The sequence below is a fragment of the Spinacia oleracea genome, chromosome 3, assembly GCF_020520425.1.
Source record: "Spinacia oleracea cultivar Varoflay chromosome 3, BTI_SOV_V1, whole genome shotgun sequence".
In the NCBI taxonomy this organism is placed as follows: Eukaryota; Viridiplantae; Streptophyta; class Magnoliopsida; order Caryophyllales; family Amaranthaceae; genus Spinacia; species Spinacia oleracea.
The window spans coordinates 30,293,669-30,365,757 of record NC_079489.1 but is presented as its reverse complement, the minus strand read 5'-3'; the positions used below and the strand labels follow the sequence as shown (position 1 = coordinate 30,365,757).

Genomic DNA, 72,089 nt, shown 5'->3' with positions numbered 1-72,089 from the left:
GACTTTTTATCCATGTAAATAGTTCTTGAAAGCTTTTCCTTTGGACAAAGTTGCTAATTGTCCGTTTAGAGCTTTAAAAGAAAATGTGGTTAATTGGAAGATTATGCAGAAAAAGGTTCAAATACATTATGCTAGCAGGCTAGCAGTCCTGTTTTTTTTTCTAGCAAATTTTATGGCTTTTAATGGAATATATTTTTTTTTCTTTGAGATACAAGGGGATGATTGGATGAATCGGATGCCTCAATTTGCTGTCTGTTAATTCTTATTTTCTGGGATGTAACTGTATGTTAGATCGAGGATATTATATACTAGAAACAGCATCTTTGCATTTCGTAGGGGCTAAGCTAAATGAACCATTTTTCAATTCAGGAGACAGATAAAGCTCTGCACATTTGACACCGCCTTACCCACCCTAGACAAGAGCCCTGCTAGAGGCAGAAAAGAAGCACTATGCTATTCTAAGGTCGTAGGTGTGTAGTGGTCTGGTTTTAGTTCCCTATTAAAAATGAATTTTGTAGTGTCCTCTGGAATGTCAAGTCAGCCTTTACCCAAAAAAAAGTCAGTCTTTTTTTGTTATTGCATCAAAACCTTATTTTTTCCCTGGATTTTTTTTTTCCGATAATTGTAATGAACGGAAGCTATATCATAATAATAAAAAAAAAAAAAGTAGTGAAATATCATAAATTACAAATGCAGCTTTGAACAATATGAGATCTACTTAACCGGTCACTCCTGCAAGCACTGAGTTGAATGGCATATAGTTTTTCCATTTTGTCTGCCTGGGCTTTAATTGACACCACAACCACATATGTCTTTCTAGATAGTCAATCTACCTTCTCAATTCACTCTCCCTCTTTTCTCTGAACTTGTTGTTTCTTATATGTATAAGACCGAAATGACTGGTACCTGTAATATTCTGTCCAGCTACATGTCCTGATAGCTTTAATCATTGTTATTTCTCCCTGTATCGTGCTGCAACATAAGAATATTTCATAATTGCTTGCTTCATATCCGGTTTCTGTTTTGTAATATGGATACTCCTTAGCCCACCTTACAACTAAAGTGGAAGCTAGAGGATAGTGGTACACAGTAGACGCTCTATAGGTCTCACAAAACCTCTGGGCCTTCTGACTTAGCTGTTATTTTCTTTTGGCTTGACAGCTAATTTGCCTATATAAATGTCCGAATTTGGTTACAGTGTATTAACATTTGCATGGTTGTTGAGCGTAAAATCTAATGTGAAGAATTTGAGGAATCTTCAAGTCTTTGGATCAATGAACATTGTAGAGATGTCTTTTCCAGTAACATTTTTAAAAAAAAAATTTATCCTGGATTTGTGAGCTGCGGTTCCCTCTTATTTCTGCACATTAGAGTTCCGAATCTTATATCGTCACGTCTGTTTTGAGGACCTTAGTTCCCCTTGTCCCAGCATCAGTGTCAGTTTCGTTTATGGTGGTCTCAATTTATAGTTTTCTTCATTGCATATCCACTCAATCATTTTTCCATATTCCCATTGATAAAAATATCCTTATCAATTGCACTGTTATTTTATTAAGTGAACTATGGCACTGTCAGCAGGGGTGGAAGGGAGTAAGTTTGTTTGTTTGCTGTACATGTTTGGTCCCTGGCAGAGAAGTAGAGTTGCAAACATTGTTGGTTGGTGTTATTTATATAATACTAAGTGTTTTTTTTTTTGGATGTTGAAGGACGGGGGGAGGGAATGTGGTAGGGATGGATCATAAGGCGAATTCAGTACTTGCTTTCATTTTTGTTTATGCTTCTAGTATATCTTCTTTATATTCATGTGAAAAGAATTTGCTAGTGTATCCACAAGTCTTCTGACTATTCACTAGCCTTTTATATGCTAACAGTCAAACCTTTCTTAACAGATATCCCACCTGGCAAAGAGCCTCTTGACTGGAATACACGGATGAAGATTGCAGCTGGTGCTGCCAAGGGATTGGAGTATTTGCATGACAAAGCAAATCCCCCTGTCATATACCGGGATTTAAAATCATCAAATATCCTTCTGGATGAGGGATTTCATCCTAAGTTATCCGACTTCGGACTTGCAAAATTGGGTCCTGTTGGAGACAAGACTCATGTCTCCACACGGGTCATGGGCACGTATGGTTACTGTGCTCCTGAATATGCAATGACTGGCCAACTGACTTTAAAGTCAGATGTGTACAGTTTTGGGGTGGTTTTCCTTGAACTCATCACAGGGAGAAAGGCCATTGATAACACTCGGGCACCTGGAGAGCATAATCTTGTTGCTTGGGTATGTTTTACTTCAATTGATTTCCTTGTTTTATACTTCTTCCGCTCTTTTCTAGTTGACCCACTTCATTTGACACACATATTAAGAAACTGTGGCAAAGGAATGCAAATGACAATAGTACCCCTGCTCACTTACCCACCCACTAACTGACAGAAGCAACCACAACCTTTACACTACCGTTGCTAGTACCACTGGTGCTAACATCACCACCGATAGCACCACCACCGTTTACAACACCAGCGATTGCACCACCACTCCGTACCCAGCCTATCCACCACTACAAATTATCACCAACTCTCCATAGCCACCTTATAATTGGCAATCAAAATCCGAATCAATACCAAACAATGAAAGGTAGCTAATATTTACAAAAATACCAGATCTAAAATTATTAGTTTAAAATCCGAAACAAAAAAAAATTGAAATAGAGAAACGAGGACAGAGAAAAATATGAAACCTTCATCACAATAGGAGTTCAATTGAGCTCATGAAACTATAGTTATAAAAAATTCACAAATGGAAGGAAGATAGAAGAAGAGCAGGAGAGAGAAAAGGAGAATTAGAAAATAGATAAAGTAAACCACCCTTCACCGACCATGGTCGCACATCGTACACGAGTACTTTTTGGACAAAATTATAGGCATGGAGGTTGAATTTGTCTATGGTCGTTTTAGATCTTTAACCTTTGGCCAAATCCAACCACAATGGCCTCTTTTTTTGTATATTTCGTTGGGGTGGGTGGTGGAGGCAAGAAGAGGGAAGGAGGGTGGAGGTGTCGGCGAGGAGGAGGGAAAGGGTGGGATGTTTCGGTGTTAATTAGTGTTTGAAAATGTTTAGAGGGTGGTGGAGGTGGTTGCCATGTTACAAGGTCAAAGAGGGAGGGCCTTTCATGGGAAACATGGAAACGTATTCGATGGAAGAAAAAAAAATGGCAAGACAAGTGAATGAAGTACAGGGAGTAATAAATCTGGAGGGTTAAGATAGGAATTTAACATTGAAAACTTACAAAAAATAAGAAACGTGTCAACGAAAAAGAGCTTTCCCAAGAAATAACACTCGTCAACTACAAAGGGACGGAGGAAGAATTATATGTCTTCTCAATCTATGCGGACATAATTGCATCTAGTATTGAGAAAGCAAATCTTTAATAAAACCTATTCAGCTTCTTACTCTGCTTAGCTTGCAGCCCGTAAATCTGGATATGGAAATAATATACTAATATACTATGTAGCTGAAACTGGTTGTCATTTGTGTATTAAAAGATGTTTTTCATTATAGTCTTCAGAATTCCTTTCCACTAAAACTGGTTGTCATTTGTGTATTAAAAGATGATTTTCACTTAGGTAGTGTTTGGATACAACCATTTCATTTGAAATGACTCATTTCAATTCTGGGAATTCAAATTCTGACTTTCAATTCCAAATTCTTTGTTTGGTAAAACCAAGAATTTAAAGTGCATCATTTCAAGTTCACTGTGTTTGGATATAATAGAACATCAATTTCAGAAATTTTAATTTCCTAATTCAGCTCTTCATCTCTCCCTGACTCATAATACCAAAAAAAGAACAAAAAATAAATAAAAATAAACTACTTCCTGCTTATTCTTGTTTATACGATTGATCTCCATTGTTTTCCACTTACAAATATTATGATTTTGCACTTAAGAGTTATCTCTTCTGGTTTTGGAGGAGCTTGTCATTCCTCAATCCCCTCTTCTTCGATTTTCACATAATTTATTGAAATTGGGAAATGTATAGGATTTGTAGTTGTGATATTCGAGAACGAGATCGACACCGCAATTGAGGAAATGAACGCCACAGCTAGCCACATAGTATGGAGGCGACAGTAGTGGTAGTGGTGGTCGTGAGGGTGGAGGCGGTGGTTATGGTCTTACGGAGGTGGTCTTCGTGAAGGCGGGTGGTGGATGTGGTTAGGGAGGAGAGAAGGTGATTGCAAGAGAAGAGAAAGTGGTGGAGAACCGGCGGTTGAGGACTTGACGCGGTGGTGATTGGAGGAGATAGAGTGGGTTTGGGAGAAGAGAGAGAAAAAAAAGTTTGAGGTTTGAGAAACTGTTAGGTCATGAGGAGAGAGAGATGAGAGACAACCCAATGTGGAATTGAAATGATGTTGTTTGGGTTGGAATTTCAAATTCATCAAAATAGACTTATTTTTTTATTGGCTTGGATTTGGTCCAAATCCAAATCCAATTCCAAATTCTAACTACTTCGAAACAAGTGAATTTGGCCAAACCCATAATTTCAAATGAAATTCTAATTACCAAACAGGCCATTATAGTATTTAGAATTCCTTTCCACTTGTATGGAAATCAATTGACGAGGGTACCATTGAGAATTTCTCTTAATGGGTTGTGTTGGAGACAAGACTCATGTCTCCACATTAATACTACTAGTGTTTTATGCACGCGATGTATTCGTGATGTTTTATACAAATATTGTAATTTAATATAAAATAAGGGTTACATGTATTCTTAAAGTACCATACTATTCATAGTTCATATAATTATTAGACTTTATAAAATTAACACTTGTCTTTGTTATGTAGGGATAAAACACAATAAGTACTTTTATGAAAATTATTACGGAGTATTTATTTTTTCATTTTGGTGAAGCATTTTTGTTAGTAACAATGTAACACAATATGGCATAATATGATGCAATTTAGAGGGATAAACTATTTGTAAAAAGAAACTGTTTGTTAATTACATATATGTAGTTCAAATGAGAAAGTGTGAAATAAAAAGATTTTTTTTGGAAAGTAAAACCCTATGTTATTTGGCTACAAAAATTGTGGTTCGTGGTTCAAATGATGTATAACTTTATTTATAATAAAAAAAAGTATTGGTTGTCAAAGTTCATAAATAATATGTACTTCCTCCGATTCTTTATTGTTGCAACATACCCCTCAACACGGTATTTAAGAAAGTGTACTTGAGTGGGGCCACAACCACTTTAGTCACATTACTTAGTTCATCTTAGGTATAAAATTGTAACTTTGGGTAAAAAATGTTTACATTTTAGGTGTGTTGCAACTATTGTGACATTTCCACTTTAGGGAAGTGTTGCAACTATATAGAAACGGAGGAAGTAGATGTTAACCATATATGCAGTACGGATTATAATGTTAAATTTTTTGATAATTTAATATTACATGTTAATTTAATTCAAGAGTTGGAAATTTTGATGATAGGTAATTGCTTAGATAAATGGAGATTTTTTTTGTTCGTTTTAAATGATCTTTTCTAAAAATGGAAAATTTGTCAATTACTACCTAGGCTGTTAGTGAGTTTGTCAATTACCCGAATTTTTTGGATTTAATTTTGAAAATATATATTATTTATTTATTAACTAATTTAAATAAATAAATTATGATTAAGTGTTAATTATGATGTCATTAGTGGGCTAAGGTAGTAATTGACAACTTTTAAAAAGTTAGGTAGTAATTGACAAATTCTCTAAAAACCTAGGGAGTAATTGGCAAATTTTCCTCTAAAAATAGATGAATTTTTATTTCAGTTAAACAAAATTAACACTCATTAAGTCTGTAAACGACTCCTCACAAATTTAACACTTTACTAAAGGAATGTAGGAGACCAAGTCCTCTAAGAGTTCTTTACAGAATAGAGAAAACATGTGCCCGAATATTAATTATACCTAATCAATACTCAGTCAATATGTTATGTCTCCCTGGCTCTTTTTATTTTACTGAATTTTTATTTTGAAGGTGAAGTTGGGGGAGGGGGGGATAATTTAGGGCTTTGGATTTAACAGTAGGTAGTTTTTTTCATAAAATAGAGATTTACAGCTTATCACCTTATTCTTACGGTCATGATCAAACGGTATTAAAAATTTATTACCACACATGTTTGCAGGCACGTCCGCTTTTCAAAGATCGTAGAAAGTTTCCCAAAATGGCGGACCCTCTGCTGCAGGGACGTTATCCAATGCGAGGTCTTTACCAAGCTCTTGCAGTTGCAGCAATGTGTCTGCAAGAACAAGCTGCCACGAGACCCCTTATCGGTGATGTTGTGACCGCTCTTACATATTTGGCATCACAAACCTATGATCCAAATGCACCTAGCAACCAGAGCAGTAGAGGGGGTTCCTCCACTCCAAGGAGTCGAGATGATCGGAGAAGCTACGGTGATAGTCTTGATAGTCCAGATAGGCGTGCAGCCCGTTTGAGTTCACCTTCCACCTTAAGGAATTCACCGGACTTCAGAAAGAGAGATCATGTTCGAGAACTAAGCACAGGTGCGGAGTTAGGCAGGAGTGAAATAGGGGGTGGTTCAGGAAGGAGATGGGGCTTGGATGACCTAGAAAGACAGGAATCACAGAGAGGAAGCCCTGCTAGTGCAGGGAGAACACCAAGAAACCGTGATATTGATAGAGAACGTGCGGTCGCAGAGGCTAAAGTATGGGGTGAAAATTGGAGAGAGAAAAAACGCGCAAATGCAATGGGAAGTTTTGACAGCTCAAATGAGTAGCAGAAGCAGAATTTCTCTTTCAGAAATTCCACAAGGCAGAGAAAAACCATCCATATTGGTGAAGAAATGATATAGCTGGAAATCTCATCTTTTACGGTCTTGGTTTTCTGCTATGCCAGCAATAAGAGTGTTCTTACTTGTATCCCACCTTCAACTGTTGGCTGTTGAGTTAGAATGGCAGAAAATGTGTATGTTTTTTGTGGTTAAGAAAGAAGATGGTGATACAGTTGAATGATGGAGTAACAGAGGGGTTTAGTGTCTGTCAATGATTGTAAACATTTAAATGTTTTTAATGTATTTAGGGTTTAGAAAGTACAGTGTAGAGGAGCAAGGTGCTTAAATCTGTATCCCCATTATATATTGTTGGTGCATATTGCCTATTGGGGGAAAGAATTAGCAGGTCTGGGTTTTTCGGATGTCTCATTGCTGTCATTACATCCTTGTAATCAGTACAGTTTTTTTTTTTTTTTGTCTATCTTCCCTGCAAATTTATGAGTCAGTCAGTCATGTTTCCGGCATTGTGTAGTTTAATCGCGTCACTCCTCTTCCAGGATAACCACACTTGTATCAGCTGTATGTTTGTACTCTTATGCATATATTCCTTGTTATTGGTTTAATGGTTTGCATTGCATTTTTTCTGGATCCAATTACGCACGCTCTCGTGTTATCGCTCAACTTGCTCTATCATCTTATTTAGTTGTTTGAACTGCCAATTCGCTTTCATCCATCTCGTTTTGGAGGCTTGGAAGTTGAAACTCGAGTATTCATAATGTTGTTTTTACTTATTTTCCGAGACTGTCTTGTTTATCAACCAGGTAGAAAATGTGATTCCTTACTCTATTTATAATCCTTTATCATTTTATGTACCTTCTTTAGAAAAAAATTGTATATTCCGATGGGAAAAAAGAAAAGAAAAGAAAAGAAAAAGCTTGCGTTTACATTGTTAGGGATTTGTTCAGAAGTTCATAGAATAAGTTTAACGGTAGTCTTATAGTAATAAAAGTTTGTACTACTTACTAGGTATGTATGCCCCCCTCAAAAATACTTTTTTTTGGAAAAAAACTTTCTTTCCTATAGACATGAACATTTGAATTGATTTTGGCACACTTATGATAACATTTTGTGTCTATTCATACAGAGATATGTGCTTAAATTAGTTTCCATAAACATTCTACTAACATTCTAACTAAGGCACTGTTAGTTTTCCTTATTTAAGTATCTTATTACTTATTTCAGACTATTCTTATATGCACGCGATGCGTGCGTGTAAAAAAAATTAAAATTGGGTTATTACCTTACATAATCGTTCTATATTCCTTTAATATAGAGAGTAATTTCCTTAGACAACTGTTATGTATTCCTTCTTTAATTTATCTTAAAAAAGAAATATAAAAAGAACATTCCCATTGTAAATTTTGTAATTGACATCCTCCAATTCTAGGAATTAACCCAAAATACCAAATCAAAATAAACTGATTGTATGAAATTTCAGCCAGAATATAATCACTCTATGCATTGCCTTGTTTAAATGTTAAAATACAAATATTGAACAATAAACAATTTGATTTCTGTAGCAAAAAGGATGAAAAACTATAACTTAAAAAAAAGAAACTACTTGTCTTCTAGCAATTATACTCTGTTCCGTATATAAATCTGCAAAAACAAACACAGGAAAAAAATCAACTTCCAATTCAATTCTATTTCTGATAATAGGCAGGAACATACATTTATGAACAAATGAATATATTAATCTAGTATTATGTTGAATGATTAAAAATGCAACAGGGAAAATGGTTGATCATTCTAGATCGAGTACAACCAAGCGCACGCATAATCAAGCTAGAAAACGGTTAGCTCCAAAAACGTGTATTAGGATAAGATTCTCCGTAAACCAACTCCAATTAATCAACTCTAATAAAAATATTTGCAGGTTTGTTTTGTTCATATAAATGGCATCATCAAATAGATAGTAGAATAAATTTACCATCTAATTGCCCATCTTAAAGCATCCAAATTCTTATCTTCAAAACTTGAACTGGTTTTTCCAAAATTGCTTATACAACTAACTCCCAAACAAACTACATTTTCCAAAATATTAAAATCATTATGAAATTACCATCAATTTATGCAAAAAAGGGCAGAAACTTCCTGCTTATACCAACATTAAGCAACCTCCACAAAAAGTCAGGGAGGTGGTTCAGAGAGCTATGTTACCTCTCTTTACATTGCGATTCCCATGTATTAAGCCCGTACCTCAGATTGAGCTCATATCTTCAATCTGAGGTACGGGCTAGAGGAGCTCAATCTGAGGTACGGGCTTAATACACGAGAATAGAGTTCTCAAAGCTCTTCAAGAGACTGCATAAGAAACAATAGACTACAGGAGAATCCAAAATCATAGAATAGACTATATTACACACAACATGCTACGCCGTTTTAAAAATCTCCCAATCCCAATTTGAATTTGAGGCCTCAAATGTATAACATGAGCCAACATAAAATAGACAACATGATTAACAAACTTCCTACTTATACCCAACATTAAGCAACCTCCACAAAAAGTAACCAACAAAGATATGTGCCCAACTACTGCCCAAGGGTTCAGCCTGACAACTGATTTTGGTCTAAACAGAAAACTCAAAGTGCACCATACATTAGCTAGACTGCCGATCATCTCTATTAACCAAGAGAAATAGAAACCTTTGGCTTGGTTCCCAACAAAGATATGTTCTCCACTACTTCCCAAGTAACCAACAAAAATAATTTACAAACATTTCTGAAAATAATCAACTATTGTGCCCAGCTTAAAATAAAACAAACATTTCAAATTAAAATAATTTACAAACAAATTGATTGAAAAATGAAGGAAACTAAAACCAAAATCAGATCAAACAGAATTTCCATCGGATCAAACATAATTTCCATAAGACTTGATTATTAGGGATTCAAAAAACTGTGCTAATGAACACACAAATCATTTACCGGTAACCAAATTGTTTAATTTAGGTCCGTTTGACAGGTTTTGTGATTCGGTTTGACCGAGCAGAATCGTATAAACATTGCATATAATTATTAGCAGAAAGTATACATTAGTAAATTACCAATAAAAAGTCAATTATTCAAATAAATATCCATGTTCATCACCATATCAGAAAAAGTAGTCTTCTTCTCAAAATAGCAAAAATCAAAGCATCTAAAATTGCATTGAATCAGATCATACAATTTCAATATAATCTTATACCCTTGAACACACAAACTATTTATGCATCTGTATAAGATGCCAAGTACAACACCAAGCTGACCTCAAAAATATAGGTTCCATGCATTCCACCCACCTACAGACAATATTTTCATAATACATAGAAGATATGAGCACGCTAAACCACAAACAAAGAATCACAATGAACTATATTAGCAACATGCTACTTCTTCTCGACCTTCAACCCTTAAATGACAGACCTAGAAAATAAAGGCCGGTCGACGCTAAGAAACCACAATTATTATCCATAGCCATTTCAGTGAACCAAATGAGTGCAAAATGTCAGTGGCATTAGTCATGATACACAATGGTCATTTTTCACTGTTTATTACGACCTTCCCCAACATCCTCAACAAATCACCCTCAATTTCTTCAGTCATCCTTCAAAGGATTTATCTGTATAGAACCCTCGTATTACATTGAAGTAAATCTGAAATCTCTGATTAAAATTAACAACAGAGTAATTCTAATCTCTATAAACTTCTGGTCTAGGCTCTTTCACACCCTCTCTTGCTTCCTATTTTAGTAAAAAATCAAAAAAAATCAAAATACTTTCACTAAATCAAGCTCAAATCAAATCAGTTTCTGATGCAGGCTCAATTTAAAACAGTAATAACAAAATTAAACAATATAATTAATAGCACTTAAATACCTGTCCAACTGCACTTAGTGAAGGAAATAATGCCCTTGGTCCAAGTATGCATTCAATGTTAAATCTAATAAATGCGGTTCAGTATTAATTAACAAGTTAATAATTCAGTGAGATCAAGTGAGCTGAATGCCTGACTAGAGGCCGCTTCAGTTCAAGTGGAATTAATTATATTAATCCACAACTTACTCTTGACTGAACCCGTAGGGTCACACAAATAGTACGTAAACGGATCAAGTATTTAATGGCATTAAATACTCCATCTATGGATATTCGGAATCGACGGATCTTGGTTTCAGTGGGAGCTGAGATCGTCACAGGCAAGAAATGAATACTCCGGAAACGATGATATTGCCGGAAACGGAAATATGGATCGTATCGGAAATATAAATATTATCCAAGTCGTAGATATTGCCGGAAACGGAAACATGGTACGTATCGGAAAATATTATCGGAAATGGAAATATTGCCGGAATCGGAAATATTGCCGGAAACGGAAATATTGTCAGAATCGGAAATATTATCGGAATCGGAAAATAATTCCGGAAACGGAAATATTAAATATTTGTTCGAAACGGAAATTGATTCCGGAATCGGAAATATTAAATATTGTTCGTATCGGAAATGAATTCCGGAACCGGGAATTTAATCGGAAGCGTATCGTACGAATAAACATCGGACGAGCTTGCTAGACGCAAGGCCTAGCACGAAGCTAGGCCCAACGCCTAGCAAAGCCCGCGCGCGACCAAAGCAAGCAAAGCCCAAACGCGAGAGCAAGACCAGCAGGCGCGCGCCCCTCGTGGGCTGCAAGCACTTGCTGGGCCTAGGCTCAGCGCGCGCGCGCGCATGGCGCCCCTCGTGGGCTGCTGCGCCTGCGTGTGTGTTTGTGCTTGCGTACGAAACCTTGATCGGTTAGGATTCGTATAAGATTGATTTCCTAAGTCTACTAGATAAATTAAGTGATTGAATTTTAGATTAATTCAGATTCACTAAATCGTTTCCTAGTAGGATTCTAATATCCGATACCCATGCCCTATAAATAGGTGATCAATGCTCACAATTTATATCGAGTATTCAAGTATTCAAAGTGATTTTGAGAGCAAAAATTCAGTCATACAATTGCCTATATGTGCCGAAAATTCTAAGTACCTTAAGGGCGATCCTAGTTGGTCAAGCATAAGGCGGATCTGGACGTGATGTGGACTATCTACGGAGGGACGACACTTGGAGTCCTAAAGACTTGTTCTTGTTCAGTTCGGGCGCAGCTAGGGAAGGCACGCAACAAAGTGTATGCATCTAAACTATGCTAAATGATTATGTGTAAATAATATGCTTTCCTGGCTTTATGGTTTTTCCGCATGATTTATGAATTGTCATATGTATCATAACCTTACAATGGTATCACGAGCCTCTTATTATTTTCATAATCTAAATTGCATTAACATGGTTAAATATTACAAATTTGCAAGAATTAAAAGGGGTGATTAATTTTCGTAATTGTTAATTAATTGCAAATTGCGTTTATTTAATTATACGTACGCAGTTTTTCGGCAGTTTCTTCGTTACTCATCCAAATCGAGTGATTTTTGTGTCAATTCCGCATGTAAAAGGCATTCTAAAATTTTGACAAATTTTTTTTTTTCGGCCGAACCCAGAATTCTCAAATTCGAAGCCTAACTATGACTTTTCGGAGGTTTTAGTTTTTCGAATGCAAAATTTCGTAAATTTAAGATGTTAAATTAAATATTTGCGATTCTTGTTGATAAATCTTGAATTTTTGATTGACCTACTGTATATGTTTAACAAGTTTGAATGCCTAGCCTTGTTAATTATGCAATCTAATTTGTAATTATGATTAATTTGTTGAAAATTGGAATAATTTAGAATTAATTTGATTTTCATAATTAGTTATAATTTAATTAGATACCTATGATTAAAAACCACCATAAAAATTGTAAATTTATGTTAAATTTTAAATTTTTATGACCTAGACTTGAATCCATGTTAATCGGAAATCAATTAAATAATAAATTTTCGATTTTTCGCCCTAAAATTATGAAATTAATATTATTTATTAATTTGTAATTAATTTTGAATATAAATTTTAAATTTTTATGCGATTCGCTCATATAACTTGCACGCACAAAGCAATGGACGCTACGTGTTACCCTTAATGGGTGTTGTATAGTGCGGGCGTGCGACGACGAGCAAGGGAGCTCGTCGCCCATGCGGTACGAATGCAGCGAGCAAGGGCATGGTGCACGAGCACAAGGCAGCAGCTCTGCCTTGTGTCGTAGGCTGTGAGCAATGGGCGTATGGGCAGGGGCGAGAGCAAGGCACGAGCAGTCGCGTGTGGGCAGCAAGCGTGCTGCGCCACAGCGCGCACTGCCTCGCGCAAGCGTGCGGAGCCTCGCGCGCAGCAAGCGCAAGCTCGCGTGCCACAAGTGCTACGCCCAGCATCGATCGCTCGCGCGCAGCGAGCGCTATTGTGCGTGCGACAAGCGCTGCGCCCAGCGATGGCGTACAGCATGCTTGTTGCGACGTGCGACGAGCGCTGCGCCCAGCGATGGCGTGCAGCGTGCTTGTTGTGCGTGCGACAAGAGCTGCGCCCAGCGATGGCAAGCAGCGTGCTTGTTGCGACGTGCGACGAGCGCTGCGCCCAGCGATGGGCTGCGGCAGCATGCTTGTTGCGTCGAGCGCTGGCGCGCGCAGCGAGCACCAGCTCGCGTGATGCCTTGCGATGGTGAGCAGCAGCGATGCGACGCAGCGCATGGGCTGCGCGCACATGGCCAGCGATGGCTGTGTGCGTGTGGCCCATGGGCGTGCGTTGCGTGGGGTTGTTGCGTTGCGATTAGATCGTTTTGAAATTTTAATTTGAGATTTTCAGTTTACGTAATTTTAATTAATTTTAAAATTAATAATTTAAATTATTTTCATGGATTTTAATTTTGAATATTGTAATTATAATAAATTTTATTTATTCTAATTATTTTACTAAAATTAAAATCATGAATTAATTTAAATACGACTGAAATTAAATTAAACTTTTTGGATTCAATTATAAATTTATATGAGCTTTAAATTTTAATTAAATTTGTATGTTTCCGGTTAGACTAGAAATACATTTTTATGTTTAAAATTAGTAAAGCATATGAATTTATTGGTTGAAGTGGGAGCCCTTTTTAGTCATAAATTCTTGATTAGGTCTACAAATCCTTAAGGTTAAAACAACTTGAATAGAATTAATACGGACTGAATAATTGGTAGATTATTGGTGCCCTTGATTAATTGCTGCAAATGTTTACGTGATGCATAATGTGTTTTACTAACCAGCTATGTGGGCCATTCATGTTAATGAATGGGTGAATGGTATATATTGTATATGTACTGTTTTGCAGGTTATGAAGTGACTAGTATGGCCCAAATAGGATAGAAAATATGGTCTGCGTACCATTAATTTGAATGTAATTGGTCTAAAGTACCAAAGTTGTTTTTCAATTCAAATATGGTCTGCGTACCATCAAATAGTTGTAATTAGTTTTAATTATAGCTTATCCTATTTGAAGAAAATGGTGCCTCCCACGGAGATTTTCAAGACGGACTTTGAAGTTAAAGCTTCAAGATGAAGTCGGGCCATACTAGATCACATTTATCTTATGCATGTTTTAAGTTATTTATTGCTTTTAAATATGTCTTAAAATGCATGAGATCAAAAGCTTGACTATGTTGCATGATTAAGGATTTTAGTTCACTTAAAATCTAACCAACATAGTAAGAGCCTTAAGTTCCAAACTTTAAAAAAAAATTGAGTTAAAAGGTGCCATGCCAAAATATACACTTGCTTGGATATCCTTTACATCAATCTAGTAATAGTTTTCGCTCAGCGAGGTGTTACTTATTGGTCCTAAAGGGGCAAGGTACACAAATAATTGTGAGTACATGTTAGTTTTGGTGAAACTCAACGATATAAGTAAGGAGTCCTTTTATGTCGTGGCAAAATCGATAGGTTTACCTAATAAGTTCTTAGACGTACCTATCAACCAAGAATAGTTTCTAGACTATTAGCAAAAGGCTTTTGCTTACCTAAGATGTTTTAGGATTAAGTCGACAAACTGTGCTTAGTTCTTCAATGATTTTAGGGTCTTGGAATCATTTTATTCACACCTGCCGGAACACATAATTCGAATAAAATGCTAATGACTTGTTTAAATTGCATGATTGCTTTCATTTTCAAGTTATTATTCATGATAAATGTTTAGACTTTGCATGCTTCAATGTATGTTTTAATTATTGTTTATAATTAAATATCTTGCACCGCAGTAAATCCTTTTAGAAAGGTAACAATAAATTTCCTCGATTGGTAGTGAATCCAAGAACGATTCACGGAAATGAGAGAAAGTGAGCAATTTAAAATGTACGTTTCTTATATCGACTTTTATGGTTGTTTTCGAGTATCAAAGTCGAATGGCAAACCAATTGGTGCTTGTGAATTCAAAATACATTGTAGTTTTGAGATCATAAAGCATTGAGTTTAATACGCTCAGCTTTACCAATGGTTAACAACCTAATATCTTTGTCCATTTAATTCTCGAATGAGTCTAGTCCCTAGACATTCGAATAGATCGATGCTTAGAGAACTTTAGAAGCTTCTGGTAAGATCATCTAGTTGAAACTTAATATTCAACATAAATTAAATGATAAGAACCTTGTTGGGGTGACATTGGACATGTCTAACAAAGTATAAAAGTCAACACTAAAGAATTCAATTCTTAAGACTATAAGAAAGGGTACAAGAAATAGGAAAACAAGGAACAAATGAAAGGAATTTACGATTCCGTTTCTACCTATAAGTTTATGTTTAAAGAGAAGTGACCTAGCAATCAAACTTCCTTGGTATCATATACCGCTTGAGGTTCTTACTTCGGTAATAACTCAAACAATGGAAGCTAGGATACACTAATGACCTACAAGTGGGAAATGAAGCATGGCAATGCTACATTAGTTGTAGGGTCATCTAGTTTGTTTTAAGTCCTTTCAAAGGCTGGAACTAAATGGCTATTTTGTTCCATAATCAACATACCTAAATTTCTGCTTCAAACACAGAAAGACTCACATTCAGAAGAACAAAAACAATTCTTGTTTGTTTGTTTATTTGAATGAAATGGTCATTTACGGGTTGAGTCAATTTGCTTGATTAAAACAAACAACTCTTTAACAATAAAAACTTTACTAGGCTCAAATCAAACCCTTGATTTGAGTTCCACTAATCTTTGGAATTGTTGCTTAGACCATGTCAACAAGTTAACATTCACAAGCTCTATTTTAATGGACTTTTGAAAGTTGGTTGATTTATATATCAACTTAAGACAAGCTAGTCTTACTTGTTGAAAGTAACAAAGAATATGAACTATTGTTAGAACGCCTAGACGATAGAGTTCAAAGCTAAAGAAAGGTTTTATGACTTTATTATTTCACATGGATTTGAGTGAATATAGGTTTATTTACTCAAATGTGATATAAGTTGAATCTGTTTGGCTAGTTCAAAGATTCAGAAGTTTAAAATCCACTTGGCAAGAAATCATAAAGATCTAGGTTAGATCATGTTGATGATTACTTGAGACCAAATATGATCATCAATGATTGTGTGTTGTAATTTCACAATCTAGGTCCATAAGATATGGCATATCTTAGTTGGAATAATCGAAGTCAATTAGTACTTGATTCGATCAATGATGGATCATAAAGACTTTTCCTATAATTTCTAAAACAAAATGCTCAACTACCACCAAACTAAACCAAATTCGTCAAAGCTATTGAAAAGTAATTTCAGAATAACTTTTCATAAAATATATCTAGAGAGTTGCAAAACTCAGTGGGAGCTTAGTGTTTGTCATTCGACAAACTAAGGCCCAAGTATAGATATATGTTTCATTATGATTTATTCAAATGAGACACAAGGGTATTGTTTCTACCACGAATTTTTGAGAACATAATGTTTGTTTGCTCGAAATAATGTCCTTTTGGAGATTCGTTTCCAAAATGACAAGTGGGAGAAAATAGACCTCGAAAGTCTTCGAGGTGAACAACAAACATAAACGGACATTCCGGAGGCTTTTCGAAGTGCTTCAGAAAATCCGAACTTATTCTGTAAGGACTTTACAAGTGGCTTTAAAGAATAGACATCTCTTAGAAGACTTTACAAGTGCTTCAAGGAGAACAGAATATTCAAAGGACTTTCAAGTGGCTATTGATATTCTATTGTTTGATGTTCTATACCCAAGTAGGCATAGAATTCAAGTCACTGAAACTATGAGATTCTTCTATTAGATAGTGAAGAAACATAGAGATCAGGTCAATGAAACTATGAGATTCTTCTATTAAATAGTGAAGAAACCTACAACTTGCAGTCAAACTATTATCATATAGATTAATGAGTTTGTGACTTGTAAGAAAGCTATGACGAAATATAGATTCCCTAAAATGGTTAGAGGCCATATATAGACTATATGTTTAATTGGTTAAAGGCCATAAAACATACTCAATGTTTTGATGACAAAATTGAAATTTTGTTGATTTGCAAGAATAGTTTCACACCTATTGGTTGCAAGTTTGTTTTAAGGATAAAAACCATCAAACATGGAATTGTGTTCACACACAAAGCTAGATTAGTTGCTAAAGGTTACAAGCAAATTCACGATGTGGATTGTGTTGAAACCTCATGCAAAATCGTAATGCTTAAGTCTATAATTCAAGCAATGATTGCATATTGGTACATATGGCAATTGGATGACAAAACATCTTCCTCAGTCAAATGTTGGAAGAAACTATGTACATGGTATGTCATAGGATTTGTGGATCCAAATAAATACTTGAAAAGAAAAGCTAGTTTATAAAATCTAAGTACAGATTTAAGCAAGCAATTGGGAATTAGAAATGTATTTTAGTGAAGCTAATAAGTATTTTAGTTTCATAAAATGTACATGATTCTTATAGATATATAAGAAGTTTAGTGGGAGTACATAAAAACTTAATTGGTCCTATGTGTATCACACACATATCTCTCTATTGTAAAATAACATTCAAATGCTAATGACTTAGATTTGAGATTATTCATCAATGATGGACCATGGCGAAACTTAGTACATACTGGGTATTAAGATCTATTTACAAAGATCTTATGATATTGTTTTGGATTAAGTAATGGCATTTACTAAATCAAACACGAAAGTCTCCATTGGAGATATTCGACCCATGTGAATAAATCTAAGTAATGAATGTTTGAACTATGTATAAGCATTTACTAAGTTAAACATCAAAGAATCTAATGAGATTCTTCACCTATATTATATGTCAAAGAATTTAGTTGGATTCAGTATCTACTGTAACTGAATGAGCTAAAATTACATGAATAGAATTCAATTGGGAATTATTCTGCAAAAGAATTTATCATGTATATAATATGAGGATCGCCAAAAACGTATCGTATGACTTTAGGCATGACGAACATATACCAATCTCTATTGATCTAAGTGAAGATCAACTAGATTGAGATCAAGAACACTTATGGTACTTGAAAAGGTACATAGGAATAGTTCTTGATTCAAGGAAATAAAGATATGCTAAATATTGATGCTACACGCATAAACACTGGCAAAGGATCAAGCAAGACCCTTTGGAGTTAACCATTGACAAGGACGAGCTAAAGAGCATCGTGTTTTGAAATGGCAACATGGATTGAAGACCATGAGTTGTTGCGTGGGAAATTAAAATAATAATTTCTATGTTCTAAGATATAGTTGGAGAGTCTTCCACATATCTGTGAACTGCTTGGATAAGTAGATCCAAACAAAGCATCACTAGCAACCTATACAGTTGAAGTAAAAGTAATTATTGCCTAAGAAGCAATAAAATAGAGTTGTTTATATGAGTTCTTCATTGAACTTGGGAAGATCACATGTCTGTTGACTTAATGGTTCTTCATTGCAAAATGCGTAGAACCACTAATGTAGCAAGAAAGGCTAGATCACAAAATAAACATACTCAAAAGTTCTTATCATCATATCTCGAAGAACATTCGATGAAAAGGATGTTAAGATTGGAAAAGCGTGATAACTAAACCTATGCAACAAGTGAGAAGCAACACTCACGTTGTAGCACTGGAAATCAAGCATAGCTTTGAATTCCATGAACTGTTTTAAAGATGGGTTTGAGGCCCATGGTTGTAAAACAATGGGGTTGAACATTTATCATATATGAAATGTATTTTCATATTCCATTTAATCTTGGTTTAGTATTAAATGATGAGTCCCTTCAATTTGACGATATATTCAAGATAGACTGTCAGGACCAGTCCTGTGACTAAGAAATGTCTATCAAGTGAACTTGAATGTCAAAAGTTGAAAATGGTCCCTGGTCGGAGTTTTCTATAAAATTGGACGCATAGAAAACGTTAGACGACTAGAATGCAAGATGACTAGTAGTTCTGTTTCTTGAACTATGTGGACATGGCAATGTCATAATCATTTGCATAGATACTTACTTTGGGAAGACTAGTATCGGACAGACCTATGAAACTTTACTGTAAGAGATGAAAATCTGTCATAAGTAAACTTCATTAAAATTATTAGACACTAAATCCTCAATACCTGAGTGATTTGAGATTACTTGTTTGAGAACTGGTTGCTTTGACGTTGACCAACCGTCGCACCGTAAAAGGAGGCTATAAAGGCAACGCTCAGGTAATCACCTATCAAACGAAGTCTAATCTCAAGATCGCAAGATTGGGATTGTCCTCCCATAAATCGGGATGAGATGCTTAAAAGTTGTACAAGGCCACTCGGAGAGCTAGAAACTGTGAAATGCATGGCCGTGCTCGGATGAATCATAGGCTATGATTATCTGTTTATTTGATCAGTTGAACTCTGAAACCGAGGAACACCTCTGGACATAATAAGGATGACAACTCTTACCTTATGTTCAAGAGCAAGCATCGAGCGACAAAGGAATTAGGAAATGCACACTTGTCCCTAAGGACAAGTGGGAGACTGAAGGAAATAATGCCCTTGGTTCAAGTATGCATTCAATGTTAAGTCTAATAAATGCGGTTCAGTATTAATTAACAAGTTAATAATTCAGTGAGATCAAGTGAGCTGAATGCCTGACTAGAGGCCGCTTCAGTTCAAGTGGAATTAATTATATTAATCCACAGCTTACTCTTGACTGAACCCGTCGGGTCACACAAATAGTACGTAAACGGATCAAGTATTTAATGGCATTAAATACTCCATCTATGGATATTCGGAATCGACGGATCTTGGTTTCAGTGGGAGCTGAGATCGTCACAGGCAAGAAATGAATACTCCGGAAACGATGATATTGCCGGAAACAATTCCGGAAACGGAAATATTAAATATTTGTTCGAAACGGAAATTGATTCCGGAATCCGAAATATTAAATATTGTTCGTATCGGAAATGAATTCCGGAACCGGGAATTTAATCGGAAGCGTACCGTACGAATAAACATCGGACGAGCTTGCTAGACGCAAGGCCTAGCACGAATCTAGGCCCAACGCCTAGCAAAGCGCGCGACCAAAGCAAGCAAAGCCCAAACGCGAGAGCAAGGCCAGCAGGCGCGCGCCCCTCGTGGGCTGCAAGCACTTGCTGGGCCTGGGCTCAGCGCGCGCGCGCGCATGGCGCCCCTCGTGGGCTGCTGCGCCTGCGTGTGTGTTTTTGCTTGCGTACGAAACCTTGATCGGTTAGGATTCTTATAAGATTGATTTTCTAAGTCTACTAGATAAATTAAGTGATTGAATTTTAGATTAATTCAGATTCACTAAATCGTTTCCTAGTAGGATTCTAATATCCGATACCCATGCCCTATAAATAGGTGATCATAGCTCACAATTTATATCAAGTATTCAAGTATTCAAAGTGATTTTGAGAGCAAAAATTCAGTCATACAATTGCCTATATGTGCCGAAAATTCTAAGTACCTTAAGGGCGATCCTAGTTGGTCAAGCTTAAGGCGGATCCGGGCGTGCTGTGGACTATCTACGGAGGGACGACACTTGGAGTCCTAAAGACTTGTTCTTGTTCGGTTCGGGCGCAGCTAGGGAAGGCACGCAACAAAGTGTATGCATCTAAACTATGCTAAATGATTATGTGTAAATAATATGTTTTCCTGGCTTTATGGTTTTTCCGCATGATTTATGAATTGTCATATGTATCATAACCTTACACTTAGTAGTATTACATCTGACTTATATTGTTGGCATCTATAACAAAAACAAAAAGAACAAATCATCTATTTCTCGACAAAAATGGAAATAATTCAATTAATTGGAATAATTGGAGAGAGAAAGAGGAGATACATACAATACTCGGTAAATCTTCGACGAATTGTTTTTCCCTAAAAACAAACATTGAATCAGAAACATAAAATTATCAACAACATTGAACAACGTAGATCATTGAACACCGAAATTACCTTGAGAAGTAAGAGTTTTGAGTCTAATGGAGACTAAAATCAGAGGAGAAAATATAGGAAGTGAGAGAAGAAAGAGGATGAAGATCCTCTACCATCTTCGAAACCGCTTCACCAATCAATTTGGTCGAATAAATCAAAATCAAATCAATTAAACGAACGAAATCAGTACAATTGAATGAATAATACGAAATAACGCGATCAGACGAATTTACAATCTTTGAAACACCTCAATTACTTTACTGATTTTGCAATCTTTGAATCAGAAGAGAGGAGAGACCGAGAGAGAAAGGGAGAGGAGGAAGGTGATGGAGTTGAGAGAGATAGGGAGAGAGTTTGTGCTTTCATGGTTAAACAGTTTGTCGGCAGAGGAGGAGGGAGTTTGTGGGTAAACGACGAAGGGTTTGAAGTAAAAGATAGAGGGTGTTTTAGTCATTTTTAAGGGGACACGAAAAGTGTTATTACCTAAACACCCTCAGCTGTTCCTTTATATAATAGAGATTAGGGCATACCAGATTATATCAAATTAGAAAAAATAAGTTATACGGACCAGAACCAATCTGTCCATATCAGTACCAATCTGTCCATATCATGTACGTCTAGATCAAAACTGATCAGTCCAGATCATTTACATAATCGATATATCCTGATCAAAACTGATTTGTCCTGATCATAACCTATATGTCGTATATTGAGACAAATCTAACGAGATATCACGTGATTAAGTTGTTCCATATGTATAATTAAATTACCAACATTGATAAAATAGAGTATGTAAACCGTGCCACTTTGGGAGGAGTGCCATATTATTTTACTAGATTAGTACCCTTCTGATGTTTGGTTGAAAAAAGTTTATTTGTCAAAAAACTTGATTATAATAGTTAACACTAGGCTAGTCCCGTGCAACTCACGAATGAGACTAAATAATTTTTTTCTCTATTCTGACTATTTATTTAGAATAAATTTTTAATAAAACAAAATCATATCAAACTTTATTATGTGTTGTTGGAAAATTAGAGAAAATTATTAGTTATTCAAATTATAAAGTGATTAGTGCAATCTTAGGTGTTTAGGGTTTCGACAAAAATACTTATGTTGGGCAAAAAAAAAACTTATCATACTTTTATCAGGTAACCGTTTCTTTTAAAATTAAATGATATCCATAACTGTAACCATACCCATACCCGCTACATAAAATGGAAGAAAATAATAATAAAAAAATGCTTGTATGAGTATTGACATATAATTACCATGAGAGAATAGCAGAAAACCCTTATCGTGCGCCTCTTACCATGAGAGAGAGAACTAGCTATACTTAGCCATATCATTAAGTGTGTTGGCACTAAATAAAGGAAGAGCTTTGCTAGTTCTATTGCATAATTGGACTGCATATTTTGTTTCTTGTGCAAATATCAAGTTGGCAGCCCATTGGAATAATCGTCACCAAATTTATCCATGTGTTTTTATCCTCGCAATTTCATGGTGTTAAGTTGCTAAAATGGTTGTGTTTTATCCTCACACTTATTTGTGTTATTTTATACTTCGTATGTGATAGTTTAGCTAGTATGCCAATTGTTAACTTGTGATTAATCTTAATATTTTTACTTGCAGGTGCAAGGTGAGCTAAGTGGAAAAGAAATATAGCCATTTATCAAATGATATGTATAGTGACTCCATGGCAGCATTCCTTTAGCTTATGTATGCTAGCTTTTGATGGTTTCAACAATGTTAAACTTTTTGGTTTGAGAATATTATATCTTGTTACGAACACTTGTAGATTTATGCACTATTTTGTATTATATACTACGGGAAACAATATTATTGTATTAGTGATTTTGTATCAATGAAATTCTATTTGCATTTATTATATGATCCATTTAAATGTGTATATGGCGTTGCATTAGGTGATTGAAACTTCACTATATGGCGTTGTATATGGCGTTGCATTAGGTGATTGAAGCTAGCAATCGTTTCTAATGTACCGTTGCAATAGAGTAAAGGCGTTGCAATACCTATAGTTACCTTTGCAGGAGAGACCGTTGCATTAGATGAAAGACTAATGCAACGGTACTAGTAAATTGTAAGTAGCCGTTGTAATAGGGCCAAAAGCCGTTGCATTAGACCTGATGCAACGCCAGCGGATGCAACGGTAGCCAGCCGTTGCATTAGGTCTAATGCAACGGTATTTCAGCCCTAATGCAACAGATTTGAGCGTTGCATTAGGGATCCCTGTCGCAATCTACTAGGCTTGAAATGGTTTGACGATCGTCCATTCAAAAGAACCTTGTATGAGACCATTGAAATGCATTTTTTCCTAACAATCGAATCCAAAAGGGTGGAAACCCATAACCCCTTGGAACTTTAAGCAGAAAATTCCAGTAAACTCTGTTATAAGCTTTACTCATATCAATTTTGATTCTAGCTAGGGAAGCATAAAAAGAACTCTTAAAAGCTTATATTGTTTATGCAACTCATGAATTATAAGAATGTCGCCAGACATATATCGCTCGAGAATGTACGCATTTTGAGATTCGTCAATAAAAAAAGAGAATGCGTAGAGGCTTCAGTCGATGATCCATACACTTTGAGGCGCACTTGTAAGTAGTATTACGAAGACCGAGAGCTCGTAAGTGACTAACCTCTTCTGAAGAATCCATTTTTTGGAATCATAACGAGCAAAGATTGATTCCATTCTCTTAATATAAAAAATCCATTGAAAAGAAATTCAGGATACTCTGAATAACTGGCTTTCCAACAATCTCACAGTATTTTTAAAAAAACTCTACTGAAATTCCATCTCGTCCTGGGGAATTGTAATTCCCCATGGAAAACATTGCAGTTTTAATTTCTATTGGAGAAAATGGCATAGATAATATTTGTACCCCAGTTGTAGACAATTTGGCAACTCCATTTCCCTCACAATGTTGTTAATCTCATTAGCATTTGTTGGTGGGATATTAAATTTGATTTTTAGTTATAATAATTGAGGAGAAAAACTGAAAAGTTATATATGCAGCCATGCAGGTATCATATTACAAAAATTATCAATTTTTATAAATTTAATTAGATATATAAAACTAAATTCATTCGAAAAGTAAACCAAACAGTAGAAGTAGGATATGAAACACATTCAAATGTCGAGCCAAACAAATCCATATTGATATGGGGCCCGGTTTTCAATCCATACCACAATGGAATGAGAAACCTTCCAATCCGTTTCAATTTGTTCAACCACAAAGTTAAGTAGACAATATTATTAGGGTGTTTTATGGAGCTTTGAAGCAGTGAGAATTACCAGGAAAAGAAATGCTATTGCAGCCAATAAAGAGAGGGCAAGAGAAGCCGTAACTTGGTGGCAAAATTTGGCATAAACATTGCAAACTTTGTTCCACCGTAAATGTGAGTTACCATTAGAACCTATGAGTCCAACAGCACCCGCTGCTCCGATGCTCGAAAACAACAACGCAACCATCATCAAATCTACAATTATTATCATCAAACGTATAATTCCTTTCCCGCTTAATGCAAGAGCTAGTGTTACGGCCGCGAATGCACATGCTATGGAGTTCGCCACCACAAAGTACCTATATATACCAACATGTTTTTTCAACATTAGTTTACACTTTCAGTATGTATAATGTATTATGCATGCTACTTTGCTAGTGTCTGGTAGCAAGAGTAGGTCTCCTATGAAACCGTCTTATGTATAAGAACCCTTACGCCACCATTTAAATAATATAAATACAAAATATATGATGTTAAAATGTAATTATTAGAATAAAAAATATAATTATTTGATAAGAATAACTATTTGATCTCAATGAATAACTATTTGGTAATAATTAGTCTTATACGTAAGACCATTTTATATAAGTTTTTTTTACTTTTCAAAATTAAAGAATGAAAATTTCCTTATATGGAAAGATTATTACAAACTTTATCCAATTTGTATTTAAACTTAATCTATAATTTCATTCAATGAGTAAAAATTATATTATTTCATCAGTAAAAGGTATTACTCATCTTTTTGCATTAATTTTTTATTATTATTACATACCATTAAATATTTAAATGTATAATACCCCAATTATTTACTTTGCCTTAGTTCTCCAGCACTGCAAGAATTTGTATCATTAATAGCAACCCAATAATGATGGATCAAAAATTCCGTCGCAAGATTTAAGAACCAAATAAAGATGGAGACAACCGTCGCAAATGCCTTTACGATGGCGTCGATGGGCTATAATTTTCCATCAATGACAACTACTTTTGTAACGAGATCGTGACAGAAAATCCCACCACTATTGTCTTTCAGCGACGAAATTTCTCATCGTTAATGGTACAATTTGTTATAATGCAAAATCTCGGAAACTGCCCTGCCTCCTTTCACCTCTCTCTCTTAATTCTATTCTGCCCTCCCATCATTCCTTTCATTATTATAAGTTTATAACTATCCGAACATGATGTAAAGGTGGTTGTTTCCACCGCTCAGCATCCCTAAATCATTATAATATACTTCGTATATATTTTTTTTTTTCTTTTAATGCTCGTGACGTTAGGATTTTTACATTAATCATACATTTTATTTTGATTACCGTTGAAAATTTACAAGAGAAAATATAATCATGTTAGAGCTTGTTAGATTTGTGTTTGTGTGTATTATAAAAATATATATTTTTTTTAAGTTTTTTTTTTAAAAAGAATTAAAAATATTAATGATTAATGTGGTGAATAGACATGCATAAAAGTGATCAAGGTTACAAGCGAAAAAAACAGAGAAAGTACCACAATATTGTTGGGGTCATCCAAAATTAATACGAGCAGATCAAATTCGCACTTATGAAGTTGATCTATAAATATTACTCGGTACCATTAAATAGCGTGAATGAGAATGAATTTGTATGTAAATTTGTAAGGAAAATCAATATTCATTCCTATGGTATTGGTAGTTCACTCAAAATTAAATCATTTTCTTTATAGATTTTCATTATCATCCATTACCATTTTAGTAGTGGTATTAGGTGGGAATGCAAATTTATGAAGAAAAACACCAAGTTTGAGACAGAATTCATTACGATGGATATCACGATGTTTTTTTCTTGTCAAACAACACTTTGATTTATTCTCATTCTCACCGTTAGGGATGCTAATGAGCCGAGTCGAGCTCGAGTTTAGCTAAGCTCGACTCGAACTCGAAAACTTATAGTCAAGCTCGACTCGACTCGAAAACTCGCGAGCTTAAAATTTTCAAACTCGACTCGAACTCGAAAACTAAACCCAAGCTCGAACTCGACTCGAAATCGGCTCGAAATCAGCTCGAAAACTCAAACTCGAGCTCAAAAACTAAACTCAAGCTCGAAATCAGCTCGAAAACTCAAGCTCGAGCTCAAAAACCGATTCGAAATCCAAAATTGAGCTCAAACTCGACTTGAATCACGTTCAAATCTTATAAAAAATAAGTTTATACCCCAAATCATTATATCCATTAGCCCAAATGAAAGCCCAATGGAAGTGATTTCTACACTTTCACACTCAAAGAGTAATACTTATAACCCTTTCCTTCTTTCCTCCCTCACTTATTTATCAATGTGGGACAAAGATAATATAAACTTTCTTTCTTTCCTCCCTCACTTATTTACCTATGTGGGACAAAATGAATATAATTATTTCCTTCTTTCCTCCCTCATCTATATACCAATGTTGGAGTAACTATAGAAATTTTTTTGGCTGCCAAATAGTGTAATTTAGATGGACGATTTCGATTTTTTTTTTGTCCTTAATAATTTAGTCATCCATTTTAGGAAGAAAAAAAAACAAGTATATTTTTTAAGGAACAAAAAAACATAAAATGATGAATAAAAATGATAAAATAAAAAATTTCTATTTTAATAAAATATTATATTATATATATATATATATATATATATATATATATATATATATATATATATATATAATTCGAGCTTTTCGAGTCGAGTATCAAGTTGCTCGACTCGACTCGTTAAATTTTCGAGTCGATCTCGAGCTCGAGTCGAGCTGATTCGAGTCGAGTTTTGACCGAACTTTGACCGAGTCGGGTTCGAGTAGCTCGCGAGTTCGCTGAGCTCATAAGCACCCCTACTCACCGTTTATTGCCGGCTATCTAACGGCTGTAAAAGAACATGTCTTGTGCACACCTAAAAGACTCGCACTTGCCAATGTCAAAAAAATTACTACCTCCGATTTAGAAAGATCTTTACAGTTACTATTTGCACAAATATTAAGACAAAAGTATAAGAGTTGGCTGAATATAATAAAATATGAATAAAGTAAGAGAATTGTGTAAAAATGTGGGTGGGTGTAAGAAAAAATGAATAAAGTAAGAGAAACTAAGTGGAAAATTGTAAATATTGTGGGGTAAAAATGACAAGGTAGTAAATTTTCATGTCTAAAAATAGAATAAAACAAAGTGTAAACAACATTATAAAACGGATTAAAACGAAAAGTGTAAAGATCATTTTGAAACAGATGTAGTAAAAGACTCCTGCTTTGCCTTTTGATTTCGTAACAAGAGTTACACCGAGATTACTTTTTGAGATTATTTCGTATTATATACTAGTATACGAAGCACTCCCTCCGTCTCTTTTTGTTCTTTACGTTTTCCTTTTTTTGGTGTTTCAAAATGTTCTTTACATTTCTTTTTATATTATCACATAAATGATTTAATATTCTATCAAAATTTGTGTTCAATTATTATTTTAACCAACCAAATTCATTGGGTCATTTAAATTCTCAAACTTTTCCATTGGGACATTAATTTTTTCTCATTTTTCCAATATCAGAATTTTGATAAGAGTGAAAACATTATAAATAAACGTAATTTTTCTCGTTTATATAAAAAACTTAGAAGAATCTCAATGCACATTAATTAGTCGTTAAAACGCGTGCAAAACACCAAACGTAAAAAAACAAAAAGAGACGGAGAGAGTAGTAATGAATTTCTCTGAAAGAATAAAATATCAAATTTATTGTACGAGCAAATATTAGAAAAGAAAGGAATTGAGAGTTCTTACACAAAGGCGGAAACGTATGAAGTTTTGGCGCTAACCGGAACATCAAAAGCAGGAAGATCAGGTGAAATCTTAATAGGTACAATTTTGGTTTGCTTGTTCAACCCTAACAAAATAGCTGCAATTAGAGTTAGTAACAATGCCAAAACCCTTAATACTATCTCACTCAACTTTATTCCTTCTTTCTCTTCCTTTCTTTGCGTTCCATCTAAACCTCCATTTCTATTTCCCATTTCCACCACTTTTTCAGTTATACAAAAACTAATTAAGTTTATATTATATAGTCAAAGCTTTTCAGAAAATAGAAGTAAAATATAAATGTGAAAGGATTGGATGATAATGGATGAGGGTTGTTTGTTTGCCATTATTAGGCATAAATGCTTGCATTGAATTGTATAGACAAGTGATGGCGTACTACATAAACGTGTATCAATTTTAGATGGACACACCACTCACATATTGCATGGTTAAGCCTTTCGATTTTCAACTAGTTTTTGGGCCCGTTCTGGTTATATGATGGTAGTGTAATGGAGTTTAGAAATTATGTTTGTTTTAAGCAGGTGTTAGAAGGTGTTAAAACCAAATGACAATAATAAAACTTTACGACCTATGAAGTCTGATCTTTTTAATCATTATATTTTTCTACTTATGTTCATCTCCCCTGAAAAAAATAGATCCACTTTAAATCACATATTGCCACTAATAACATATCATTTGTACAAAAATCAAACAAAACTGTTACAGTGTACGACTATACTCATGATATCCAATTAAGGGAAGGCTTTACAAATTCTAACTATTGAACTATATTGACAAAACTTTTCTTATTGGAGAACTAAAACTAATTGTAAGTTCTCTAACAACAAAAATAACCAAATAAAACTCACCTAAAAGTCTCAAAATGTTGATGACGATTTGCCTACCTTTAATCATTTGCATGGAGACCATACATTATAAGATTCTCCTTCTCTGAAAAATGAATTGCAACTTATTAAGCAAGAAAAATAAACAACATACTTCCAATATGCTTAAGAAATCAAGAACAACGTGCTTAGGGAGAGAGAGAGAGAGGGTGGGGGGGGGGGGGGGGGGAGGGAGGTGTTACTACAACTTGAATTGTATGCATGAAAATAAACAATCGAAATGTTGAATTAAAACACCCTATAACCTCCTACCGTTCCAAAATGGATCAGTCAAAAATTCTATTAGTTGGAGGTTAAATTTTGAATGAACGCTACAGGAGAATGAGGGAAGATTTGGGGGATAGAATTAAATTAACATTGAAAATAATTAAGGTTGGAGAGGAACTGGGAAGATGAAGTAGGGGACGGTTGTTTAGGCATAATCAAGTTGAGTATCGATCCTAATTTTTGGTACTCCCTTTGTCTCATTACTATAGTCCTGTTATTATTTTGAGCGTACCAAAATTTAGAAAAATCAAGAACAATGTGCTTAGAGAGGGGGGGGGGGTACTACAACTTGAATTGTATGCATAAAAATTAACAATAGAAATGCTGAATGGAAACACACTATAATCTCATACCGTTTTAAAATGGACCAGTTAAAAGGTCTATTAGTGGGATGTTAAATTTTGAATGAATGCTACATGAGAAGGGTAGAAGATTTAAGAATTGAATTAAATTGACATTAAAAATAATAAAGGTTGGAGAGTTAGTGAGAAGTTGAAGAATGGGGAAGATAAAGTAGGGGACGGTAGTTTAGGGATAATCAAGTTTAGTATTAATCCTAATTTTTGGTACTCCGATCCCTCCGTCTCATTTTTATAGTTCTATTTCTATTTTGAGAGTTCCATAATTATAGCCATGTTTCTATTTTTTTCCATTAAGTTTTTCACTTTTCCATGTACTATATTAATTTAAAATGCATTGAAAATCCAACAAAACTTTCCCATTATATTTCAGTTCTTCATGTACTATATTCCCTTTTCTATGTACTATATTCCACTTTATCATAAAATCAATTATCAATGTACTAAATTGCCAAAAAAAAAAATTATCAATGTACTATATTCCAATTTCCCGTGTACTATATTGTATTTTTTTTAAACCCGTGTTTTTAGTCAACGAGACTATAAATATGGACGGATGGAGTACATTTCTAATAAATTAAAGAGACGGGGATTAGTAGTCTACTACGTGAAAACTAATGGAAATAAAGTGGAATAATGAATGACCATTATTTTTTTTATAACAAAAAGTAAATAGAAATATTAATAGGGTCTTCAAGATGGTGTTGCTTATGTGTCATTCAAATGATGATGGTTATGATTTTTAAATACTAGGTATTGATTACTCAAATTAATAGGAAGATGAGTTCAGATTTCAAATATTTAATTAAAATCATATACTCGGTACATTAATTGCGCAAAATGTACGTCAAAAGTGGGTATTACATCTACTAGATAGAGATGGACATATAATAAATTGTGGAATTCAATTCAATCATGCATGCTTTCGTTATGAAGGTGTCTTCTTCTTCTGTACGAGGTGTGGGAAGATAGGGCATGATATTTTAGAGTGTTCAACGCCATGGAATAAGATTACTAAGGAGATAAACAATGTCATTGTTGAAGCCAGCGATTTGAGAGTTATGTATGGACGTGAAGATGCTCCTATGTATTCCAACCGCATTAGGGGTTTACCAAACTATGAGAAGTTTCGAACTACAAGGGTGGCGTTAGGCATTCTTCCCCGTCTGAATTTCTATGGGGAGTTCAGTGGAGATAATGGAGATGATGACAATGATTCAGGAGGGAGTAATGGAGGTCATGACCCTGGGCCTAGTCGGAGAAGAAGACGTCGATATATGTCTGATTCGGAATCAATCTCTTCCGACTCTTCTTGTGCAGGTGGAGGTGGTGGATCAAAGCAAATTGTTCCACATCATGATTACGTTGGGAAGGGAAAAGAAGTTATGAAAGCAGCATTTATTAGCTCGAATAAGCTTACGGGTGATTATGGTATGATGGGAAGAGGAAAACACCAGGATACGGAGGAGACAAGGGCTGCCGGCGGAGCTCCACCTAAAGAGGTGACTGCAGAAGGGGGAGGGGGAGAGTTGCTGCGCATATCGAGACACTTCCAAGATGGAATATACGTGTCAGATCATCAAAAAAATTTAAAAAGCGAGGGAATGGAAGGTCTCACAAATTCAAGTCTCGCCATTTGGATGGGCACGTGGCTAATTCACAAGTGGCAGCTGAAGAGTTTACACGTTCTCCAAGTAAGTTTACCATTGGCAAGTTTTCTCATAAATCTCTTATTGGGCCGAAATCAAATGTTGTAGCTGTTGAACCCCCACCCTTACCCACTCATTTAATAAATAGACCACCCTCTCAAAATCCCCCCTCTCATATTCAGTCCCCACTTTACTCTTCACCAAACAGTTTACAAAATCCAACATCGTCTTCTAGTACGCCGAATTCTGGTATGGGGGAATTTTTCCCATACAATTGGACGGGTGATTTGGATCAGCCCATTTCACCAGGTGAGGCCCATGATGATACTTTACCTGTTGAGCCCAACATTGCTGATAATGATGATTGGGCAAATCCAACCCAAGTACCAGTTGAAAGTTCGGGTCGTTCGGGTAGTGGGCCTGTTGAAAGTATGGAACATGATGGCCATCAATATGACTATCCCAACCCTATACCAGAAAACCCATATGAGCTGGCCCAACGAGATGATGTTTTTGGCTACTATGGCTATGTTTCAGAAGACACTTTTCCAGAGACAGATTCTGCTTCTTGGTCACAACTATGGCGAGATTTGGGTAATATTGATTCTCCAACTTCCCACCTTGCATACCCAGGTTCTCATGAATCACTTCAATCAGGATCTTCGAGTTCCTACCATTCGCAGTGCAGGGATATTCCAAGAGCAGAATTTGAAAATCTGCGCATTTTTCAAGCTATTATGGAGGATCAGATTCAAGAAATAGAGGATGCTAACAAGCAGACAACGGAGACATCACTGACAGGAAGCATAGTTTAGAAGAAGAGGCGAGCTGGAAAAGAAAAGATAGACAGAGGCATGGATGATTCCAGCAGCTCAATTGTCAAGAAGAAGAATCGGGGAAACAGAAAACCAAGACCGAACAGGAGAGCTAATTTTTATTTCCCCAATGGTGTGGTTAACCCAGCTGACTAGAGGGCCAAGGAAGAGGATCAGAAAAAGCAGCCAGTGTGTGAGCCTTACAACATACGCAAAAGAATGGGGAGACCTCCAACAAAGAGAAGAAGAGAAGACCTTGCTTGCCCGCCTATGGAACCATGTACTAGCAGGAAAAAGTGCAAAGTTCATGATCCTGAAAATGTGCCGATTCCGCAATTCAACAAAATTGTAGATGACTACTACAAAGCGTGTTTTGGTGGCAATTTCGTGATAATCAGGGATGATGAAGATGGGAGCGGAAAGCACGAAGACAGCAAGGAAGAACAGCAAGGAGCAATGGTGAATGGAAAAGATGGATCAGCAACTACTTCTGTGTCATTCAATGGCTTGGAGGTTGAGCCTGATCAACCTCAAGGGGCGCCATGAAGGTATTAGCTTGGAACTGTAGGGGGTTAAACGATTCGGATGGCCCTACAGTTCCTTTTCTTGCCTGGACCATCCGTCAACTTTCACCTGATATTGTGTTTTTAATGGAAACCAAGGCATGTAGTGAAGTAATTAGTAATGTAGCCTTTTATATTAATTATGCTAAGTTTGATTATGTTGAATCTACCTCGAATGTTGGAGGTCTTGCAATATTTTGGAAGCCAACTGTTAGGCTGGATGTTAAAGAAAAATCTATGAACTTCATAGTTTGTAAAATTTTTGATGTAATGACGGGTAGTATGAATGAATGGGACTTAATTTTGGTGTATGGTTCGCCTTATGTGGAGGGGAGGTTTGATGTGTGGAATGATATTGGTAGCATGATAGCTAGTGCCTCTAATAGAGTCTTATTGTTAGGAGATTTTAACCAAGTAGAGTTTTTGAGTCAAAAAAAGGGTGGCAATGAGTACATACCAGGAAGAGATTATTTCATGTTTTGGAGAAACTACTGGAATTTAATTGAGTTGCCTTTTAGGGGAGTCCCATTCACTTGGTGTAATAATAGGGATGGAGCAGACTGTGTGTATGAGAGATTAGACAGAGGCTATGCTTCTGCTGAATGGTTGCAATCGTATGCTGAAACAAATATCTTCAACCTCCCTATTTTTGTATCGGATCACGCTCCAATTATATTAGACACGTCTCCCAACACAATAAGAAGGAAAAGAACAAAAAAGATTGAAGATTAGTGTTTAGACTTCCCCAAACCCAGAGAGATTATTAAAGAAAAATGGGCCAGTTTGAGTCAGGGGTCACCTATGTTTTCTTGCTCACGAAAGCTAGATATAGTTAAAAATGAATCGTTTGTCTGGTGCAAAGAATATAAGATAGCAAATAATGTAATTTGGGATGATGTAGTCAAAAACTGTTTGGATAAACAAAGAGGCGTAATGGAGGAAGGGAATGGAGATGAGTTGGAGTTTAGAAAGGACCAGTTTGACCAAGCATTGGTTAAGCTGGCCTACTGGAAACAGAGAGCAAAAGGAAAGTGGGCAATGTTGGGAGACAATAACACCTCATTCTTTTACAGATATGCAAAATCCAGGAAATTGAGGAATGAAATCAAACTGTTGCAGAAGGATAATGGAGAATGGACATCTGATAGTACATATATAAAGCTACTGATTGTGATGATGAGTGGACAGAGATACCAGATAGCTTTCGTGATTTTGCAGTAAGGCTAACTCAGGAACAAAGGGAAGTTTTAATGAAGCCGTTTGTTGCATCTGAGGTACAAAAGGCAGTCTTTCAGATGGGTGGGTTAAAAGCTCCAAGCCCGGATGGTGTTCCTGCGGTTTTTTTCCAAAAAGCGTGGGACATTGTGGGTCAAGATATTGTGAAAGCTGTTCTATATTTCTTTCGTAATGGTTACTTGTTAAAAGAGTGGAACTACACTCTTATTTCTCTAATCCCGAAGAATGAGTGCCCAGATAAACCGTCCCAATTCAGACCGATTAGTCTATGCAACGTTATATATAAAATTATCTCCAAGTGTCTCACTAATCGACTCAAATTGATTCTTCAATGTCTAGTGGGACCGTATCAGAATGCATTTGTGCCTTCTAGGATCATGGGAGATAACTGTTTACTTGCCCATGAGGTTCTTACGTATGTTAAGAGAAGAAAGAAGGGATTGCAAAGATTTGCGGTGTTGAAGATAGACATGAATAAAGCGTATGATCGCGTGAGGTGGCAGTTCGTTAGTTGGTTATTAGATAAAATGGAGTTCCCAGCTATTTGGAGGCACTGGATTATGCAATGCGTCACAACGGTGTCTTACTCGATTCTTGTTAATGGAGAACCAACAGAGGTGTTTAAACCGAGATGTGGTTTGAGACAGGGGGACCCACTATCTCCGTACATTTTCATCCTCATCATGGAAGTTTTATCAAAGATGATATTGCAGTTGGAAGCCCAGAAGAAGATTATGGGTATAAGGATTACTAAAAACTCTCCTTCTCTCTCTCATCTACTATTTGCTGATGATTCATTATTTTGCTTCAAAGCTGACTCTGTAGCATGCAGGAGTATAAGAAGCACAATTGATACTTTTTGTCAGATTTCGGGTGAAGCAATCAACTTTGATAAATGTAATGTAATTTTTAGCCCAAACACACCTGACATTGTTAAGAATGAATTGAAGAGTATTCTTGGTACTCCATGCACGGATAAGCTGGGGAGATATTTAGGTTGCGATGTAGAAGTGGATGGAAGATCCTCTCATGCTTTTGAACCACTGGTTGAGAAGGTGCAGAAAAAGATCTCATCATGGAAACATCTATCGCTTTCCCCTGCAGGTAGGCTCTTGTTGATTAAATGGTATTCTAGCCTCGCTTTGCTCCAACGTACTGGCTGTGTTCCTTTTGCCAAAACTGATTACACAGAGAATGAACTCGTTGTTGTTATGGTATTGGTGGAGATAAAATAAGGAGCATAGGGGAATATGTTGGGCAAAAAGAGCTAAGTTGGAATTACCCAAGGGGATGGGAGGTATTGGCCTTCGAAATATCAGCTTCTACAATCAAGCTCTATTGGTTAAGCAAGCAATGCGTATCTACCAACATCCAGATCTTCTTGTGTCGAGGGTGTACAGAAGAGCGTATGGATCAACACCTTTAGAAGCAGGTTTAACAGGCAGAATTTGCAAGAAAGAATCATGGGCGTTTAAAGGAATGTGCAAGAGTGTTGCAGCAACTCGGCAAGGATTTAGCAAGATTATCTACAGTGGGGACACAAACATGCAAAGAGAGAGATGGTTGGGGTCAGGTGTGCCTCAATTAAAGCAAGGTATTCCGACCGAGAGACTGAATGCAACAGTTAATAGCTTATTCCAACAAGGGGAGAGAGTGTGGAATAAGGGGATGATATGGAGTATGTTTACAAAAAATACAGCAAGGGATATTTTGAATACTCACATTCCCAAGGACACACGAGCAGATCAATATCACTGGACAGGCAGGGGTAATGACAAACTTTCAGCAAAGTCAATTTATGCTTTCATGGTAAGGGAGAATAATATGGAAGAATGTCAAAATATTAATTCTAAATTCTGGAAGCTTTTGTGGCATAGCTGCTTGCCACCAAAATGGAAGATGTTTGTGTGGAAATTACTAAATAAGGCGTTACCACTTCGAGTTAAACTACTCAAGAGAGGTATCCCAGTGAATCCGAATTGTCCGTGTTGCCTCAAGCAAAGGGAAACAGAAGATCACCTTTTTAGGGATTGTGACATTGCTATGAGAGTATGGCAAGCTTGTTCATTAGGGATTAATGCAAAAGCTTCATCTCACATTCATTGCTCAGATTGGGTGAAGAATTTTTTGGGTTATCTATGGAGGGAGGATGGCAAAAATAGTGTGCGAGCGTTAGAATTTACAGCGGTTTTATGGGCTATTTGGGTCCATAGAAATGGATTAGTTTTTAGAGGAGGTAATGGAGATCCAACCTCCATTATGTGGACACTGAAGAACCAAAGCAGAATGGCATGGACAGCCATTGAAGGGAAGAGGGCAATGGAAGAAAGGAAAAGGGGAAAGCAGCAGAACTGGTCTAACTTGGATGCAATGGATGGGGTGCTGGTCAAGGGTACTAGGAAAAATAATCCAGTTGTAGTTTTGGTGGACGGGGCTTATAGGAGGAAGGAGGAATCCTTTGCACCTGAAGCAGCAATTGGCTGGGTTATACAAGCAAATGAGGCAACAATTGTGGAAGGAGCCTCTGTAGTAAGGTGTGGCAGCGCTCTAATGGCTGAAGCAATGGCTTTACTGGTTGGCATTCAGCAGGCTAAGCAAAAAGGATGGATGGATATAATAGTGTTTACGGATAGCACACTACTGGTGGCTGCTATGAAACAGTACCCAAATGCTCCGTATGACATAGCTACAATATGTGATGACATAGTTAAGGTCTACGTCACTAAGTGTAACAGGAACTGCGTGGAAAGGGCTCACTGCTTAGCAGTTAGAGCTAGACGAGGAATAGGATAGATTTTTTTTAGTTTTCCTGTTGTTTCTTGCTTGTGTTGTATGTTTGAAACTACTGCCAAAAAAAAAATTCAATCATGCATGCATATAACTTTAATTTTTTTTATTTAATTTAAGTTTTTTTTTTGAGGAGTATTTAATTTAAGTTAGTACTACCTCTGTTTTAAAATGATCTTTACTTATTGCATAAATGTTATGAAAAAAATAAGAAGAGTGTATAAAAAATATGGGTGAATATAATAAAATATGGATAAAGTAATAGAAATTAATTATAAAAAGGTAGGTGGATGTAAAAAAAACTGAATAAAGTAAAAGAAAGTGAGTAAAAAGTTGTAATTGTTGTGGGAATAAGATAGCAAATAGTTTCCTGTCCAAAAATGAAAAATAGTACTACCTCAATTTCAAAATTATGGTTACTATTTGCACAAATATTAAAACAAAATAGGATAAGTGTGTAAAAATGTGAGTGGGTATAATAAAATATGGATAAACTATGGTAGATGGGTAAAAAAGATGGGTGATTGTGAAAAAAAATAAACAAAGTAAGAGAAATTGAGTGAAAAGTTGTAAATGTTGTGGGGGTAAAAAAGGTAAGATAGTAAAAAATTTAAGTCCAAAAATAGAAAGAAAAAAAAATAGTGTAAAGAACATTATGAAACATACTAAATTAAAAAGTATAAAGATCGTTTTGAAACAGAAATAATGTAAAGCACAATGTAAAGAATATTATGAAATAGACTAAGAAGATGTTAATTTTGAAACGGATGCAGTATATTAACAACATTATGGTATGTCTAATAGTGTTCCTAGTTAAGTTGGTTAGGTTACATACATAGGTCATTTATTTTACTTATTTCAGAAAAATTGAGTTCAGATTAATTCATATAAGATAAGTTCATGAAAAATAACGGTTATATAAGTATAATTTATATTTAAAATAAATTTTGATATATTCAGATAAGTTTAGAAAAATAAGTGTAATTCATGTGAATAAAACACACACTTACATGTAAGACTACATAGTGATTTAATATTCCATTTCACGTACTACCCTCCATACTTAGGATTGTATAGACATTCACAATAAAATGTTACAGTACATTTTTTTTTAGACGGGTAAAAATGTTGCTTTTCATCAAGAAGACACAGGCCCTCAATATTGTTAGAAACTACCCATAATTAGGATTATAATGCAATTCGTCTAGAAAATTCGTTTCCTTTATTTTTCTATAAAAAAGATATAAGCAAACAATGTTAATATGTCATTGTTTTCATCCGATTTTGAAATTCAAGTGTAGTGGAATGGATATTGTCCCTTGTATACACTCTTCCAAGTGTTAATTAAATTAGCTTCCCCCCAAAAATAATCCATGGCTTATCTTTTCATGTGTGTACGTTCATTTTCTTGGCTTTGGTACCTAAGCAAATCAGCTTTTAGATTGGATTATCAAAACTTTTTATATAGGATAGGATGTCAAAAACTAACCCGACTCATTAGGAGATTTATACCCATGATTTATTAACATGGTCCAATTCGTGGAATTTTAGACTCTAACCCGATTGATCTCATACGCGAACCGAGCTAAATCAACCCAAGCTACACCCATTTAGCCGTATTGTCACCCCTAAATATACGCGGATATTTTTTATTTATTTTTTTGAGATAAGAATGAAGTGCTTTATCGGGTCAAAACCTCACACTGGTCAACCCGATACCGAATGATATTGCGTATGTAAGAGCTTACCTAGCTAGGTTTTTAAATATTTAGCCAATATAGTGTGAAACAGCTGGCCGGTCTTACGTACATCTATAATGGGAAACTAAAAGGAATTAAAATATACAATTTCTAGAACTTCAAAGCAATTTGCATGCAACTATGCAAGGCTTCGCCTGACATCAATTATTAGCTCGTCATATGTTAAGACCTTATATTGTCCACATGTGAGTTATCCTATATTTAAGAAAGATGAGAGAAAATATTACCTTATAAGCTTGTTGAGTCACTCCCACTATTGTCAATTGGTTTTAGTGTGGAACCTCCATTTGACTTATAAGTGGATCGAACGTACTCTCCTCCTCGTTATTAGGTATGTTGTCCAGACCCATTTTGTATTTCTCTGAAATTTAACATGGTAACTTTCCGAGAGGGGTGTCCAAGTTATTGATGCCACAATTCATGTTTCCCCAACATTGACGTTTGATTAGCTTGGATAGTCGCTTCGGCTTGAACCAGTATACCCCATCACTTTGTTCACCCGCTCCAATCAGGGTCCTGGAATAGTGGTCCTGTACTACACAAAGCTTATCAGTAAATGTGTGATAAAAGGAGTTTGCAAGTAATTGTGAGACAGAAATCAAATTTCAATTCAGCTCCGGAACATATAGTAAATCAGTTAAAATCAATGTATCGGTCAACACGACACTTCCTTCCCTTGTCGCCATTACTTGTTAACCATTAGGTAAACCCACTGGAGAAGGGATAACATCTTTCATGTCAGAGAATAAGGTTTTATATATTGCCACTCATTTGATTTGAGCAACCTGTGTCGATGATTCACCTGTGTGAGAGAGTCGAGGAGGAATTAACGTTTGCATTATTAAACATGGCCAGTAACTTGGACCATTGTGCATCCGAAACAGAGGGAAGACGGTCCTCTTCACCAATAGGTGGTTGGGCGCCCAGTGCTGTTACGTTGCTAGGTCGATACGAGAATTAGAATCTTAGTAATGCAAGGTCTCTACTCTCTGGTTGTATAAAAATAAATAAATAAATAAATAGTTTGTAATTATATTTATGAATAATATTGGTTAAGCTTTTGTCGTTTATTCGTTTCTGGAACCTTGAATTTCCTTTCAGTTTCCCCAATGGCGTTGACTAAGAAACATTCAGAAGACATGGAAGATGTTGAAAAGAAGGAAGAGGAAGACGATGACAACAGAGAATCTGAGCCTCAGCGAAGAGACTAGAGAGAGAGGTTCGAACAATGACGAAGAAGAAGGTTTGAAGCTTAATGAAGAAGTTGGTGTGCCTACTGCTAAATGCTAATATACAGACGATGACACCAAACCATCAGGCTGACTCTTGACAATTATCTGACTTAGACTTTTTACAAATATTTCTTCCACCTCCACCAAAACAGAAGTGTTCAGATAAGCTGCAGGAGAAAATTAATAAGTTTCTTGCACTCAAGAGGCAGGGAAAAAACATTAACAAAGATCTTCGCAGTAGAAAAAAACGCTATCGAAATCCTGATTTTCTATGCCATATTACGAGGTATTAAGATATCGATGAGATAGGATCATGTTTCAGCAAAACATGTATTTAACCCACGTGGGTATCATTTATCAACAAAGCGACTACTACGATGCAATAGAATCTCATATGATGGGTCTCAAGCATGGTATTGTGCGGCATCGAACTTGTGCGGATATACCTCAACAAAATGGGGTTGCGGAGATAAATGTTTGAGTCACATAAGGAAAGGTTTCAAACGCTAATAACAGCAAGGGATATTTATATACGTAGGTCATTTAAGATAATTTCATATAAGATAATTTCATAAAAAATAACGGTTATATAAGTTCAGATAAATTCATATAAGATAAATTCATGAAAAATAATTACGGTTACACATAAGGAATATTTACATACCACTACAAAAAATCGGCTGTATAACAACGGAATATCAGAGACGGAATTAATCCGTTTCTAAATTAGGGACGGAAAAATAATATTCTGTTTCTGATTTTTTTATGGACGGAAATGGAAAATCCGTAGCTAAATCTAGAGACGGAATACTTATTTCCGTTGAAAGCTAGAGACCGAAATATAAATCCGTAGCTAAATTTATTTTATTTTTAAATAAATTTTATTTTTAGGAAAGGAAGTAAACGAAAATTTCATGAACCGCTCAAATTCATTTTGCCCGCTATATTATTTCATTACTCAACAAGTCAAAATAATTGCGCAAAACTCAAATATTTCACTCTCTCTTCTTCCTCCCTTCTTCTCTACTTTTCAGTTTTAGGGCTCAGTCTCACACTACTCAGAAAAATCACCGAAATAGCACTGACCCGTCTGCCGCGTCTCTCTCCACCGAGGACTCGCAATTCTGGTGGATATCTACACGTTTTCTGTCGCTCTCCTCGGTGCGTCGTGTTAGCTAGGGTTTCGTGCTTCCCCTTTTTGTTCTTCGGGTATGGTTCTCTTCTTATTCAAGTACAATTCTTTTGACAAATTCCACTTTTTTGCAACCGATTACTTCATAATACTTACCTTTGAATTGATAATTTCATAAATTGATTGAATTTTTTTGATAATTTTGTCTTTTGATGATTTTTGTTGTGTTTGGTGTTGGGTGGATGGTTGTTCAAATATTTCCTTGTTTCTGACTGTTTTTGGTTTTGTTGTTGTTGTTGTTGTTGTTGTTGTTGTTGTTGTTGTTGTTGTTGTTGTTGTTGTTGTTGTTATATTAGGGTTTATAATTTGTTGATTTTAAGGGTTTTCCCCCTTTTTATTTGGGTGTTCTTGTTTTGTGCGTGATGATTAAAATAGAGTGATTGGGGTTTTGAGGAAGTTGTTAGGTTTGATTTTTATGCAGTTTTCACCGGAAACTAGCTATTTGGGCATGTTGTTTACTGTTAACCGGTTAATCTTGTACATGCTAACATTCACCAATGTAAAACTGTGATAGATTGGTTTAGAAAAGACCCTTGTTGCCGAAGTTTCCTGTTTTTCCAACATTGATTCTGTGCCCCATCCTTCAAACCCTCAACAAATCAACAGATGGTTGTTTTAACCGATAAACCAACTGAAAATCCTGATGCAAAGGGGAGGTTGGAAAGCCAAGGGAAAGAAGAAATTAGAGGGTATACTAGTACCATGATAGAGGGACATAAAAGCAAATAGGAAGAGGCAGAACTCTGGTGTATATTACAGTTTTAGTACCTTTATCATGATTTCACGAAATTGCTTAACTAATTGACAGTTACTTCTTGTAGAGATTATTGAATACTCAAAATGGGCTTTTTTCTTCTTTGACTGGCTCTTGTTTTAAGGGTTTGTTAGCTGTATATTATTCTTATTACCTTAGTAAGGTTATTCTTGTACGTAATTAACTCAACTTTGTATTATAAGTAGTTTGTAAATCTTTCAATGCAATATAATAAGTTGATAGAATCATGTACTCCCTGGTTATCTTACTTGCCTAGTTGCCTTATTACGGCGGACAAAATCTTTTTTATTGTCATTCGTGCCATAATCGTATCTTTGTTAGGTTTATTTTATTTATGAGCTCCCCCTTTGACTTTAAACAACATGGTCAGAAGAAATTGTACTTAATTGTTTTGTTGTCCGGATTTTTAAGTTCCCCTCTCGAAAGACTAATAGGCAATCAACATTTGTTAATCTATACTGTCATGTGTACGAGAAATAAGGTTACAATTTTTTTGAAATGGAATGATTTTTTGTTTGTATGGATTGATTATCGATTTTATTTTATTTTCTTTATTTAATATATAGAGTGCTAAAATATTCATCTTATTTGTTAACGAATGCTAGGTTTATGTAGTGAAAAGAGTTAGAAAACCAACTAATATGAAATGATGTTGCAGTAGGACGAAGATAACAATGATAGACCGTGAATGGATGTATAATAGGGTTAATGGAAATTTTTTGAGTTCAACTTATGCACAAAAAGTCGACGAGTTTATTGAATTTTCTTGTAAGCAAGATAATTTTATGATTGATGGGCAAGATAAAAACTTATGCTTATTTTTTATGACATTGTTCTACTGATTTGCTAGTGTTTGATTCTGCTTAGTTCTAATCTTTTAGTTCTCATCTTTTCTATTATTGATTTTGCTATTATGATGTTGATTTGTTCTGTTATTCTAATGCGTTTGATTATATTCGTATGCTGTCTTTGTTGTTGATTTGCTTGTTATTTTGTATGGTTTTAATATTTTCTATGGTAATTGTTCTACTGATTTGCTTGTTATTTTTTATGATTATTTTATGACATTGTTCTACTGATTTGCTGATTATTTCAGTGATTATTTTATGACATTGTTCTACTGATTATTTTACTGATTATTTTATGACATTGTTCTACTGATTTGCTTGTTATTTTGTATGGTAATTTCAACATGCAGATGTCATACAGGCGTAGAGGTGGCTTGAATGGGAGGGGTGCCATCATTCGACCTCCGGGATACCGTTATAATGGCCTAATAAATACTCATATTATGGGTGAAGAGACTCAAGATCGGCTGCCAAATTATGGGCATGTGGCAGAAGAAAGCACGTTGAATTTTGTGCGTAATTCTGGGTACCGTGCAACAGCAAGCATGCTTCATCATGTGCCTAGTTCTGTGATCCAGGCAACAACAAGCACCACCAGCCACCAAGCAGCAGCAAGCACCAATCACACTTTTCACCAGGCAACAACAAACATGACAATGGAAGCACCTAACACAGTTCATCAATTGCCAAACACAGTCCACCAGGTGCTCCATCAAGTGCCCCACACTAACCCCCTCCACAATGCTAATGTAGGCAATAATCACGAGGCAATCACAAACACAACTGATGAGACAGGCAACCCTGAAAAGGAAGAACATGTGTTGCACCCTGATGGATTATGGTGAGTTGTATTAATGTGATAATTTACTATGTCAAATTAAGTTATTAATTTGGACGAACTAAAATGAAAAGAGTGACATGTGTAAGTTCTGCAAAAGTTTAGACCAAAGTTGACATGTAAGTTATGCGAATGTGATAGTTTTAATATTTTCCCTTCTAACAGGTTCTCCCATCGTGCTGTGGTTAATAAGGTTTCTGCTACATCTTATAAGTCATATTTTAAGGGACCCTATTGCAATTGGAAGATGACTCCACCACAAGTTCAACAGAGGTGGTGGAATACTTTCAAGGTTTGTCTATTACTCTTTTTTAAGATTTTAAGAGCATTTTTGTGCACTTGTTTGTTATTTAATGCTGCCTGGCTTCTACTTGTCATAGACCTCGCTGATGAAATTTAAGAAACTAGAACTTGCAAGATTTATGAACTTATTGACCCTAATATTATCCTAGGTTTATGAATTATGCTACTGGTTGATATAATTAGGAGGTTTTGGATAGGAGTATGCAAACTCTTCTGGATCCCTTGTACTTACACACACCATACTTACATGCTTAGTACAAAATTTCAAACTATAGGAGTGAAATAATATGCCTAATCAGTTGTTTTTGTGAGCATACTACTTTCTTTTTTTCCAACCATTTCAAACTCGACTGGTAGGGCTCTCAGAAGAGGGATACTGGTAGGAAACCGACATCATAAAATAATTATTAATTTCTAGTCTGCTCTGCGATATAGTGACGTATTAAGAAGCCTATTGGTCAAGGTTAGGACCATCACGACAAGTTTAATCATGTAGTTGTCTTCTGTTCTTTTTGTTCCATCGCGAGAAAAAATAATCGATACTTTAATAGAAACCTAAATGAGTAAGGAAAGAAAGTCATATATCATTATATCCAAGCATCATAAGTTTCAAGTTTACATGTATAATCATACTGTGAAAATAAGCTCTTAATAAGCAATAATGTCAATTTAGTTATGTTTATTTTTATCAAATGATTGCTTTCTAATTGTTTCATCCTTGCATATTCAACTGAAGCACGAGTTCTCTTGGGATCCATCAGTAGCTAAGATTGTTAAGAAGGGATGGAAATCTAAGGTGAGTAGGCGCCTTACTGGTATAGTGTCAAAGGTGTGCAATGAACCTGGCTACGAAGCTGAATGGTGTCCTCCTACCGTAAGGGAAGAAATGATTCGGATTAGATCAGAAGAGGAGAACAAAAAAAAAAGCAGAGCAATGTAAGAAAAATAGGAATGGAAATGGAGACCATAAGATTCACCATCGACAAGGATCCATATCTACAGATGAAGTGAGGCTAAAATTGGTAATGCTTTCTTTCCGAGAATCATAGTGCATCTTTCTTTAATTTATATAAGATCTGTTATGTTCATGTTTGATCTTTCTATCCTGGTTATGTACGTAGTTTTGTTCAGGTTATAATCTTTATGTTTTAGTTACGTATTGTTATGGAATTTATTTATGATGATGGTTTAGTTCTGCCTGGTTTCAGTTGTTATTTCCACTTTGCTTTTTGCCGCGTTGATGTATTTTTGTACAATTTAATAGGAAAAGAAGCTGGGATATCATCCATCTCCATCTGAGGTTTACTATGAAACTCATGCGGATAGTGGTGGTCGCTTTGTTAATGCTAAGGCAGAAGCTGTGTGGGTAAGTATCATGGAACACAACTCTAAGATACCACTTCTAAGCTATGTAGTATGAATGTACTCCTATCGTCTTAGCCTTGGATTTACTTTATAAGTTGTGATAACACCCGGATGATGATTATTGGATATTGGATAGTGAATCGATTGAATGTTGGAAATTAAAACAGGTTAAAGTTAACGTAATTACCTAAATTAAATTTTAGGTTGTCCATATTTAAGGGAAGTGCTGCCGAAATTTTCACTCATCACTTGTTCTATTTGTGTCTGTTGGTGAAATTTCAGTCATCACTTGTTCTGCATGTCAACACTTTATAGTGCATTCATTATACTAATTCAACAACCATCAAGTGCAATGCAGTCTCTAGGAATATTTATGTTGAGTGTTAGGGAAAAAAAATTAGTACAAGGCGCAGGAAAGGAACTTTTTTGACAAATTAAGTCATAAAGTCAAAGGTAAAATATGAACAGCTTTGGGTCCATAAAACTCACCAAGATAGATTTTGCTCAGTGTATATGCAATAACTATGTGCAGTCCAGATTTATCTTCTTCTTATTGCTTCAGTTGTTTGAAACAAGGTCTTAGTGAAATCGAAGTCTGTTGTAGTAGGTGCCGAAATCTATCTGGTTGTATGATTTAGTTTCAAAATTTTCCATATGTTAACTTTGCTAGTCATCACTGTTCTGTTTGTGTCCACATTTAAGTGAAGTGAAGCCAATAACCTAAAATACAATAGAGCTGATCATTTGCGGGTTTGGACGGGTAATGGACGGGCCACTTCCCCAAAAATCTGTCCAACGGGTCTAAAAATGTTGCCCTTACCCGTCCGCTAAGTATGATGTTGATTTCCCTTACCCGCCCTTTATATAAGAGCGGGCGGCTCGCGGGCTAACGGGCTTTTAAAGCATAAAACATAAATTATCAATCTAAAGTTATCATAGAACAAAAAAGGTAATTTTTAACTCAAATTACTACCTGCTTGTACCTGCTTCAAATTTGAGTTAAAAATTACTACCTGCTTTAACATAAATTGACGTGATTGTACCTGCTTCAAATTTGCAGCTAGAATTTTTAATTTTAACAAATTTAGAACTCTAACAACATACTGAAAGAGGCACCAAGCCCCATAGAAATTAGTTAAATTACAAAGCTAAATTATCCAACTTCAAAGACACAAATTACATCCAGTATCGTTCCATAATCAGCGTGCAAATTTCTGAACAAGAAGGAAACATCCATAGAGGAAGATAAGACATGGTTTTTAAGCAACAAGATCATCCATCCAACATTGAATTCAAGCATCAGCATTGTGTTTCTCAAGAACTTTCGTCACCTACAACAAAAACAAAAGTAAGATTGAAATTATCCTACTACTTTATTAGAGTATAGAGATTTAAACCAGAAAATAAAATGATTAATACAAAAAGAATAAAATTACTAACTTACCTAATCATTATTACTCAACACTAAGACACTCATCATCTTCTTCTTCTTCTTCATCGTCGTCAACAGACAATTCCCCATAGCCAAAGAATTTTGATGAACCTCCAAACAAAAAAAATCAATACCAAAATAGTTGCAAAATAAATCAGTTTTTTTTTTTTTTTAATATTTTAATGTAATGAATTGAAGATGATATAAAAGTAATTTAGTAACTTACCTGAGTTAAGACCTTTTGCACGTAACCAATCTTCAGAACATGCAAGAGCTTCTATTGTCTTTTGCCCAAGTGAGGCTCTCCAAGGATTTATTAACTTCTTTCCCATACTAAAAGAAGATTCTGAAGGAACCGTAGAGATGGGAATAGTCAATATGTCACGAGCCAAACATGCAAGATTTGGATAACGGACAGAATTTTTGTTCCAATATGACAGCACGTCACATTTTTCTGTCACATCCGGATTCTTTTCCTCTAAATAAATCTCCAATTCACTCTTGACATTATCTGCTTTCCTTCTCTTACTCAAGAATACCTTATAATCAAGTATTTCATCCATTTGTTCCGCATTACTTCCAACAACAGTAGAAATACTAGGGGCACCACTACTAGTTGCCAGATTAGGAGAACTAGCAGTATGGACATCTTTGTACTCATCAAACAAATCAAACAAAGTGTTTCTAACACGTTCAACCATTTTCTTAGCATATACCTCTCCAAACAACTTTTCATAGCAATATTCAACTCTGTCTAGTTTAAATCGGGGATCCAAAACAGCAGCACACGAGAGGACAAGACTATAATCAAACCAATATTTATCGAATTTATCCTTCATAGGTTTGACCATAGAAGACAAGCTACTTAAGGGTCCGTTTTTAACATCTATCAACTTTTTATGGATCCTCCATACACCATCAAAATAGAGATTTGAAGTGGGGTGTTTTGAAGCCGAAAATGTATTTGTAACATCATAAAAGAGCTTCAAGAATGCATGCAATTCACAAACTCTAACCCACTCTTCCAATGTGAGAGCAAACACTTTAAGATCCTTATCCCGACTAACCACATGATCAATAACATCTCTAAAGAAAATGAAGCGGTCAAGCATTAAAAATGTAGAGTTCCATCTAATACAATTATCTCCACGCAACTTCTTGTTTGTTTTTATACCAAAACTTGTTTCAGCAACACTATAAAACTTTTTCTTCTTTGGGATTGAATGCTTAAAGTGTTTCACTACACTTTTAATCTTGATAACAACATCATCTATGCCCTTGAATCCAGCTTGCACTACAAGATTTATAATATGACAAGCACATCGCAAGTGAAAGAATTCCCCACCATAAAACAAACAGTTTTTCCTTAGAAGATGAGCCTTTAAAGAAGAAATCATACAATCATTGTAAGATGCATTGTCCACTGTAAAACTAAATATCTTATGATCAATTTTCCATTGACCCAAGCATAATGCAATCTCATCCGCAAGAGAAACTCCATCAAACGGTGGTGTTAAAGCCCCAAATTTGATTATTCTCTTTTGTATTTTCCAATTAGCATCAACCCAATGAGCAGTAATGCACATATATTCATCATCTGTATGTTCACTTCTCCAATTATCAGTGGTAAAAGCTATACGACCAGGAGCATTTTGCAAATCATCCATAACAAATTTTTTTTCATCATCATAATATCTCAAAGTGTCTCTCCTTAAAGTATGCCTACTAATAGTATTAAATTGAGGGCACATAGTAGAGACCATATATTTGAACCCAGGTTCTTCACATGTAGCAAAAGAATGAGCACCAGATACAACATAAATGCAAATAGCCCTACGTACTTCCTCAAAATTAATATTAGGATTTTTCAAAGACATGTTGCTAGTGCCCCCACTAGATGGATTAGATGAAATACAAAAGTTCCTAATATCATGGTTTATGCGTTTTGGACATTTATCAACATGTCTTTTGAGATGAGACGTACCACTGCTATTATTTGCTGTAAAAATCATCTTACAGTGGTTGCAAATAGCTTGTATGCTCCCATCTTTTAATATTTCACGAGCCATATGCTGCCAAACAACTTATTTTAATTTTCTACCACGAGCATTGACTGGAGGGCCTTTATTATTGCATGGAATTTCATCTTCATCCTCCCCCAAGTCAAGTGGATTGACAGAGCTACCTTCTGCCATGGCTCTGCAAAATTGTTGGCATGAAAAAAAAGGAAATTAATTGTCTAAATTTGAAAGAAATATTCTTAGTAATTTCGTATGAATACAAAACAAAAAAAATCATATACCCAAATAAATTCTTTAATTTCTATTTCTTATATTCTTCAAACATACTCGTATGTCAGTTACATCGATCCGGAAATTTTAATAATGACTACACCGTATGAAATCAATGAATCATGGAAATTTATTAACATAATGATCATATATATTCAAATTAAATTGCAAAATAACATTGTTTATTTGGTTTTAAAATTAAAACATACAAGATCAAAAAATTACGGAGTATTTGTTTTAGAAAAAAATTAAATGAAGAACAATGAATTATGAGATACGGTGGTACTGTACTACTGTGGTAGGAACCCAAATCAACAACACAAAGTCACAAACTAATAAAAATGGAAACAACAAATTAACTAAAAGCCAAACGGACCATTACTCAATATTTTCATGTCACAAAGTTTAGAAGATATTATGTACTCCACCCATTAACAAAGCCAAATTGAGTAAACTTTAAAAGTACAATATTGGCACAGTAATTCCAACAATCATAGAAGCCCTCCAAAAAAATACAACAATCATAGAATATAGAATATTTATCAATAATTCAATAGTAATAAACAAAAATAATTAGACAGCTCGTGCTATGAGGTAGAGAAGCAGATTCATTAAATAAGTTTATGCTAGACTATTTGAAATTTCGAAGTATGAACTTACATGTAGGTCGCCGTCTCCGCGTCCTCGCTGTGCTCCGAAATCCGAATAGCTTAGTTGATGGAAATTGGAGAGGCAATGGTGAAGAAGGAGAAATGAAGAAGGTAAGAAACTAAGAATTGAGTTTTTGTCTTTTGGGTGTGAGTAGTGGTGTGACGGCTGTTGTGAAAAAATGGAAGGGTTAGTTGAGTTTAGGGTTTCATTTAGACAATGAAAGGTTAGATAACTCCAGAATATTCTTTTTTTCATTTATTTTCCTATGTAATACAACAATAAAATTTTAAATAATATGTATTTTAAATTTAGCGGGCTGGGCGGGCCTGTCCAGTTTAATTTTTTTTGTGCCGTAAACCGCCCGTTTATATTAACGGGCCGGGCCTGGCCCTCCCAAATATCAATTTTTTAAAAAAAACGTTGTCCAAGCCCGCTATTTTAGCGGGTCGAGCGGGCCGGGCCTAGCGGGTTACCCCGCCCATGATCAGCTCTAAAATACAACAATGTTAAGTTATAGTTTTCTATTTGTGTCTGTTAGTTCTGAAATCAGAGTTGGGAGCACAAGGAACATCCAAATTTCTGTTTTTTATGTTACAAATATTGAGTAATAAATAATCAGGCACTTGATCATGTTTCTTCGTGTTTGTGTTTTTTGGCAGAATGATTTTAAAAGTAGAAAAACCGCAAATTTACAATGTGAAGTTGAGAATCGAAAGACTGAAGATGAGTTGTTCCTTGAAGCTACGGGTGGGTGGAGTGAAAAGGGAAGGATATTTGGTTTGGGGGCAGCTGCTGATTCTTTCTATGAGAGACCGGGAGATAGGAGAACCAAAAAGTCACGAACAAACTATGCGATGGAACAAAAGAGGGAGCTTGATGAAACTAAGGAGAGCCTAGCTGAAACCCAAGAGAACCTTGCTGAAACTCAAAAAATGCTTGCCGAAACACAAAGAATTATGGAGGATCTTAATGAAAAATTTCGACTTATTGTGCAAGCCAACAATCTCTCAACCACTCCTACTTCTACATCCTTGCCTTGAGTTCCACTTATTTTGTGAATGGATGACCGCAACCTTTGATTGAAGATTGCTCTTTGGATTGAAGGTGGATTTTTTGTACATGCTGTGAAGTCTGATGTTATTTTATTTAGCATGCATAGTACTTATATTCTTCTAACATAGGCCTCAAGGTATTATATTTTGTAATTAAAGGTACTAATTGTTAACCTTGATTAGAGGGGCAGTTTGTGCATAGTGGTACAAGCTCCTCCACTTGTTGGCTACTTTCTAAGATTAGTTAATTGGAGGGGCTGCTTTTGTAGTACATGATGTTACTTTTGGACATACTTGAACAAATTCTGTTAACATTATCAATTATCATTTTGTGAGCTTTTGTATATGTTTTAGTTTTAACATTTAATGTTTAAGTATATATTTAAGCTTGTGATTCTTTAAAACATATTTCCATTATATTAAAACGAATATTTAATATTTTAATTTATGAATCACAGCGACAGAAACTATAAATCCGTAGCTAAAGGTGAAAATCTCATATTTTGAAGTCAGGGACGGAAATGTAATTCGTAGCTAAACTCAGAGACGGAAATACAAATTCCGTAGCTAAAATCAGAGACAGAAATTGAAATTTCGTACCTGAATCTAGAGACGGATTGGAAAAACCGTCTCTGGAGTCAGCTACGTAATATTCATTTCCGTTTCTAGAAGTAGAGACGGAATAACAAATTTCTGTTCCTAAGTCTTCGCAACGGACTGTGGGACGGATTTATTTCCGTCGCTACATCAGGGACGGTTTCCTTGCCCTCCGTCCCCATATCCATTTAGCGACAAGCTTTTTACCAACGGACGTATTCCGTCTCTATTTCCGTCTCTAGCCTTATTCAGCTACGGATTTGTTATTCTAGAGACGAAAAATTTCCGTCGCTATATCAATTTTTTTTTGTAGTGTACGTAGGTAATTTATTTACTTATTTCAGAAAAATTAAGTTCAGATAAATTCATATAAGATAAGTTCATGAAAAATAATTACGGTTACACATAAGGAATATTTACATACGTAGGTCATTTATTTACTTATTTCAAAAAAATTAAGTTCAGATAAATTCATATAAGATAAGTTCATGAAAAATAACGGTTATATAAGTACAATTTATAAAATCAACTCAATGCGAAAGAGTACTAACATTTAAGAATGGAGGGAGTACTAATTATTCTTTTTCTTCACAAGATGACCTGGTGTCACAGTACAAGTGCTTTGACACCGGATCGTGCGACGCGCTCTTGTCTATGGGATGGCAAGGGCGTAACTCGTAAGCCTTGTGCAAGGCTGGAGGGCTACGATCGGGCCGATGCTTTATTAAGGAAGGCACTATTGCACACCTAAGACAAGAGCAAGGGTCGAGAGTTGATCGGAGCGCTTATGTGCGAACAACATGCACAAACAAGACTGACAACGAGAACGTCCTATCTGTTTTGGGGAGAATTTGTCGAGTTTTGGAAAGCTTAAGAACGAGCGACAACACAATATGTGTAAAGTTAGGGTTACAAAACATGCAAGTAATTAAGCAAAAAAAAAACTTTTGATGAGAATACCCTTCATCGAGGTGTTTTTTGAATTAGTTTTAAACTTCTAGTTAATGTTGGATTGACAGATAACTACCACCTCCATTTCAAAATGATATTTACACTTTCGGTTTTGTCGGTTTCATAATGTTCTTTACACTTTGCTTTATTCTATTTTTGGACATTAAAATTTACTACCTTACCCTTTTTATCCCATAATATTTACAATTTTTCACTCAATTTCACTTACTTTATTCATTTTTTTACTTACACCCACCCACATTCTTACACATACTTTATCCATATTTTATTATATTCAACTAACTTTTTAATTTTTTCTTAATATTTGTGCAAATAGTAACTATAAAGATATTAATGAAATGGAGGTAGTATTAGAAAATTCTTAAAAAAACAATAGATCAGCAAAATACAAGTAAATGAATGCCGGATTCTAACGCTAGCCTATAATTTTTTGAGAGCTGTGGAGTTGTTATCTTTACGTTTACGTTCATTCTAGCTTTCTTCTATAAGTTTGTGTGGCCCTAGAGCTGTCAGAAACTGACCCGACCCGAAAACCCAACCTGAACCCACCGAACCCGTAACCGACCATGACCCGAAATTTTGGTAAAACAGGTAACCCGAAACCCCACCTGTACCCGGCCCGAAAAAGCCGATAACCGATTTTAACCCGATGTATGACCCGAACCGACACCCGACCGAAAGATAACCGATAATCGAATTGACCCGACTTAACAAAGATCTGAACCCGATACCCGACCCGACAATGACCTTAACCTGATTTTTACCACATGACCTTTTAGTGACTCGACCTGTAGACTAAATATTTTACGCTTGAATATTTTGAGATGAATAAATCAGATATCGACTCGATCTTAACCCGTGCCCGAGAGTGAATCCGGCCTGCATTTCAACCGATCCGAAAATTATCCGATCCGAACTTGACCCTGTTAGGTTATGATACATATGACAATTCATAAATCATGCGGAAAAACCATAAACCCAGGAAAACATATTATTTACACATAATCATTTAGCATAGATTAGATGCATACTCTTTGTTGCGTGCCTTCCCTAGCTGCGCCCGAACCGAACAAGAACAAGTCTTTAGGACTCCAAGTGTCGTCCCTCCGTAGATAGTCCACAGCACGTCCGGATCCGCCTTAAGATTGACCAACTAGAATCGCCCTTAAGGTACTATTATTTTCGGCACTTTATAGGCAAATGTGTGACTGAATTTTTCTCTCAAAAAATTCACTTTGAATACTTTGAAACTTGTGTTATAAATTGTGAGCCCTAGCCTCATATTTATAGCGGTATGGAAAGGGAATCGAAATCCTATTCAGATACAAATTAATCAAACCTAGAATCCTACAAGAACTCTAATTTAATTAATTTATCAAATAGAATTTAGGAATTTAATCATTAACCGAACTCTGCATGTTTTAGGAAACGTGCACGAACACAAACACTTGCACACACACGCACGGCAGCCACGATGGGCCCCATGCGTGCGCGCGAGCAGCAACCCACTCAGCGCCCGCGCGCGCTGCGCGTGCTGTGCGCGCTGTGCGCGCTGCGCGCTGCGCGCAGCCTGCTGGGCCTAGCCTTGCGCTGGGCCTGGCGTGGCTGTTTGTGCGGCGCGCTTGGCTTGCTGGGCGATGGCCTGGCTTCGTGCTGGGCCTCGTCCGGCAGGCCTCGTCCGATGCTTATTCGTACGATGCGCTTCCGATTAAATTTTCCGATTCCGGAATTCATTTCCGATACGAACAATATTTAATATTTCCGATTCCGGAATTAATTTCCGTTTCGAACAAATATTTAATATTTCCGTTTCCGGAATTATTTTCCGATTCCGGTAATATTTCCGATTCTGACAATATTTCCGTTTCCGGCAATATTTCCGATTCTGGCAATATTTCCATTTCCGATAATATTTTCCGACACGTACCATGTTTCCGTTTCCGGCAACATCTACGACTTGGATAATATTTATATTTCCGATACGATCCATATTTCCGTTTCCGGCAATATCATCGTTTCCGGAGTATTCATTCCTTGCCTGTGACGATCTTAGCTCCCACTGAAACCAAGATCCGTCGGTTCCGAATATTCATAGATGGAGTATTTAATGCTATTAAATACTTGATCCGTTTACGTACTATTTGTGTGACCCTACGGGTTCAGTCAAGAGTAAGCTGTGGATTAATATCATTAATTCCACTTGAACTAAAGCGGCCTCTAGCTAGGCATTCAGCTCACTTGATCTCACTGAATTATTAACTTGTTAATTAATACTGAACCGCATTTATTAGACTTAACATAGAATGCATACTTGGACCAAGGGCATTATTTCCTTCAGTCTCCCACTTGTCCTTAGGGACAAGTGTGCATTTCCTAATTCCTTTGTCGCTCGATGCTTGCTCTTGAACATAAGGTAAGAGTTGTCATCCTTATTATGTCCAGAGGTGTTCCTCGGTTTCAGAGTTCAACTGATCAAATAAACAGATAATCATAGCCTATGATTCATCCGAGCACGGCCATGCATTTCACAGTTTCTAGCTCTCCGAGTGGCCTTGTACAACTTTTAAGCATCTCATCCCGATTTATGGGAGGACAATCCCAATCTTGCGATCTTGAGATTAGACTTCGTTTGATAGGTGATTACCTGAGCGTTGCCTTTATAGCCTCCTTTTACGGTGCGACGGTTGGTCAACGTCAAAGCAACCAGTTCTCAAACAAGTAATCTCAAATCACTCAGGTATTGAGGATTTAGTGTCTAATAATTTAATGAAACAGACTTTCATCTCTTACAGTAAAGTTTCATAGGTCTCGTCCGATACTAGTCTTCCCAAAGTAAGTATCTATGCAAATGATTATGACATTGCCATGTCCACATAGTTCAAGAAACAGAACTACTAGTCATCTTGCATTCTAATCGTCTAACGTTTTCTATGCGTCCAATTTTATAGAAAACTCCGATTAGGGACCATTTTCAACCTTTGACATTCAAGTTCACTTGATAGACATTTCTTAGTCACAGGACTGGTCCTGACAGTCTATCTTGAATATATCGTCAAATTGAAGGGACTCATCATTTAATAAACCACAAATTAAATGGAAAAATGAATTCTTTTCATTTATTGTGAATGATTAACCAATAATGTTTTACAAAGATTTAAACTCTAAAACTTTAAAACATTAAACAGAGACATCAAAGCCATTCTCCAATATGCTTGATTCCCATAGCTGCAGTGTGCGAGTTGTGCTTCGCCTGCGGCAGAGGTTTAGTTAATGGATCTGATATGTTGTCATCAGTTCCAATTTTGCTTATCTCGACTTCTTTTCTTTCAACGAACTCTCGTAGAAGGTGAAATCTACGAAGTACATGCTTGACTCTCTGGTGGTGTCTAGGCTCTTTTGCCTGTGCAATAGCTCCGTTATTATCACAATACAGGGCTATTGGTCCTTTAATGGAGGGGACTACACCAAGTTCTCCTATGAACTTCCTTAGCCATATAGCTTCCTTTGCTGCTTCATGTGCAGCAATGTACTCCGCTTCAGTTGTAGAATCCGCAATGGTGCTTTGCTTAGCACTTTTCCAGCTTACTGCTCCTCCGTTGAGGCAGAAGACAAACCCAGACTGTGATCTGAAATCATCTTTGTCGGTTTGGAAACTTGCGTCCGTATAGCCTTTAACAATTAATTCATCATCTCCACCATAGACCAGGAAGTCATCTTTGTGCCTTTTCAGGTACTTCAGAATATTCTTGGCAGCAGTCCAATGCGCCTCTCCTGGGTCTGACTGGTATCTGCTCGTAGCACTGAGTGCGTACGCAACATCCGGGCGTGTACATATCATAGCATACATTATTGAACCAATCAATGATGCATATGGAATCCCATTCATTCGTCTACGCTCATCAAGTGTTTTTGGGCACTGAGTCTTGCTTAGAGTCATTCCATGAGACATGGGTAGGTAGCCTCGCTTGGAGTCCGCCATCTTGAACCTATCAAGCACCTTATTGATATAAGTGCTTTGACTAAGTCCAATCATCTTTTTAGATCTATCTCTGTAAATCTTGATGCCCAATATGTACTGTGCTTCTCCTAGATCCTTCATCGAAAAACATTTCCCAAGCCAAATCTTGACAGAGTTCAACATAGGAATGTCATTTCCGATAAGCAATATGTCGTCGACATATAATACTAGGAAAGCAATTTTGCTCCCACTGACCTTCTTGTATACACAAGATTCGTCCGCGTTCTTGATGAAACCAAAGTCACTGACTGCTTCATCAAAACGTATATTCCAGCTCCTGGATGCCTGCTTCAATCCGTAGATTGACTTCTTTAGCTTGCATACCTTTTTAGCATTCTTTGGATCCTCAAAACCTTCAGGCTGTGTCATAAACACAGTTTCTGTTAAAACGCCGTTTAAGAAAGCAGTTTTGACATCCATCTGCCATATTTCGTAATCGTAATATGCAGCGATTGCTAACATTATTCGAATAGACTTTAGCATTGCAACTGGTGAAAAGGTTTCATCGTAATCCACACCGTGGACTTGCCTGTAACCTTTTGCAACCAATCTAGCTTTGAAAACTTCAAGTTTCCCATCCTTGTCCTTTTTCAGTTTGAAAACCCATTTGCTTCCAATGGCTTGGTAGCCATCTGGCAAATCGACCAAATCCCATACTTGGTTTTCAGACATGGAGTCTAATTCAGATTGCATGGCTTCTTGCCATTGCTTGGAGCTAGGGCTCGTCATAGCTTGCTTGTAAGTCGCAGGTTCATCACTTTCAAGTAATAGAACGTCATAGCTCTCGTTCGTCAAAATACCTAAGTACCTTTCCGGTTGAGATCTATATCTTTGCGATCTACGCGGGGTAACATTTCTAGATTGACCATGATTCTCACCAGATTCTTCTAAAGATCTCTGAGTTTCATCCTGAATGTCATCTTGAGCATTCTCTAGAGTTTGTTGTTCGACTCGAATTTCTTCGAGGTCTACTTTTCTCCCACTTGTCATTTTGGAAATGTGATCCTTCTCCAAAAAGACACCATCTCGAGCAACAAACACTTTGTTCTCAGATGTATTGTAGAAGTAATACCCCTTTGTTTCCTTTGGATAGCCCACAAGGATACATTTGTCAGATTTTGGATGAAGTTTGTCTGAAATTAATCGTTTGACGTATACTTCACATCCCCAAATCTTAAGAAAAGACACATTTGGAGGCTTTCCAAACCATAATTCGTATGGAGTCTTTTCGACAGCTTTAGACGGAGCTATATTTATAGTGAGTGCAGCTGTATTTAGTGCATGTCCCCAAAATTCTAATGGAAGTTCGGCCTGACCCATCATTGACCTGACCATGTCTAGCAAGGTTCTGTTCCTCCGTTCTGACACACCGTTCCATTGTGGTGTTCCAGGAGGAGTCAATTCTGATAGAATTCCACATTCTTTCAGATGGTCATCAAATTCATAGCTCAGATATTCACCGCCTCTATCAGACCGCAGTGCCTTGATCTTCTTGCCTAATTGATTCTCTACTTCACTCTGAAATTCCTTGAATTTGTCAAAGGATTCAGACTTATGCTTCATTAGGTAGATATAACCATACCTACTGAAGTCATCAGTGAAAGTGATAAAGTAGCTGAAACCACCTCTAGCATTTGTACTCATTGGTCCACATACATCTGTATGGATTAAACCCAATAGTTCATTTGCTCTTTCTCCAACTTTAGAGAAAGGTTGCTTCGTCATTTTGCCAAGTAAACACGATTCGCATTTACCATAATCCTCTAAGTCAAATGGTTCTAGAATTCCTTCCCTTTGAAGTCTTTCTAAGCGTTTCAAGTTTATATGGCCTAATCGACAATGCCACAGATAGGTGAGATCTGAATCATCCTTTTTGGCCTTTTTGGTATTTATGTTATATACTTGTTTGTCGTGATCTAATAAATAAAGTCCATTGACTAATCTAGCAGATCCATAAAACATCTCTTTAAAATAAAACGAACAACTATTGTCTTTTATTATAAAGGAAAATCCCTTAGCATCTAAGCAAGAAACTGAAATGATGTTTTTAGTAAGACTTGGAACATGGAAACATTCTTCCAGTTCCAAAACTAGCCCGGAGGGCAACGACAAATAGTAAGTTCCTACAGCTAATGCAGCAATCCGTGCTCCATTTCCCACTCGTAGGTCGACTTCACCCTTGCTTAACTTTCTACTTCTTCTTAGTCCCTGTGGATTGGAACATAAGTGTGAGCCACAACCTGTATCTAATACCCAAGAAGTTGAATTAGCAAGTATACAGTCTATAACGAAAATACCTGAAGATGGAACGAGTGTTCCGTTCTTCTGATCTTCCTTTAGCTTTGGACATTCTCTTTTGTAATGGCCTATTCCATCACAATAAAGACAGCTTGATGTGGACTTGTCCTGCTTTGATTTAGCATTGCCCTTGGACTTTCCACCTTTCTTGAATGGTCTCTTTCTAGCCTTGAGTAAATCTTTGGCTTCACAGTCCAGTACTATTTCAGCCTTTCTGACAAGGTGAATAAATTCTGCAACTGTTTCTTCTCTTGGTTCACTTAGGTATAGTTGCTTGAAGCGACCAAACCCACTGTGTAGTGAATTGAGCAAGACAGAGACTGCCATCCTTTCGCTTATTGGTGTTCCTAGTAGACTTAGGCGATCAAAATATGAACACATAAGATCCACATGGAACCTCAGTGGGACGCCTACCCTTTGTTTAGTGCGAAGGAGCTGAACATGTGTTTCTTGGACCTCCATCCTATAACACCTGTTGGGAGAACTAACCTTTAGACCAGACATTGATTCAATCAACTCATGGACGTTCAGGTCCCTGTCCTCCGTACTTCCACGACAGATATCCCTCAGATTCTTGATGAGCGTAAAAGGTTCATAGGCTACAAACCTTCTAGCCCAATCATCAGGGATATTGTTCAGCATGAGACTCATAACCTTTTTGAGATCCGCATCCCAGGCGTAAAATCTCTCAGGGGTCATGTCTCTGGCATAGTAGCTTGGCATGGGATGTGACAGTACATACTCAAGTCCATTGAGTTTGACTATTTCAACTAGCTTAGCTTCCCATTCAAGAAAATTTGTCAGGTTCAGCTTGACCATAAGCTCAGAACCCATGACGATGTTTTGATTGTTGTTTGCCATATTAAAACTACAATTGAAAAGAATAAACAAATAAATAACCATTCACAGTTTCTCTTAATAAACTTTAAATTCTAGCATACATGCATAATTCAATGTTTATTAAGCATTTTATTCAAATTATGTGTTCCGGCAGGTGTGAATAAAATGATTCCAAGATCCTAAAATCATTGAAGAACTAAGCACAGTTTGTCGACTTAATCCTAGAACATCTTAGGTAAGCAAAAGCCTTTTGCTAATAGTCTAGAAACTATTCTTGGTTGATAGGCACGTCTAAGAACTTATTAGGTAAACCTATCGAATTTGCCACGACATAAAAGGACTCCTTACTTATATCGTTGAGTTTCACCAAAACTAACATGTACTCACAATTATTTGTGTACCTTGCCCCTTTAGGACCAATAAGTAACACCTCGCTGAGCGAAAACTATTACTAGATTGATGTAAAGGATATCCAAGCAAGTGTATATTTTGGCATGGCACCTTTTAACTCAATTTTTAAGTTTGGAACTTAAGGCTCTTACTATGTTGGTTAGATTTTAAGTGAACTAAAATCCTTAATCATGCAACATAATCAAGCTTTTGATCTCATGCATTTTAAGACATATTTAAAACAATAAATAACTTAAAACATGCATAAGATATTTGTGATCTAGTATGGCCCGACTTCATCTTGAAGCTTTGACTTCAAAGTCCGTCTTGAAAATCTCCGTGGGAGGCACCATTTTCTTCAAATAGGATAAGCTATAACTAATTACAACTATTTGATGGTTCGCAGACCATATTTGAATTGAAAAATAACTTTGGTACTTTAGACCAATTACATTCAAATTAATGGTACGCAGACCATATTTTCTATCCTATTTGGGCCATACTAGTCACTTCATAACCTGCAAAACAGTACATATACAATATATACCATTCACCCATTCATTATCATGAATGGCCCACATAGCTGGTTAGTAAAACACATTATGCATCACGTAAACATTTGCAGCAATTAATCAAGGGCACCAATAATCTACCAATTATTCAGTCCTTATTAATTCTAATCAAGTTGTTTTAACCTTAAGGATTTGTAGACCTAATCAAGAGTTTATGACTAAAAAGCGCTCCCACTTAAACCAATAAATTCATATGCTTTACCAATTTTAAACATAAAAATGTATTTCTAGTCTAACCGGAAACATACAAATTTAATTAAAATTTAAAGCTCATATAAATTTATAATTGAATCCAAAAAGTTTAATTTAATTTCAGTCGCATTTAAATTAATTCATGATTTTAATTTTAGTAAAATAATTAGAATAAATAACATTTATTATAATTATAATATTCAAAATTAAAATCCAAGAAAATAATTTAAATTATTAATTTTAAAATTAATTAAAATTACGTGAACTGAAATTTTCAAATTAAACATTCAGAACGATCTAATCGTAACGCAAACACCCTACGCGTTGCATGCCCATGGGCCGCACGCACACAGCCATTGCTGGCCATGTGCGCGCAGCCCATGCGCTCGTCGCATAGCTGCTGCATCCCTATCGCAAGCCTCCGCACGCATTGGTGCTCGCTGCGCGCGCCAGCGCTCATCGCACGCGGGCTATCGCTCGCAGTGCGCGCGCTACATCGCTCGCTGGGCGCGCGACATCGCTCGCTGGGCGCGCGACATCGCTCGCTGGGCGCGCGACATCGCTCGCTGGGCGCGCGACATCGCTCGCTGGGCGGGCGACATCGCTCGCTGGGCGGGCGACATCGCTCGCTGTGCGCGCGAGCAATGCTAGGCGCAGCGCTCGTGGCACGCGAGCTTGCGCTCGCTGCGCGCGAGGCTGCGCGCTCTTGTGCGAGGCAGCGCGCGTTGTGGCGCAGCTCGCTTGCTGCCCACACGCGACTGCCTTGGCTCGCCCTACGCCCATGCCCATTCGTCCATTGGTCGTGGCACACGACACAAGGCAGGGCTGCTGCCTTGTGCTCGTGCACTACGCCCTTGCTCATTGCATTCGTGCCGCACGGGCGACGAGCTCCCTTGCTCGTCGTCGCATGCCCGCATTATACAACACCCCTTAAGGGTAACACGAAGCGTCCATTGCTTCGTGCGTGCAAGTTATATGAACGAATCGCATAAAAATTTAAAATTTATATTTAAAATTAATGACAAATTAATAAATAATATTAATTTCATAATTTTAGGGCGAAAAAATCGAAAATTTATTATCCAATTGATTTCCGATTGTTATGGATTCAAGTCTAGGTCATAAAAATTTAAAATTTATCGTAAATTTACAATTTTTATGGTGGTTTTTAATCATAGGTTTCTAATTAAATTACAATTAATTATGAAAATCAAATTAATTCTAAATTATTCTAATTTTCAACAAATTAATCATAATTAATAATTAGATTGCATAATTAACAAGACTAGGCATTCAAACTTGTTAAACATATGCAGTAGGTCAATCAAAAATTCAAGATTTATCAACAAGAATCGCAAATATTTAATTTAACATCTTAAATTTACGAAATTTTGCATTCGAAAAACTAAAACCTTCGAAAAGTCATAGTTAGGCTTCGAATTTGAGAATTCTGGGTTCGGCAGAAAAATACTATTTTTGTCAAAATTTTAGAATGCCTTTTACATGCGGAATTGACACAAAAATCACTCAATTCGGATGAGTAACGAAGAAACTGCCGAAAAACTGCGTACGTATAATTAAATAAACGCAATTTGCAATTAATTAACAATTACGAAAATTAATCACCCCTTTTAATTCTTGCAAATTTGTAATATTTAACCATGTTCATGCAATTTAGATTATGAAAATAATAAGGGGCTCGTGATACCACTGTTAGGTTATGATACATATGACAATTCATAAATCATGCGGAAAAACCATAAACCCAGGAAAACATATTATTTACACATAATCATTTAGCATAGATTAGATGCATACTCTTTGTTGCGTGCCTTCCCTAGCTGCGCCCGAACCGAACAAGAACAAGTCTTTAGGACTCCAAGTGTCGTCCCTCCGTAGATAGTCCACAGCACGTCCGGATCCGCCTTAAGATTGACCAACTAGAATCGCCCTTAAGGTACTATTATTTTCGGCACTTTATAGGCAAATGTGTGACTGAATTTTTCTCTCAAAAAATTCACTTTGAATACTTTGAAACTTGTGTTATAAATTGTGAGCCCTAGCCTCATATTTATAGCGGTATGGAAAGGGAATCGAAATCCTATTCAGATACAAATTAATCAAACCTAGAATCCTACAAGAACTCTAATTTAATTAATTTATCAAATAGAATTTAGGAATTTAATCATTAACCGAACTCTGCATGTTTTAGGAAACGTGCACGAACACAAACACTTGCACACACACGCACGGCAGCCACGATGGGCCCCATGCGTGCGCGCGAGCAGCAACCCACTCAGCGCCCGCGCGCGCTGCGCGTGCTGTGCGCGCTGTGCGCGCTGCGCGCTGCGCGCAGCCTGCTGGGCCTGGCCTTGCGCTGGGCCTGGCGTGGCTGTTTGTGCGGCGCGCTTGGCTTGCTGGGCGATGGCCTGGCTTCGTGATGGGCCTCGTCCGGCAGGCCTCGTCCGATGCTTATTCGTACGATGCGCTTCCGATTAAATTTTCCGATTCCGGAATTCATTTCCGATACGAACAATATTTAATATTTCCGATTCCGGAATTAATTTCCGTTTCGAACAAATATTTAATATTTCCGTTTCCGGAATTATTTTCCGATTCCGGTAATATTTCCGATTCTGACAATATTTCCGTTTCCGGCAATATTTCCGATTCTGGCAATATTTCCATTTCCGATAATATTTTCCGACACGTACCATGTTTCCGTTTCCGGCAACATCTACGACTTGGATAATATTTATATTTCCGATACGATCCATATTTCCGTTTCCGGCAATATCATCGTTTCCGGAGTATTCATTCCTTGCCTGTGACGATCTTAGCTCCCACTGAAACCAAGATCCGTCGGTTCCGAATATTCATAGATGGAGTATTTAATGCTATTAAATACTTGATCCGGTTACGTACTATTTGTGTGACCCTACGGGTTCAGTCAAGAGTAAGCTGTGGATTAATATCATTAATTCCACTTGAACTAAAGCGGCCTCTAGCTAGGCATTCAGCTCACTTGATCTCACTGAATTATTAACTTGTTAATTAATACTGAACCGCATTTATTAGACTTAACATAGAATGCATACTTGGACCAAGGGCATTATTTCCTTTAGACCCAAAACCCATGATTAACTGCTACAAACCCGATTTAAACCCGACTATATAAGACTCAACCCGAAATTGAACCCAACCCGAATATGACTCGACCCGAACCCGACGTGTACCCGAAATGGAAAAAGAATCTGACATGACTCGACCGAAAACCAACCCGACCGAACCCGAGCTGCACCCGAGTGATAAAGTGACCCGACATAAACCGACCTGATCATAACCCGAGACCCGAGATGACCCGACCCGAACCTGACCGATAACCTTTTTTTGACAGCTCTATGTGGCCCCCGCCCCCGGGGTATTCGAGATTTCGAGGTGTAACACTTGGTATATATATTTGGGCATTTCGGAAATAAACATAAAAAGAAGCATGTTAATAAAATGGAGTTCACATTTATATTGCTAGCTAGCGGCCTCACCGGGTTTCCGATGAGCATAGTTTTTGAACATCTAAGGGCCAATATTGTACGGGAGTATATGTAAAAGCAAAGTTGTTGATCAGCAAAGGGCGAATATTGTACAGAGTATATGCAAAAGCAAAGTTGTTGATCATCTAAGGGAAATTATTGTACGGAGTATATGCAAAAGCAAAGTTGAGATTGATTTTTTTTTTTTTTTTAATTACTTACTAGGTTTGGGTTGACCTGTATGGGGTTTTGGTCTGTAGGATACTTCTCTTATCTTAAAGGATTTTTTGTATTTTACCATCTTAAAAAGTTTCAACTTTTGAAATGACCACTGTATAAGTTTTTTTTTTAACTACCACCTTTAATCTACCAATTTTTCTGAAATCACCACCCGATAATATTTTCCGTCAAATTTGCCGTTAAGGGGGGCCACTTTAACGACTATTTCACATTTCCCTCCTTTCTTCCTCAAATCTTTCTCATTTCTTCCACGGGCTCAATTGTCATACCTTCCTCAATTCTTTTTTCCAAGTTTCACAATTTAATCATTTAATCTTCAATTTTCCAAGTGATTTTATTTAGGCAACAAAATTTGGCTGTATCCCCTATTTTTCATTATAGTTAGAGAAGTAAAGCAGGTACTTCCTCAAAATCTGAAATTAGGTTTCTTCGTTGTAAAAATCCTACCATAAAAATATATAAGAAGTATATATTATCTACCCAATTGTCATTGATATGTATAAAATACAACTACGTACATATCCGATATTATTTGATTAGGAAATTCTGTAATAATTCTAGAATAAGTTAGATCAACATATATATATATATATATATATATGTTCTAGTTGGTAGCTAAGACATTTCTAGTCAAAAGGTGCAGAATTGTACGCAACATATGATTCATACGATATACTTCGTAGTTGAATATTTATAAACAATAATAATAATAAATTGAAACCAACCTTTGAATTCCATTTCCTTAACGTGTGAACAATTGTTACGAAATAAAATAAATGAAATCCACCTAAGTTAGAAATACAATTCCACACACCCATCAATTTGTCACTCTTATCCATCCGTTCATCAGGCCATCATCCTTTATATATATATATATATATTGATATTGATACTACAACAGCCTTAAGTTATAGCTCACCAAATAATTAGCTAGCGTTAACCCACTAAAATTCAGAGCTTAATTAATTAATTAATTAATTAATAATGTCATCGATGGAGAGTGAGAAGGGAACAGTAGTAGCACCCCCTGCAGCTGAGAATGGTAATAATAAAAAATGTGGTGGAGTTGATGTGATACTTAGAGTTTTATTGTTGGCAGCATCTATTGCAGCGGTTGTGGTTATGGTTACAAGCAACCAGACTGAAACTGTTCCTACTCCTCGTGGTCCGATGCGTGCACCGGCTAAATTTCACCATTCCCCTGCCTTTATGTAAGTAAGCCAACCCTTTCAACTTCAAATTACTTACTTTGTTTTATGCAAAATATGCCATGCATGGTATTAATTGGTACGTACGTATATATATAATTACTCATCTTTTAGTATAGTATCTACATCGATCACATGCATATATATAGTACCAAGTACTATATGAAAATCTACCAATTATGCATAATGAATAAAGTCTTAACAAAAACATATTTTATAGCCTCCGTTCTATTGGACTTATTTTGACTCATCTTATATTATCTGAACTTATTTTATATGGAAAAAACTAATTTTGTCTAAAATAAACTTATATGACTTGATCCCTTTTTACAGATACTTTGTGGTAGCACTATCGATTACTGGTGTGTACAGTATCATCACATCAATTGCATCGTTGTCCTCGATGAGGAAGTCTAAAGTCCCAGCCAAATTGTTCTGGATTTTACTTCTACACGATGTGGTAAGCTAGCTAGCTTTTTACAAGTACGATAAGATAGATCATATACTCCCTCCGTCCCGGAATACTCGCAACGGTTTGACTTTTTGCACTATTCACATAATTCACTTTGTTCCTTTTTTATTTATAGTATATGAAAATATAATATATTGTTGGCTTCATCTTAATATAAATTTTCAAAATATTAATATTTGATAAGTTTTTATAATATATAATTGAAGATATTGATGGTCAAAGTTGTGCATTGGCAAGCGTGTGTAATCAAACCGTTGCGAGTATTCCGGGACGGAGGGAGTACTACTTAGTACTGTATAATGGTTTATTGTTTAGATTTAAAAACAAAATAATAAAATTGGTGATGGAATTGCAGCTAATACTGGGCATAGTAGCTTCAGCAACAGGCGCAGCTGGTGGGGTTGGATACATTGGTCTAAAAGGGAATACACATGTTCGATGGATGAAAATTTGTAATCTTTACGGCAAATTTTGCCGACACATTGGAGCTTCCATTCTTGTTTCGTTGTTCGCTGCCGTCGTGCTCGTACTCCTCGTCGTTCTTGATGGCTATTCTCTTTACCGACGTATTCCTGCATCCTAACTCCACCCACCCCATCCATGCATTAATATATTATTAGTGTTTCATTTAAGTTATCAGGTGTAATTATATTCTGTACTAGTCTTTCATTTATTTCTTTGTATATTACTAGTGTCATCATATATAGTGTCATTCTTGTTAATTGGTGTTCCAATTTGCGGCCTTGTGTTCATTATTGAAGGTACCTTTTGATCTCCGCTTCATAATCTTCTTATACCTCATTGCCAAATCAACAACATCATCAAAGTAACATACTTTTAATATATATACAAATTTGTTAGCTACGTCCAGCTCTGATTAGGAAAGTAAAACTAGACGACCATCATTTTGGATGAATAGGTACCATCCAGGTTGAAAGGTAGAACGTAGTTTTTTATAAAAAAAAAAAAAAAAAATATGTCCTGTACAATAGTTTTCTGTACATATATACAACTCATACAAGCATCCATGTTGCTAAACTGTATATATTATGTACATAAAAGCCATAAACCATGAACAAGCAAAGCTAAGGTTAACGTTGAGGTAAAAGGGAGGTGTGGCATGTCCAAGGGACAGATAATGGGGATGCAACAGAAATCTGGACGCGTATGACCTCATAGACAGCACCTCTGGAAAGAACCCCAAGAACATCCTCTTGTTTTTTTGTAGCAAGATCAGCCAACGAGACTACACGATAATGAGACTCATCTCTTAAACGAAACCCGTTACTCCATCGCCCCACTTTCCACCATTTTATTGATACTTGTCTCTCAGATATGTCTGAGCCTTGCAGGGCATCCATAACATGTTGTAGCTGCATAACAAAAAATACAATTCCATATACAACCCAAAGTTTAAATACTATTCCTTAGTAATACTTTCTATTTCTAAATCCTTTTTCTGAGATGCACTATCTAATCTAATTGCTGATTCAAAAATCTTCTGCAACTTTATTAGAGTGACAGACAGAAATGCTGAGCATAGATTCGATATGATTTCAGAACTTCATCATAGTGAAAAACAAAAAGTTTCTTAAAAGGTTGATTGTCAGCAAGTCCTCAAGCTTAAAATATTCAAACGAATGCTTCACTGGCACCTCAGATGCTAGCCAACTTTCTCAAGCTTCTGAGCATCAAGAAGGGGTCATAGAACATGAGCCAACAAATATACACCCTCTAGTCCCATATGATTTTTGATGCCAGGTGTGCCTAATTAAATGACCTAATCAAAACCAACCATACGACACAGGCAACGCTAATCCAGTTAGGAACTGACCTAATGATTGAAATCTTAAAATTCTCACTCAAGTTACTAGACAGATCACTTCCAACCTTCATCTGGGAAACCAGCTCTTTGGTGGGACCAAGGGATTACCTAACCATTCCAAAACTTTACTCAACTCTGACAAGCCAGTGGTTTCAGGTTTAGGGATTTGAACTCAAATCCCTTACAATTTCTTGATTCCAAAAGAAACAAACTTTAAAGATACATCAAGAGACTTGGGTTATTGGGTATGGCATAAAAATAATATAAGGGCCTATAATGACAGAGACAGTATTGCAGCAGGGAAGATCAGATAAAGAGATGATTGAAAATCCCTGCCATAGTAGGCCAGGGAAGATCAAGTAATTTGGGAGAAACAATAAAGGCAAATGCGCAAAATAATACGACACAACAGCAGTACTTTTTCTTTTTATCACAACAAAAGACATTGATTTCCAAAGTTGAATTGCACCTTAATTTTCCCAAGCTAATATCAGTGCACATAAATCTTATATTTTTTTAAAATGAGTAGTATGAAGAGCATAATACATATCTTACCGGCACTCCAAGCCAGTTGACACAATAGTGCAGTCCTACCAAGTTCAGAAACACATTCAGCTCTTGCTTGAACAGAAACATCTGCACATCCATAAAATCAACCTGCATTGAACACAGCTCTTTCATTGCTTTCAAATAACCCTGAACCTCCACTGAAACAGAGAAGGACCATTGCTCCACAAATTTCACTACTCTGCTTCCCACCTCATTGTGTCTTTTCACGTAAAAGCCCTTCAAATCCTATTAGGATTATTAATAAACAAAATTAACAATTTAATTGATAGTGTTGCAACTAAATATCTCAAATATGGCAGGCTTCTGCATCCTAAATTCACCATAGTAAGGCGAAATATTCCAAAGGTGTATTGAAAAACTGTCTCGACAGCGTGTTTGACAGCAGGACAATCAAAGGAACAGAAAAGAATACTGAACTACTTCGATGTTTTAAGTAAAAGGTAACCTAAAACCAGTTAAATATCATGGGATTGTAGAATAATCAATAATGTAGCGAAAAATAGAAGAAAAACAAGAACATGTAAAATGCACCTAGATCAGGGCCGGCTAAAGGGAGGTCCAGGCGGACCTCCAGCACCGGGCCACAAAATTTTGGGGCCCCAAAAAGAAATTATGTTGGTTAAACCCCCAAGAAAAAATATTATATATTTAACAGCTCCTTTATTATGCATTAAGTAATCTTTGTCCCAGTTGGTAAAGAAATAATAGTGTCGTAGCCAAGACCAAGGTTCAATTCCTCTCATGCCCCCTTTTTTTATTTGCTTTTTTCATGTCCATCAATTTTCTCAAACCATCACACATAAAACGTTATACCATATTATTAATTTGACTTTATATTTTGTATAAAAAAAACAATATTAATATAATAATTAACAATATTAATATAATAATTATGTGTTTTATATTAAATAATTACTCGTAAAAATTTATTGAAGCCCAATATCTGTATTTTAGCACAGGGCCTCCAAATTGCGAGAGACGGCCCTGACCTAGATGACTCGAAGCCAATGTGTATAGTTATTCTTAAGCTTGTCTACACTAATCAATGATGCCAACAATTGTTGATGTAAAAGGGTGGCAAGTAGCAAATTGAGGAACAAGTTCCCAGTCAGAAGAACTTGCTATAAACCTGGTCTTGTAGTGTATATCACCAGAGGACCTAAGGAATATCCTCAATAATAAGCTGTGCATGACAAGTGTTGTCTAATTCCCTAATCACTCTACGAACTACGAACCAAAAAAGCGAATTATAACATGAAAATGGTATATCTTTTGTTTAATTCAGGATCAATTAGTTTGTTAACTCAAGAAGATTTGCCGGCTGCTAGACTGCTAGGTACCAAATTTTATTCAGAATCCCATCATATCCCTTCACCTCTATTTCTATATCTTCTAACATCATAGCAAAAATCAATGTACATAATTTGCAAATATTTTATATTGAAGCAATACCATTATACTTGGTCCCTCCGCCCAAATTGGTTGTCAGACCCAAACCCTCTATAATCAAATCAAGGGCACAACATGATCTTATCATCTTATCAAATACAGTACCCTTTATTGGTTTATCATGTATCAGGAAAGATGACAACTTATCAAAAAAACGAGATTAAAATTTCCGAAAAAATAATTAAAAAAGAAAGATAAATAAAATTACCCTAAAGTGGGGTTGAGAAATTGAGTCATCAGAATTGAAGGGGTGGTCAGACAAACGAAGAGACGGCCATCTCTGTTTAATCATGGAAATCCATAGTTGATCCGTTCCACAAAGTTCCCTCCAAAACTTCGAGCAACTTCCAAGCGCACAAACATCTCTTACCTGTAAATATTTCCAATAATAATCATACGAAGTATTATATAATTACAAATTTTACCCAAAAAATAACTGTAAAATCATCAAAATTACGATTATTCATAATTTACCGGTAACAAAGCAGCGACTCGGAAGGCGATGTCGGAAGGAGGATCAAAGATAAGGGCGCAAGACAACTGCTTCATCTTCTTCTTTTGGGTTCTGGATTTGTCATAGTAATGGTCGACTTTCCATGATGAGATGATATTGCAAAAATTAAGAGATTTTTAAAATGCCACGGAGGTTGCGTGTCCAAACTTCAACTTCTGTTACGATTTTTTTTTTCTTTTTTTTTTTGTTGACGGGCAAAACCGGTATTAGTAATAATTATTCATATGACATTTACCAATAAAATAGATGTATGTGACCGGCCACATCATTAATTTGATGGTGTGATATGCACTTATAAATAAGCTCAATGTGTTTAAATCCCAGAAAATAAAGTAACATCAGCACCCTTTAATAAATAAATAAATAAATAAATAAAAAGTAACATCAGCAAAGAATATAAAGTAACATCAGTTATAAAATAAACCTCTAACATGAAATTGAATAAATGCAATAACTAAAAGGTAACACCAACATAAAAAGTCAAGTAACACCAGTCTATATAAGGAAGCTCGAACATGAAATTCAAGAAATTGTAGTTAAACAAGAAAATAACAACGAATACAACGTATAAGTAACATTATCATATAAAGTCAAGTAACACCGGTCCATATACAATGAACCTCTAACATTAAACTGCAATAAAACAAGAAAAGTAACAACGAATACAATGTATAAGTAACACCAGCATAGAAAATCAAGTAATACTAGTCTATACAAGGAACCTCTAACATGAAATTCAAGAAACTGCAGAAAAACAAAAAAAAGTAACAGCGAATATAATGTATAAGTAACATCTAAGTCAAGTAACACACCTGTCAATAACTTTCTCCATATTAGCTACGCGCGTCACACCATCAAGTTGATGGTGTGGTTGGTCACACATGAGACGCGCTGCATATTTAGAGAAGCATATAATTTACAACAATTACTTCCTCCGTTCTTATTTACATGACACAATTGAGTTTATGACACTATTCACACAAGCCCCTTTGACTTCACCTTGTCATTTATATTTAAGAAAATACATAGTCATGGATGTGGGATCTTATTAGATTTATCTCAATAAATATTTTTTAAATATCAACTTTTTATAATTATTTCTTATCCATAGTTAGAGATATCAACGTTTAAAATCATCCATTGGAAAACGTGCCTAAATAATTGTGTCATTTAAAAAAGAACAGAGGAAGTATTATTCTGTATTCTAAAATTCAGTCTGTACTCCACCGCTTTCTAACTTTTGTTACTTACTTAATTACTCCCATGTATTGGTTCTAACTGGGAGATCCCAAAAAATAACCGCAATTTGTAAATATTGCAATTAATCGTAATTTTTTTGATAAAATTTAATTAGAAAGAAAAGCAAAGAAAAAAAAACGTTAATTAAACTGAATTGAATAAATGTAGTTTATCTCCCTCCGTATCTAAAAGATTTGCTCAAATGCTTTTGTTATTTTATTAAGAAATGGTTACACCTAAAAGCAAATGGAGAGTTTGATTTATCTTTTAGTTAGATTAAATAATAATGTGTGACGAGATATATGTGTGGACCACAAACTCAATAAGGTATGGGCAAACAAATAGGGAAATCCATTTATAATATATGGGCAATCTTTTAGGCAGATGCGGACCCTGTATTTCAGAAATTGGGGTCCAAATTATTATTATTTTTTAATTTAATTTTGCTTATGCAATCCTTCTATTTTACCTTTTTTTATTAAGAGAAAATAGCAATAAAAATCAATAATATTAGTCCAAATTACAACCGTAGTCTACAGCGATTCGTTTAAAAGAAAAAATATTACGAGTGTACAAATACAACAAGTTTTTTTATGGTA

General features: G+C 36.0%; 6 protein-coding genes across 7 annotated transcripts in view; 3 read left to right on the top strand and 3 right to left on the bottom strand.

The window, feature by feature from the left end:
- LOC110805986 (serine/threonine-protein kinase PBL27) overlaps positions 1-7,416 on the top strand; it is an 11,828-nt gene extending 4,412 nt beyond the window's left edge. Inside the window, exons 4-5 of the mRNA XM_022011621.2 lie at positions 1,890-2,281; positions 6,171-7,416. Of these exons, the coding sequence (XP_021867313.1) occupies positions 1,890-2,281; positions 6,171-6,785 (1,007 nt within the window). The 3' untranslated portion in view covers positions 6,786-7,416. The remainder of the gene's footprint in view (positions 1-1,889; positions 2,282-6,170) is intronic.
- A 16,896-nt stretch (positions 7,417-24,312) lies between these two features.
- On the bottom strand, positions 24,313-28,651 carry LOC110805985 (CASP-like protein 1E1). Its single transcript, XM_022011619.2, has 2 exons — positions 28,230-28,651; positions 24,313-24,761 (listed from the first exon to the last, which is right to left on the bottom strand). Exons 1-2 carry the CDS (start codon positions 28,457-28,459, stop codon positions 24,434-24,436), a joined length of 558 nt encoding a protein of 185 aa, XP_021867311.2. The 5' UTR covers positions 28,460-28,651; the 3' UTR covers positions 24,313-24,433.
- A 12,141-nt stretch (positions 28,652-40,792) lies between these two features.
- LOC110805981 (uncharacterized) lies at positions 40,793-50,899 on the top strand. 2 transcript variants are annotated; one of them, XM_056840048.1, is made up of 6 exons: positions 40,793-41,026; positions 42,983-43,473; positions 43,636-43,762; positions 44,510-44,795; positions 45,038-45,139; positions 50,172-50,899. In XM_056840048.1, exons 2-4 carry the CDS (start codon positions 42,983-42,985, stop codon positions 44,711-44,713), a joined length of 822 nt encoding a protein of 273 aa, XP_056696026.1. In that variant the 5' UTR covers positions 40,793-41,026; the 3' UTR covers positions 44,714-44,795; positions 45,038-45,139; positions 50,172-50,899. The 2 variants fall into 2 exon arrangements, with proteins under 2 accessions (XP_056696026.1, XP_056696025.1); XM_056840047.1 differs by lacking the exon at positions 40,793-41,026 and having other exon boundaries at positions 42,194-43,473.
- On the bottom strand, positions 46,431-48,765 carry LOC110805976 (zinc finger BED domain-containing protein RICESLEEPER 2-like). Its single transcript, XM_056838978.1, has 4 exons — positions 48,672-48,765; positions 46,797-48,569; positions 46,602-46,681; positions 46,431-46,469 (listed from the first exon to the last, which is right to left on the bottom strand). The coding sequence occupies exons 1-4, from the start codon at positions 48,763-48,765 to the stop codon at positions 46,431-46,433; spliced, it is 1,986 nt and encodes a 661-aa protein (XP_056694956.1).
- A 14,201-nt stretch (positions 50,900-65,100) lies between the features above and the next one.
- Positions 65,101-66,615, top strand: LOC110805980 (CASP-like protein Ni6). The gene is made up of 3 exons (XM_022011615.2): positions 65,101-65,424; positions 65,755-65,881; positions 66,249-66,615. The coding sequence occupies exons 1-3, from the start codon at positions 65,198-65,200 to the stop codon at positions 66,474-66,476; spliced, it is 582 nt and encodes a 193-aa protein (XP_021867307.1). The 5' UTR covers positions 65,101-65,197; the 3' UTR covers positions 66,477-66,615.
- Positions 66,616-66,854: 239 nt separating this feature from the next.
- On the bottom strand, positions 66,855-70,389 carry LOC110805979 (uncharacterized). Its single transcript, XM_022011614.2, has 4 exons — positions 70,212-70,389; positions 69,946-70,107; positions 68,274-68,513; positions 66,855-67,266 (listed from the first exon to the last, which is right to left on the bottom strand). The coding sequence occupies exons 1-4, from the start codon at positions 70,284-70,286 to the stop codon at positions 66,985-66,987; spliced, it is 759 nt and encodes a 252-aa protein (XP_021867306.1). The 5' UTR covers positions 70,287-70,389; the 3' UTR covers positions 66,855-66,984.
- Positions 70,390-72,089: the final 1,700 nt, after the last annotated feature.

Coding starts and splice junctions, on each gene's coding strand:
- LOC110805981 (XM_056840047.1), top strand. CDS start 42,977: ATGCAGATGTCATACAGGCGTAGAGGTGGCTTGAATGGGAGGGGTGCC. Junction 43,474..43,635: donor TTGCACCCTGATGGATTATG/GTGAGTTGTATT, acceptor CCCTTCTAACAG/GTTCTCCCATCGTGCTGTGG. Junction 43,763..44,509: donor GGTGGTGGAATACTTTCAAG/GTTTGTCTATTA, acceptor ATTCAACTGAAG/CACGAGTTCTCTTGGGATCC.
- LOC110805985 (XM_022011619.2), bottom strand. CDS start 28,459: ATGGGAAATAGAAATGGAGGTTTAGATGGAACGCAAAGAAAGGAAGAG. Junction 24,762..28,229: donor TCATACGTTTCCGCCTTTGT/GTAAGAACTCTC, acceptor TGGTATATATAG/GTACTTTGTGGTGGCGAACT.
- LOC110805979 (XM_022011614.2), bottom strand. CDS start 70,286: ATGAAGCAGTTGTCTTGCGCCCTTATCTTTGATCCTCCTTCCGACATC. Junction 68,514..69,945: donor TTTCTCAACCCCACTTTAGG/GTAATTTTATTT, acceptor TAATCCTAATAG/GATTTGAAGGGCTTTTACGT. Junction 67,267..68,273: donor TCAACTGGCTTGGAGTGCCG/GTAAGATATGTA, acceptor TTTGTTATGCAG/CTACAACATGTTATGGATGC.
- LOC110805980 (XM_022011615.2), top strand. CDS start 65,198: ATGTCATCGATGGAGAGTGAGAAGGGAACAGTAGTAGCACCCCCTGCA. Junction 65,425..65,754: donor CACCATTCCCCTGCCTTTAT/GTAAGTAAGCCA, acceptor CCCTTTTTACAG/ATACTTTGTGGTAGCACTAT. Junction 65,882..66,248: donor TTTTACTTCTACACGATGTG/GTAAGCTAGCTA, acceptor ATGGAATTGCAG/CTAATACTGGGCATAGTAGC.
- LOC110805976 (XM_056838978.1), bottom strand. CDS start 48,765: ATGGCAGAAGGTAGCTCTGTCAATCCACTTGACTTGGGGGAGGATGAA. Junction 46,682..46,796: donor TGCAAAAGGTCTTAACTCAG/GTAAGTTACTAA, acceptor TTTTGTTTGGAG/GTTCATCAAAATTCTTTGGC. Junction 46,470..46,601: donor AAGATGATGAGTGTCTTAGT/GTTGAGTAATAA, acceptor TTTTTGTTGTAG/GTGACGAAAGTTCTTGAGAA.